The 72,089-nt window shown below is 43.6% G+C and overlaps 1 protein-coding gene across 1 annotated transcript; it reads right to left on the bottom strand.

Annotated features, from left to right (window-relative positions):
• Nucleotides 1–27,111: 27,111 nt before the first annotated feature.
• LOC306916321 (shaker-related potassium channel tsha2) lies at nucleotides 27,112–32,372 on the bottom strand (the record flags this gene model as incomplete). The annotated part of the gene is made up of 2 exons (XM_079494155.1): nucleotides 27,112–27,606; nucleotides 31,362–32,372. 2 exons carry the CDS (start codon nucleotides 32,370–32,372, stop codon nucleotides 27,112–27,114), a joined length of 1,506 nt encoding a protein of 501 aa, XP_079350281.1.
• Nucleotides 32,373–72,089: the final 39,717 nt, after the last annotated feature.

Genomic DNA, 72,089 nt, shown 5'->3' on the forward strand with positions numbered 1-72,089 from the left:
GGTCTGGCTTATTAGCCAGGCTACAGAAACGGGGCCACAAGAGGAGTGACAAAGCACCAACATCTACGTAGATGACATGCATTCACTGTGCCTCATGGGTCCAGGAGACACACCCCTTAAGGCTAAACCCCACCCATCAGAGGTGTGGCTACTAGAGGTACCTTTGGCCTGTAGGTACCTACCAATGTCAGCCCGGAATAGACCAAGGGAATCCCACTGTATAACTATGGGGCCCACAACTGTACAATCACCCTAGAATCCTCTCCAATAGACTGACACCACGCACAGAAACGCCCAAAAAACGTCACATCCGGTTTTAGCCTGGGGTAAGAATTTTCCATGGCTGCCAATGCAACTTGGTCCAATCCTTAATCACATACGGACAAACATCTATGCCGATGCTATCTAACTTGCGGAGGTAGCGTGCCTTGTCCACGGGCAACATACATATCTTTCTTTTTTTTTTTTTTTTTTTTTTAAGATATTTTTTGCGGCTTACGCCTTTTATTGTTTTTTTTTTTAAGGGACAGACAGTAGGCTGACAGGAAACGGGAGAGAGATGGGGGAAGACATGCAGTAAAGGCCGTGTCGGGCTCGGGAGTCGAACCCGCGGCACACTGCGACTGGATTACCAGTCGGGTGCCCAGACGGTTACGCCACCGCCTGGGCCGGCAACATATCTTTCAACGTATGGCATTGCAAATACGTTTGATAATCGCTACTCTGCTCAATATTGTTTTGAAAATGCCGCAAATTGCATTGCAGTGAACGAGCGCAAATCACAACTTCCCCTGGTTGTGGGCGGAGTCACAGTTTGAGGCGCTGTTTACGTGCCGTGGTGTCAGTGTATTAAATGATTGTTGGCTCTTTTTGGCTGAAGAGTGGCTCTACTCATGACTCAACAGTGAAAGAGACGGAAGCTGTGCGTTATGCAAATGACGAAAACAAAGAAACTTATGTAAGATGGAGCGCTCTCCTTTTTTTTCTCCATAGTCTCTCAGAGATGCCATCCAGGAAGACTGCGTACTTTACATTCAACACGTTCATTTTACAATACGTTATTTCTTCTGCATGATTTTTTTTTCTTCACATCCCTATAGAGTGCTTGTCAACTCTTCTACTTTACCTATGATACTTCAGACACTGTTGACGGTGTAGCAAACAAGACAAACAAATAAATACACATATTTAATAATTAAGGCACTATTATGTATATATGCACAAACCAACATGGGCAACCAGGCGTACTGCATACCAAATTCTTACTGACAGGATTAGCGAGTCATGCGTTATTGCTTGTTGATAAATTACTGTGGTTACTGCGGAGATTAGCCTACATGTTACTGTGGTTTATACTGCAGTGTCACTGTAGTCAATGGGTCATTCCTATTCGGTGCCATTTCAGTGCGGCACAAATCTTTGAATATATCTTCTTTCAGAGCGAACGTTTTTATTTATGCTTTACCACATCAGTAACGCAACCTAAAACATTGATTTAAAAAAGGCAATTAAACAGTGATACTTATACTTCTTCTTGCGTAGGGTTTCCTATCAAAAATATGTGCTACTTTCTGAAGTCATTTGGCTAGAGAAATAGTCGGGGGACAATTCCAGGTAGATTTGCATCAGCGTGACAGGGGGGACAGTAAAGTCAGGGACAAAATTGATTTAAAGGTTTTAAGTGTTAAAAGTAGGCCTACATTTATCACAATTAATAACATTTGTTGAGAAGCATTAGAACTATACTATAATAAAATAAGAATTTGATTTGATATAATAATTAATATTATTTGTAACTGAAGCTGAATAAACATAATGGGGGACATGGCATTTTCGCATACTGCTATCTTTTTGGAATTAGTGTTTTTGCTTATTTTACACAAGATATGCTGTATTATGACCTGGGGACACAAATGACACCAAATACTATAGGAATGACCCTAATAATGTAGTGGGTTACTGCAGTGTGACTGTAGATATAATGCAGTGTCAATGTAGTTAATGCTGAGTTACTTTTGATACTGCGGTGATGAATATTATGAAATTATGAATACCACAGTTACTATACTGCTGTGCAACAAAGAATCAACCCCAAGAGCTGAGCTTATCCGTCCACTCCGCTACGATCCAGATTATGTGCAAAATATACGGAAGCCACCCTTCTGTAGACTTGACACAGTTCATCGATAGCAAATTTACGCGCATACATCTTTCATTGAACATTGCTCTGGTGAAACATTGTAAAGAAAATTCCCTCGTATAGGGAGTCTTTGGGAGCCTGTATCCTTTTCACTGACGTAACAAACTGTACATACAGCACGTGATGAGGAAAAGGAATTTGACGTGCAAAACCGACCGGCACACACAACATAAAAATATGGCAATGTCAAGCATATGATTCTTTTAGTTGTATACAGTGCGTTGCCCACTTTAGCTCAAAAGTGCAATTTGACCATACACCTTTACAGCTGCGCTTCAAAACTACCACCCAAGCTGCTGCTCTTTCCCTCTCGTGGTCTAGTCTATAGGACTCTTATAGGTTTTGGATGGAGATCTTTTTGCAGGTCCAAATTGACAGCTACCGTTACAGATTTGTACGGGTCTATTTGGTTCCTAACTGTAAACCGCAGGGGTTCTCAACCATTTCTGGAAGAGGGCCCACTTGAAAATCTTGAAAGTATGTCCTCTGCAGCCCAGTGTTCGGAATTTGAACTGTTGATCTAATTCTATAGCCTGGCTAATAAGCCAGACCGAATCAGCCGTTGGCAAAAAAATAATGTACGGTCTTTTTGCGGATTACGGTCTGGAGAGGCTCAATTGTACGCCCATTTCCTACACCAGAGAACTGGTGTGGCCAATCGGGACACGGTATGCAATATGGGCGGCCTTTGGTACAGTGATGTTCAATGCTTGAGACCTTTGACTGACAGTAGCTCTGACCAATTGCGTCAAAGAGAAAATGTTTGAACCCACCCCCCGGGAAACAAGATCCATACACAGCATCTCCAGACTCAAATACCACACAACAGTGTGATTTGAGTCTGGCTTATTAGCCAGGCTACTAATTCTAAGGCATGGCCTGGCAGCTGGCTTCCCAGAGATCACGTGAAACGATCTTTGGCTACGAGGAATAACGTGGGACACTTTTTTACCTTTCTAATGCGAACGCCTATTATGCAGTATTACAGCACCAAGGGTTGTGGCACTCTGTTAGTACACCCGACTGGGTCGCTGACTCGTTGGCGAGCTTGTGCATGTTCCATTTGCGGCACCCCAAGAGTTCACTTAAATAACGTTAATAATGGTGTTTTTGTTTTTTTTAAGAGACAGAATTCAAGAACAATGTGATCTATCCTTCTCATTGCTTTCCACATCTTTGACTCCATTTAGACATTGCATTACTACATACAGTACAATGCAATCTGTATCTGCATAACATATCTGATTAACCCATTTTGGGGCGGGAACCCCTTTTGGTGTTAGCATCATGTTATGCTTTAGCTATTGAAAAATAGCAGATCTACAAGCTCATAGCGCGCCACCGAGTGGCGCGCTACGAGCTTGTAGGTCTGCTATTTTTTGAAAAATCGAAGAACCACTGACAGAAACATAGCTTTTTCAGAAAACTGTTTTTTAGAATCTGATCTCAGGTCAAAATGGGATAATGCACGATCCCATCGTGCCCCTGATTTACGCTCACATGTGGCTAAGTTGGACTGAGATTCAATCATAATGTGAGATTGGATCGCATTCAGATGTTCAAAGTCTGCTGCATGTGTATGCCTTGCAGTGGCGTGCACAGACATTTAGAGGGGCAGGTGCTCAAGTTAAAAAAGGGCACCTTGTGCAGCGCGTGGAACCGGCCGGTTGCCTTAATCCATTTTGGGTGGGAACCCCTTTTGGTGTTAGCATTATGTTATGCTTTAGCTATTGAAAAATAGCAGATCTACAAGCTCATAGCGCGCCACCGAGTGGCGCGCTATGAACTTGTAGATCTGCTATTTTTGAAAAATCAAAAAAAAAGAAGAAAAAAAAAAGTTTTTTTTTCTTTTTTTTCTCCAAAAGGGCACATTGCCAAAAGGGCAGGGGGTGCTCTAGCACCCCCTAGTGTCTATCTGTGCACGCCACTGGTCCCTACAACCCTATAACACTCTGCTTGTTGCAAGTGTGCTGCTGTGTTAACAAATATATAACGATATGCATCATCATATAGGATGAAAGGGGGAAAGGGCAATGTAATGGCAAGTTCTTACTGTAAACATGCTGTACCTGTGCACAGGATCAACCGTGCAAACATGCATGCACGGCACGCACGTCGCACACATGCGTGTGCACACGCACGCACGCGCACGCACGCACGTTTCTTTGAATCAGCCACATGAAGATCGATTCGAAACAATAAAGATTTGATTTATTTTTATCAAAAATATATCACAAATGGAGAAATGTAACAATAATAACAGAAGGAAATAATAAGAATAAGAATCTTCCACACTAAACATTTGCACAATAATTACTGCCACACGATTTCTTTCCTTCAGCTACATAGTTACATCGAAATGGGGACAGTAGGAACAACTGCAACTTGCACGCCTGAACTCTGGGATTCGAGCTTATTTTAAGCTTTGGTGAAAGCAAATAACAGCAAATGCACGATGTATTTAATATAAAAAAAAGACGAAAAAAAATAAAGAAAGAGGATGGACAGGAATCGACCTGATGCGAGCCATAAACGATGGCTCAAGGACAGGATTAGTAAGTGCAATGTTTAGTGGACGATGTCTCCCCAAAATGGCCACCGCACTGCGTTAGGAATAGGAATGCAGACAACCTATTGCTGTTTATCTGACCATGTAGTCCCTCAGTGTGCATTTAAAGGATTTCAAACTCAAGAGAGACTGCAAATTGTCTCCATATTTTAACATGTACTGTAGTATTTTAGTAGTAGTTTTTTCCACCATAATGAACACCCTACTTGATCATACTACAGCGTCACATCAAAAGTAGCAGATCCGCAAGCTCAAAGCGCGCCGCTTGTCGATCTGCTACTTTTTTGTATTTGAAACCCAAAAAAGTAAGTTTTAAACGCTTTTTTTCTCCCGAATTGATCGGTAATCGGTAGACCGTACATGGCTAAGCGATGGTCTAAGACTCTGGCTATACAGACTGGGTTCTACTTACATTTGAAGATTCTCCGAGTTAAATTAACACTAGGGATTTCACGTGGATGCAGGGTGCGTGCGTGCGTGCGTGCGTGCGTGCGTGCGTGCGTTGCACATAGCCAGACTACATCGATCGCGTCAGCTACAGTACAGAGGCCTACAGACAGTATCTGATCCCAACTGATTGGTGCCTTTTTCTTAAATGAAGCATTTGGCTCCCATAACCTTTCTTGAGGATCACATAAAAGGTTCTTAGAATATTGTTTTAAATTGAGCTGGGCTATTATTACAATAGACTAAAGTGAAGAAAAAGGGGGGGGGGGGGGGGGGGGGCGATCTGGGCCGATCTGCATCGAATGTCGTTTGAGGCGCGCAAGGCGAGGCTCCTCAATGTCGCTCACGCGAACACGCACGTTTTGTATTAGTTAAACTTTTCATGTTGAAAGAATAATTATTTGAAATGGTTAATTAATGAATCAATTAACAATTACTATCATTGTTTCTGGGATGCCAAATGTCATTCATGTTAAAGCTTGTGTTGAAATGAGTAGACACTGAGGTAGATGCTATTGATAAAGGATACAGCATTCTGATAAAAATCTGAGACATTCAAATTATTAAAAAGGAAAATAATAATAACTATTAAACAAGACATGATCACATAGTGATATTTGTCAGGTGAACGAAGCGCCGGTTTCTTTATTTAGTAACAAACGATCCTCTCCACCGGCCGGTCTCAATCATAACATTACGTTACATAACATTAGGAGTCTCTAAAGATTTCTGTTACCTGCTTCCTGTTACCTGTTTCCTGGTCATGTGACCTGAGTAACCAATACATGGCAGCAGCGTGTGTGGCAGCCAATCGGGACTAGGTCCTCAGTATGACTCACGTATGACTAGGTCTTCTACATTTCATGAGCTGTTGTTGTAAGTCAGGTTTCACCTGACAAAAACATGTTAAAACACCTGCAACAAATACGCAACATTCTTTGAACAACAGAACAGGGTTTGATTATGTAGGCGTGCAGCCTTATTATTTAACTCCTTCTTTCGGGTTTTTTCAGGCTGCTGTTTTTCAAGGCAAAGAAAAGGTCAATACATTTAAAAAAAATAATAATAATAATGAAAGAACCCAAAACAAAAACACATTAATTAGCACTTTTTTTCTTTCTTTTTTTTTTTCTTTTTCTACAAATTTAAAAAATAACTCACCAGTTTAACCAAATCCCCTTTCATATAAAACATATATATTATATATACTGTATGTCACTTAAATAAAAATAGAGATTTAACAATGTGAAGTGCACCGGTCGAACAGAACAGATAGTGTTATTTCAATGAACGTATACAGTATTCGTATTGTAACGTTGAGCTGAATTTGATCCCATGTGTTCAGACTGACGCTGCCGGATCAGCGGTGAGCTGTCCACACAGAATCCAAATGTGTGGGTTTTTGTTGTTGTTTTGTTTTCCTGTTGCAACATGCTCTACTTTTCAAGCATGCGATAATATGGTTTTGGTAAAGAATATTTTGATATGCAAATGTACAGCGAGAGCATGTTCTTGCGTACCTTTTTATATCGCACGCACGCACGCACGCACGCACGCACGCACGCACGCACGCACGCACACACACACACACACACACACACACACATGCACACACCTAGTTTGCCCCATAGTGCTGTGGGTGATATGCTGGACCAGATGGAATATCATGATATATATTTGACTAAAATATACATATCAAATAGATATCGTTACTGTGACAATAATATCACGACTCAACCATCGCTTATTTCCAAAAACCTCTCAGAAATTATTGAACATAAGCCAATCTATACAACCTCACAACACGTGCATGTTGTGAGCTTTATATTAGATCAGCCGTTCTCGCCGGTTTTTTGAAAGATTCTTGAATGATGTTGAAAGCATTGCGCTTATCACGATAATGACGATATGGATATAATATCGACACATTGCCCAGCCCTATAGTTTGTTGTTATACATAAGGAGGAGAACACCCCCCCCCCCATACACACACACACACACACACACACACACACACACACACACACCCCGCCACACACACTTACACACACACACACACACACACACACACACACACACACACACACACACACACACACACACACACACACACACACACACACACACACACACACACACACACACACACTCCACCCAAGATTATTCAAGTAACTTCTCCCGTGCCTCAGGTCGCCGCCGCGTTCCGCTCCCGCATTTTGTTCCACTTGTCAACGTTTTCTTTCCTTTGTTTCAAGTTCGTGTGACATAAAAGAAAAAGGCATCATCATCATCATCATACTGGAGCTGTTGCGAGTGTGTACGTGTCACTTTTTTTCCTCTGTCATCCGTAGTTTTGTCTCGAAGGGACGATGTGTGGTTGGGGAGTGTTGTTGTCTTTCGTCGGTATAGTTTATCCTCTTGGCCATGAAGGCCCCAGCTGCCGCCGTTGGGGTGGGAGGTGGGGGGACGGTGGGCGGGGCAATGCGTTTTAAGGGGGGGAAACCCCCTTGCTCCTGTACAGAGGGTCCACTTCAGTGTGACTGACTTTTTGACTGTTGTCCTTTTTCCTTTCTTTTTCAGGTTTACTTGACATGGCGCCATGGAGGAAGGGAGGGTGTTGAGGGAGGGTGTCGCTCGTCATTCTACCCCTGAAAACCGAAAAAGAGAACAATCTGGTTCAGATTTTGACAGGTTGTAGTTCAGGTGTGCGAACGCACGCACGCACGCACATGCACACGCACACACGCACGCACGCACGCACATGCACACGCATGCACACGCACACACACACACACACACACACACACACACTACTGGAGAAGAGATCCCGTAGAACTAAAAGACGAGCCATTTTATGTTTGGTTGCGCTCGGCTGAAGTATAAAATACAGTTAAAGTGTAAACTGTTTTAGCTGACCAAGGGGACCCCTTGGTCAAACCCCACTTTGAGAACCACTGATTTAGAGAAGAGCAAGGCTTCTGGACTGCAGAAAGAAAGAGAAAGACCATTTATGCATCAAAAGTAATCAACACGCACTATTCTATATGAAAACGCTTTTAACATTGGTTAAATTGTCAAATAAGAAAGGGTCCCCAGTTCAAATATAATTATTTTGGGGGGGGTCACAGCCTGAAAAGGTTGGGTGAGAGAGAGAGAGAGAGAGAGAGAGAGAGAGAGAGAGAGAGAGAGAGAGAGAGAGAGAGAGAGAGAGAGAGAGACCGTGTACGTGTTTCCCATGCAGGCTCATGGGCTCAAGGTCAAGGTCAAGGTAAACTTTATTGTCCACAAGGGAAATTTGTCTTGGGCTTTCACCCCAGCTACAGCCACACATAAAAACCTCAATGACAAACAAAAATACATTACAGAGAAAGACACAACATTACACAATTGCACACATGATGTGGATAATCTAGCCTCACATAGTTACTGCTGTTTCAGAGCCTCGTTCAACATCTTAGTTGATGCTGGTACAAACGATTTTTTAAATCTGATTTCCATGGGCTGTCCTGCTATACAATGACTGTCACAACACAAACCGCGCAGACGCACCGTTCGGTAGGTGACGCGCTGCATCGTCACCGCGCTTCCTGCAACGCGGAGCAACCAAAATGTCCTCTCCTCAAACCACTGGCACACTCTCTCAAGGCCCAAAAGGACAGAAGGCTGATGCTCTGTAAGTACGTCAGAGAAAACCCTGAATTCTCTCAATCACACTTGACTTGCTGCCCCCCCCCCCGATCCCCCCCCCCCCCCCCCCCCCAGCCCCACACACACACACACACACATACGCACACACACATACGCCAGATCAACTTAAGTCATATCATAATTAGTCAGATCTGGCCCAGAATAAGCTATATTAATTCAACTGGTGAAGACATCCTGGAAATGACGTAAAGATCATTCCCATATGGCAGGGGTGTCCAAACTTTTTTCAAAGGAGTGCCACCATTTTTTTGTGTCTATGAGGTGACTACTTCATTAGACAACCTGGAGTTGTTTTTATGTGCAATGGTGTATTACATTTGTATTTAGGGTTTCTTCCTGGAGGCTGAACCCTTGACATTCAAACGGGCCAATGAAATAAACAGTATAGTGACATCAGCTCCTCCCCTAACCCCTCCCCCTTTATCATACAACTACAGCTGTGGGTGCGGCTTCAGTTCAGGTGGATCACCACCCACCAGGCAAACCAGGCATACTTAATGAACTGGTGGGCGTGTCCACATAAAAGCATGATTTTAACAAATACTGTACACTTTTTGGAAAAAGTTCTTCCCCCTTATATTGTATTAATACCTGATAATCAATGTTTTAGGGTGGAAAAGAATTGTGGCACTCCATCTTTAAAACAAGGGCCAACTACATAATTCTATTTAACTATCATCATCGATACTTAATATCAATGGTCTGTTGTCAGGTGTGTGTGCTGTGAACAAAAAGTGTATCTCAGACTTTGTTCAGCCTTATGTCACATTACCATATGTAACCAAGCAAGGAAAAAAAAAAAAATACTAGGAACAACACTGACAAATTATACTAAAAAAATGAATGTAAAAATGTCCCATACTGTTGGCCGAATAAAATGTGTCCCAGGGCCGCATTTGGCCAGCGGGCCGCACTTTGGACACAGCTGCCATGATGGGCTGTGATCTGGACTAGTCCTGAACATCCTGAACGTCACGGGAGGACATCATCATGACATCATTTGGCTTGCTGGGCTGCAGGGACACAAGAGCCTTTCTCGGCCCCACCCTTCTCCCATTGTTTATATTGTGTTTAGTTTCCAAGATGGCCGCAGCACCAGGAGGGGGTGGAGCGGAGGTGAGCGGGCAGGGTCGACATATGCCCTTAGTGGGCTGCATTCAAGACACTTGCCTTGTGTCTGACACCTGACTTGTGTCTGAACACAGCTTTGATGGATGTGTTCTGCCCCCCCCCCCCCTCCCCCATCAAACACAATGTTTGGTCAAACCAATTTGGGCTTCCATTGGAAATGCATTGGAGCGGCCAGAACACAGGACAGGTGTCTTGAATTTGTGAATGCAGCCCAGCAAGAGCATATGTCGACCCTGCCCGCTCACCTCCGCCCCACCCCCTCCTGGTGCTGCGGCCATCTTGGAAACTAAACACAATATAAACAATGGGAGAAGGGTGGGGACAGCAAGTTTTGATTTCGTTTTAGTCGTAGTCCATTTAGTTTCCATTTTAGTCATCTGAAATGTTTTAGTGTTGTGTCTAGTTTTTGTCGACTAAACATAAGATTTTACTTGACTATAAATCTGCAGTTGATTTAGTCAACTAAAATGTATTTTGGCAGGACCTGATGGCGCGTCTTAATGACTGATTTTAGACTTTGTTTGCAGTCCATTTCGGTTGTAGCCAACTGCCATGAGTTGTTATGATGCTGGCAAAGCGCTACAGTCCTACCAAGATCAGTAAACAAGAAACCACATGGATTATGACCATGGGTCATATGTGTAGGTTTCTTCCCTCTTGGTGTGTGTGTGTGTGGGTGTGACTGATTGAGTGAGTGACTGAGTGAGTACCAGCATGTATGAGTGGTGGCTGAGTGTGACTGGCTGAGTGGTGGAACCTCACAGGTGATTGGCTCCTGGCTTCCTGGTCTGGGGTATAAAGCTGCCTACCTTCAGATCTTCAGAGGTCTTCCTTCATGCCAGTCTCCCAACAACACCAGCCTGGTGTTGGAGTGCTTTTAGCTAGCCATTACTAGTATTTTAGGACTTTTCACTGTCAACATGGTTTACTCCCGGTAATGTAGGGGTGGGTGTCCTTTTCCTTTGGTTTCCTTGTTAATGTGTTTCTTTAGTTGATGTTAGGTAAGATACCTGTGTTTGTTTTGTGTAGGTAAGCATAGGTTTTCTTTTAGTCTAGTAATGTTCTGTACAGGTGCCCACCCTGAGGTAATTTATCCCATGTATTTGATGTCACTGTAACTTATGAAATAAACCACTGTACTTTGGCTTTTCAACTGGTGTTGGCTGATTATATTTGGGAACCAGGTAGGAGGGAGACCACTTTTGTGTTACACCTGGTGACCCCTAGGCCGGGTCGTAACAACATGGATTAACACAAGCTTCATATATTTACGATATGACAACCAAGCATCTTTGACATAAAGAAGCACACTTTGGAATTACGTTAAACATGGAACCTCCGCGGCATTAGGTGAGTTTAATTGTATAAGTCTCACGCTGGTAAAATTATCAACAACAACAACAACCCCAAAAATATTAACAGTATAGGCTACACTACAGTACTTACTGTTACTGGCACTACCTGCAAGAATGTACTTGTGCCAATTCTTATTAAACATTTTAGTTCATTAGTTGTGGGTGGGTCTGCTGTGCACTGTACGTGCTGAACTCTTAACTCTCCAATTGTATTTGTGTGGGGTCCTTGGGGGGTGCTAGGTTCAGGGGGCCTGATTGTGCACTCTGCCCCTCCAGCCCGGTATTTGCAGCTAAGTTGGTAAAATAGTTATAAAACAGTAGTGCAACATCAACTGAAGCAATCACTATAACTAAAAATACATTGCATGGATGCACCTGGGACGTATCCTGAGGTCAACAGGGTTTCGGGTCTACCAACATGATCAACATCATACCCCTCACTCAGGCGACTTCTCAGCAGCTACCCTCGATCAGTCCATCAGGGAATGAGCAAGGACACACAATCCGTTGCTCCAGAACTACTCTGCCGGGACTGGGAGAACCCGATTATGGCGCGAGGAAAGAATAGAAAAGTGTTTTGATAGAAAAGAATCAAAACATATTACTATCATGACATGCCATTATGTGCTATGGAATCAGACTAAAATGAAGACTAAAATCAGGACTAAAATGTTAGGTAGGGACTAGTGGAGAAGAGATCCAGTATAGAACTAAAAGTCAAGTGTTTGCGCTCTAAAACAGCAGATCTACAAACTCACAACGTGTTGCACTGTGACATGTTGTGAGCTTGTAAATCAGCTATTTTCAGCAGCAAAGACAACACAATCAACACTGTCGGCATACGATCCTACAGAGACCAACCTTTACAGGTTGGCGAGATGGAGAACTGGTCAAAAGGGAGCCTCTCTCAAGGGCCGTTCTCATTGGCTTACCCTACCCGTACACGCACACATGCAGTCCCGCGTGCACGCGCCCACACATGCACAACACACACGCATGCCTGCACAACCTTTAAGGCACACATCCCCCATGCTATGCTTCCACACGCTGGAGCCTATAGCCTCTCAAACACTGCCGCCATAAGCCCTGACTGAGAAACGTGCATGCCATGCGCGGATTGCGCGCATAGGATGGTGATTTTATGAATGCTTTTTTGTCTCCACCAGGCCGAAGGCATGGGGAGAGAGTATGTTTTGCACTCCGTCCGTGTGTGTGTGTGTGTGTGTGTCCGTCCGTCCGTCTGTTACCGGCTAATCTCCGGCACCGTTAACCTGGTCGATGCCAAATTTCTCACACACACTCCCTGGATGCCAACGATGAACCTCTGCCCCAAATTTTCCAGAACGGCCTGTTATAGCGCCACCAGGAGGCCGACTTTTGAAAAACACATTTTTTAATATTACTCCTCCAGATTCTGTCCAAACAAATCGCAAATCCTTACACACTATCTCTATAGTTCAAGACGGATCTGTCCGATATTTCATATTCCATCTTAATTGGCTAACATTGGCTTTCAAATTTTGCAGAATTGGCCCGTTTTGAACAAAAAACCCTCAAATCATGAACGCAGCATGCAATTTACGTGAATTTTTTCACAGACTTTCCTACTAGGCTGAGGAACATATCTCACTCTTTTCACATTGGCCTGTTATAGCGCCACCAACAGGTGGATTTTTGCAAAACACATTTTTGGAACAAAATGCCTCAAATCATCCAATTGCCATGCGTAAGAGAAATGGCACCCTTTTCACATTGGCCTATTATAGCGCCACCAGGAGGCCACAACCTGACCTGCCCTGGTGGAGACCTGTGCCCCGAGGGGCACTTTATCTAGTTTTAAATATATATGTATACGTATACATGGTCACGCGCTGTAACGCGTGTTGAGCTTGTACATCTTGTGTGTTCAACCCTAACCCCTAAAGCTCACTAAACCTCAAATGCCTAATCCTGTTCCTGATTCCTAAAACTAACCTGAATAGTTTCATCCGGTAAGCCTAACTCTCAAAATCGGTCTTTAACCATAAAACTGCAATTTCCCTCAAATTCTATTATACAGTACTTGTGGGGACATTTGGCCCTCACAAGCACACACACACACACACACACACACACACACACACACACACACACACACACACACACACAGAGACACAGACACAGACACAGACACAGACACAGACACAGTCACGCACAGTCACGCACGCACGGGCACAGACAGACACAGACACATACACAGTCACGCACGCACGCACGCACACACACACACACACACACGCGCACACACAACTTGTGTGACGCAAGCATAGGCATGCACAGCCAGAAAACAGCGTGCACACATCACACTACAGTATGTGTGCGCCGCCCACGCATTTGCTCAGCTGCATGTAAACAAACCCTCTTCCTTCCCAGGGTCTCCCTCAGATGTTGTGCATGTGAGGGAGATCTGTGTGCATGCGTGCTTTGCATGTCCATGCGTGCATGTGCACCGTAAAGTGCACACAAAATTCGGTCTGCGTGTTACACTGTGCAAGTGTGCATGTACACATTCGCTCTTTTGCATGTTCAAATCCTAATTTGCAATATGTACGAGCGGTGCCTTTCATCACTGATGATGTCAACAACATCTACCTCTCTTGCAAGACAGAACCCTTGTTTGGCCTTGGCCTAGAGCTGTCCCTTCATAGTCGAATAATTGATTAATCAATTGGTTGTTGGCTCGTTGGGTCTTGGTCTTTTTTTTCTTTTTGTATGTTAACCCATTTTGGGCGGGAACCCCTTTTGCTGTTTTAAACATTATGTTATAATAAGGGGCGCCGGTGGCTCAGGGGTAGAGTGGCCGGATGAGCAAGACACTGAACCCCTAATTTCTCCTGATGTGCTGGTTGGTGCCTTGCACATGGTTTCCGCCGCCATCGGTGTATGAATGTGTGCGTGAATGGGTGAATGTAATGTGTAAAGCGCCTTGGATAAAGGCGCTATATAAATGCACCATTTATACTTTAGCTATTGAAAAATAGCAGATCTACAAGCTCGTAGCGCGCCACCGAGTGGCGCGCTACAAGCTTGTAGATCTGCTATTTTTGAAAAATCGTGAAAATATTTATTTCAGAAAACTGGAGGATTTAGAAGAATTTTTTTAAATGTCGAGGTCAGGCCTAAATGGGTTGATAAGCCGAGACTATGCCAAACACTGGTGGCTGTATTTACAGTACAGTATGTTTGTGTATACACTGTTAACATTGGTTCTCAAATGTCTTTCATATCAAGGGCCCTCAAATTGTTTTTGACCGCAGACCCCGGCCCTTCGGAAAGTATGTTGTGCCATGGAAACCCATGAAAGATTTGTGTGTTGTGTGTTTTAAAAATATTCAACATTTTCAAATTGAATAGTATGAAACGGGGCTTACGGTAAGTGGTTAATATACATTAACCACTTAGGGGTGCTTATATCTGAGGAGGAAGGTGCACGCCAAAATTCTGCCAAAACTAGTAACTAAAGTTTTCAAATAGCTGTAGTGGAGTAAAAAGCCTCCGAGATGTACTGTAGTATAGAAGTATGAATAATCGACAAATGGTAACACTGAAGTATAGAGCGTCGCAGTCCCGCCCCCTACCCTGGACCAGGAAATGATTCTCCGTTAATTGAGTACCACAGACGAAAAACAGTCTAAGTCCAAATTTCAGACTGACCCCTCCACGAAAAGGCCTCGGTGTCCTGAACCCTTATCTATCATTTATATATTATGGATCAATAGTGTGGACTTAGACTGTTATTCGTCTGTGGTACTCAATTTTCCTCATAGACATTTCAGAAAGTATTTATTTAAAGACGTTTACGCCGCGGACAAAGCCAACTTGAGTCGTGACAAATCATGACAACAAACACAATTTTTTGGGCCGAACAAATAATTAGAAAGAAGAAAAAAAAACGGCAGGTTACAACACTTTTTTTGTTGTTTTTCTTCTTTGTAATTATTTGTTTGGTCCAAAATATTGTTTGTATTGTCATGAGTTGTCACGACTCGAGTTGGCTTTGTCCGCGGCGTAACCGTCTTTAAATAAATAATTTAAGAAATGTCTATGGGAAAAATGCATTGGGATTCATTTCCTGGACCATGGTATAGTAGGGGGCGGGACTGCGACGCTCTATAGCAACAGGACATGAAAATGATACTCCCGTAGATACTCGAGTACATGTTTGCGCTCTGTTACTTTCCGCCCCTGTTCCTCGCCACACTGGCTTTATGTCGTCATTGTGAGGACGGCTGTCTTGGTTCCAGTGCCAACTATGGCTGCGTGCCACGGCAGTGAGTGTAACCCAACACCAGGGCCATAAACCACTTGGCATTATGTTGTGTGTTATTGTGAGCCTGTCACCATGGTGGCCACAACTCACACGTCGCCGCTGTCGGTCGATAACCTCGTATCTCCATGATTTCTACTTTTTGGTTTGTTTTCTTTCCATAAATGTAATGTCCCACTTGATCGTACAAGCGTGTCGCACAAAAGTAGTGAGAAATAGCAGATCTTCAACCTCGTAGATCGGATATTAAATGTTTTAAATGTTTGTGAGATTATAATTAAGCAAGGTTTCCACCCGACAGCATCTAAATGCCTGCCGTGGTGTTGGTGTACTCAACAGCAGTACTTGTACAATACAGTACATTCTGGTGGTCACATATTGCTCAAGTGAACGTTGCTCAGTCAAATTTGAACTTGAGCTAAAGTATTCACTATTCAAGTATTCAAAAGTATGTTATGTTTATATATATATATATTGTTTTTTAGCAAAAGCCAGATGCACACCTGAAAAGGTTGGGGACAGGTGCGTAGGACAACAAGTGCATGTATTCCAAAAGGGATCTCTGAATGAGAAGAGGACCCACACACTGTTAGGAACTTGCAAAAAAAAATGTTGCTCTCTATTCAATGTTTTTATCGTTAAGACCTTCACCAGGATAGACAATGTGAAAAAAAGCTGTACATTCTGATAGTAATCCTTTCTCTCGACCCATTTGCCAGCTCCAATTTGATTTGTGTTAATTGTTCCACTTCACATTTTCCCAGTTCACTTCTTTGTGTTATCACTTTACAATTTCACGTGTCTTGTATCCTGTATGAGTTCTCTCTCCTGATTGGATACAATTCCTGTGAGCTGGACCGAGAGACATGGAGACTCGTGTTTAAAGGAGAATTCCATGCTAGAAGGCTTTCTTACCTTTATTTGTAGTTGTTATGTCCCCACCAAAGAGGTCCAGGTGTTATTTTGTGCAAAAGCGCATTATTGGCTATTTCCACTACCATAAGCCCTCAATGAATTGCATTGAATTGCATTGAATTGAATGGGGCTATGGTGTGAATTATGCTAATGTGCTTATTTCCATCGCTCAAAAATCAATATTTTTTGTATATATCCTCTCTTCATAATGTAAATAGTATCCCAAGCGGCACACTTTACTACTTATTTAGATGGAAATAAGCGAATTAGCACAAGAACCCAACCTCATTGAGGGCTTATATTATAGCCAATAATGCACGTTTGCACAAAATAACACCTGGACCTCTTTGTTGGGGACGTAACAACTAAAGAAAGCCTTCTAGCATGGAATTCTCCTTTAACAAACACTTTATACTAGCGACTTTATACTCAGAATATGCAGCTATTTAACACTTGTTTTTTAACAGAAACATATCACTTATGTATTCACATAAGTACAAATTCCGATGTACATTTAATTTTTTTTAAAACTGTACTCATTACAGAATGCCTCATTTCAAGTTTACAATATTTTTGAAAATAGCAGATCTACAAGCTCACAATGTGCCGTGATGCGATGCAGTGTGAGCTTGCAGATCTGCTATTTTAAAATGGCCGAATATATAGAGCTGAAGTGGTTATTGTATGTTTTGTAATAATAATCTAAATCTAACTAGTAACTAACATTTTCAAATAATTGTAGTGGACTCAGTAAAAGTACTAGTTTTCCTCTGAGATGTAATGGAGTAGAAGTAAAAGTATTGAAAATTGAAGTAAAGTGAAAGTACCTCAACATTGTACAGTACAGTACAATACTACAGTATGTACTTAGTTACTTTACACCACTGGTCATAAGCTACCAAAAGAAAAAAGAAAAGAAAAAAAGAATATGCTAGTAAAGTGAGTAAAGTATATTTACTCAAAGGATGTACTTAAGTACAGTACTCTCACAAATACCTGCCTTCGAGGGGGCGTGACAGGGGGCGGGGGGGGAGAACGGTGACAACAGAGAGTCACATGACAGCAATTCATCAAACATAAGTGACATAAATCTGGGGATTAAAGAGGGAATCGATAAAATCCAGCACTTTAAATAACCGTGACCTTTGGACCCTGTAACCAACTTGTCACATGCAGCAGTGGTGGGCATCCACCGTGTGGACACGCACGTACACACACACACACACACACACACACACACACACACACACACACACACACACACACACCGTACACGCTGGTGTTGTGTGTGCGTCTTGCTGGCTGTAATGTTCGGCTTACAACACCTTCACGAGGTTGAGAAATGCGTGCGTGCGTGCGTGCGTGCGTGTACTAGTGCGTGTACTAGTGAGGGCCCAATGGCCACAGAAGTATTAGAATTTGAGAAACAGACATAGAGCTCACAAGAGAAACTAAGGATTCTTGAATGGTTAAGATTCAGGTTAGGCCTTCAGTTAGACATTCAGTGGTTAGGGTTAGGACTATAGGAGTTGGGGTAAAGGTTGTGCAGGATACATACTTAGTTCCTATAGTGTACGTCACGCACTGTAAATAGCCGATCCACGAGCTTGTAGATCTAGGCTTGGAGATCTGCTACTTTCAGTGTGCGACACCAGTGCACAACACATCTTTAGGTTAGGGATGAAATGCAAAATAGAAAAGAAAAAAAAAAAAAAATAGAAAAATAGAAAAAGAAAAATAATGAAAAACTTGCCACCCTAAAATGTTGAGATCCTCACAAGTATAATAATAAAAACGTGCGTGCGCGTGTGCGTGCGCGTGTCTCGGTTTGGAGTCTTGGGGACAGATTCCCTCAGCGGTGACAAAGACACTAACAATAGCTGTCAGTGTGTTGTAACCCTGCCCTGTCAACAGCTAGTGTCATCCAAGGGGAGACCTGTTTACCGCCATGCACATTGATTGCATATGCTGGGTCAGGACAAGTAGTAGGGCAGTAGCAGTGGGGGAGGCGAGCGCTGAGGAAATGTCTCCAAACCTCCTCCAGGGGAAGCACATCGCACAAGGCTCACCCATGCATGCATGCATGCGTGCAGTGGTAGAAAGAGTACAGTAGAAGTCAAAGTATTGGAAATTGGAAATACTCAAGTAATTAAGTGCGGTAGCCTACGTGAGTACATGCTTTTAGTCATACTTTACACCACTGCATGCTTGCGTGCACGAGTGCATGTGTGCATGCAGTGGTGCAACAAAGTATAGCCTAGTCGACCACAGTTCTCAAATATACGCCTGGTGAAATATCACTGCACTATACAAGTGAAGGTTTCTCTGTCAAATTTGTACTTTTCAAAGTATTCAAAAGTACCAAAGGACATTTTCTGTTTTAACATCAATGCACTTTTTGACATTTAGACTGTATATATTTTCCAGGCATCTTCCGTAAAATATCAACAGTGAAGATAGCAGCACAATCTCACAACACGCCACATCTCACGCCCAGACAGTGGCCTTGTGGTTAGAGTGTCCGCCCTGAAACTGGGAGGTCGAGGTTGTGGGTTCGATCCCCGGCCGGGTCATACCAAAGACTGTAAAAATGGGACCCAATGCCTCCCTGCTTGGCACTCAGCATCAATGGGTTGGATTGGGGGTCAAATCAACTAATGATTCCCGAGCGCGGCGCACGCTGCGGCTCACCGCTCCAAGAGATGGGTCAAATGCGGAGAACAAATTTCACTGCGGTAACGTGTGTGACTAATCGTACTACTTTGACTTTGACGTGAATCTCACTCGCTGCATGAGATAATATTGCAGATCTGCTATTTCCACTATATTTGAAACAGGACTCGAGTGGTAGATTTATACAATGTAAAGTTGTTCCGCTTCCTTCTTTGGAATGTACAGTAGAGTGAACCCATTCAGGCCTGACGTCGAAATAAAAAAAAAAACTTTTCTAAATCATGACAATTTTCGGAAAGACTTGAGGCACATTTTAACGATTTTTCAAAAATAGCAGACCTACAAGTTCATAGCGCGCCACTCGGTGGCGCGCTATGAGCTTGTAGATCTGCTATTTTTCAATCATGCATGAGATAGTGCTGCATCACACAACCACAGTCCATGTACAATCCATTGTCTGATCGGTGGTGCCCACAGTTTATTCCTAACGTCAGTTACCTAGCGACCGATCCCCCCCCCCCCCCCACACACACACACACACACACACACACACACACACGTACACACCTCCTCTACTTCCCGCCGTGGTTCTGCACAGTCCCGGTCTGACCTATACAGTATATTATCCCACAGACCCCTATCCGATGCCCGTCATTTTTTTCTTCTATACCTCGAACGCCCGGGGTTATTTAATCCATTAAATCAGAGCGCCCAGCGATTTATAGCAGCGGAGCACATTTAGCGACGGACCCGATGCTATCCCGGATGTAGCTGAAGTAGCTTTGATGTAGCCAAAACACTCCCGAGGCGATCGACAACAAACGGGAGGTATATGATTAATTCTAACGCGACTAGCGGTCGGGACCGCGATGGGCCGTCTTAACACATGATCTTTTCTTAGAATTGGACGGAATGATTTAGATCAAGAGTTATTCACATTTTAAGATTTTCGATCTCGTCGGCTAAAATGGGGGGGGGGAACATTTTCGATGACGTCCCACTGGAAAATAACATCGAATGTTGCGCAACAGACGCTCCCAGCCTGTGGAGCGATGCGATCGGTTTTGATATCAATAGTAATGTAATGTAACAATGTAATGTGTTATTACTATGTTATTATTACCAGTAATTTACTTTATTCATCTATGTTTTGTTTTCTCTGTCCCCTCCATTGTACAATGTGTTGTAATCTCGGCACCACTGAAAAAGAGGGTCTCAGCCCTCAGTGTGTTCTCCGAGAACTAAATGAAATGAAATGAAATGAAATGAAATAGTCTCTGTCCTTTTTATCAATCTCCAACTAATCTGCATTATACTAGAGGGCACCATTTCGACTCACTCTGTTTCTCAGAGGAGGGCTGTGGGCATAAGCCCGCCTACCAGTGACATCGCCAAAGGGGTTTCCAAGCTAATAGAAACTACAGCCTTTCTCATTCTGGAAAGTTAGCATGCTGAAATGGAATGTTTATTTTATTTATTTTTTATCTTCTTGGAAATGACCACACCTGCCCACTGATGATGTCGGTGATAGGCAGATCTACAAGTTTTGCAGAGCGACACGTTGTGAGCTTGTGGAATTGCTATTATCAGCACAACCAAACATAACATGTCTTTTAGTTCTACTGGATCTCTTCCCTCATTTTAGTCTAGTTTTTATTTGTTGACAAAATTGTCAATATACTGTCTTAGTTTTAGTCATCATAGCTTATAGTTTTTATTTCGTTTTCGTCAGTGTAAAAAGATAATCGACAAATATATTAGTTTTAGTCTGCAAAATCAACACTACCTGGTGGTCCCCGGACCGGACCTTTAACCCATTTTAGGCGGGAACCCCATTTGGTGTTTTAACTAAGCATTATGTTATACTTTAGCTATTGAAAAATAGCAGATCTACAAGCTCAGAGCTTGTAGGTCTGCTATTTTTGAAAAATCGTGAAAATGTGGCACAAATCTTTGAATATATTTTCAGGGCCTGTTTAGACAGGCATCCAAAATCAAGCTTAAATCAGATTTTCTATCCAGATAGGAGTCGCATTGTTTTTTGTTATGCCGTTTCAACAGCGAAAAACACATGGAAACTGGTTTTACAAATCAGATTTGAATCACATTCATAAAACCAATCCGGCTCCAATCTGGATATATAGTCCAAATCAGATTTGAATCACATTCCTTGAATCCTTGTTCAGACTGCATGAAACCCATCTGGCTCTATGACGGTAGACCAAATCAGATTTGGGACTGGATTTAGGCTGCCACTCTGCAACAGTAAATAGTTTTACTGAGGATAAGATTAGAAATAAATGTATGGTTAGGCATAGTTTTACTGAGGTTAAGTTTAGGAATAGGGTTAGGTTTTGGCAAGATTTTACTGAGGTTAAGGTTAGGAATAAGGTTAGGTTTATAGGCATCGTTTTCTGGGCATTCCTATCTGTCACGTTTATAGGAATGCCAGGTAGAGATCATTCCGAGGTTGCAGGATCGATTTGCGACTGTGTTTTACGCCTCACTCCTCGTTCACGGGTGGAGGACTTGCTTCAGTGGAGTGCAGGTTTCCACCACATCTGAGGCTTTGTGTCCGTGACTTAACGTTACAAAAATGTATGTACAGTCTTATCTCCTACGGAGGACCCAATACCATGACAAACATTGTCATGTCAAGGACAAGGACGGTCAAAACTGATATATCGGTCCCATGAAGATGTTTTGTTAGATTAGATTTTGAATATAATTGAGTACCACAGACGAAAAACAGTCCAAATGTCTTTCTGACCCCTCCACGAAAAGGCATGGTTGTCCTGAACTATCTATCATTTATACATTATGGATCAATAGTGTTTTTCGTCTGTGGCATTCATTGTGTCTACTGTCTATATACTGGTGGGGAGATAACAATAATAAGTGCATGGGAGAGTATAACCCATGGATAGTGATTTTAATTAATTCTCTCATTTGGCTAACAAGTGAAACAACAGTGAAACCAACCACTTCAACCTGGCGTCCATTTTTTTGGGCATGTCTTTATAGGTATAGCCTATACATGTAAATGAAAATGAGCTAAAATAGCAGTTCTACAAGCTCACGAGCTAGGTGTCGCAATGTGGCACATGACCTTGTCATGTCTTGTAAAGCTTCGGTGGTTAAACGCTTCCTTATTTTGCTGTAACAGTAGGGCCCTGTCAGAGATAGACAGAGCCATGGGCTGCGTGGTCCAACACCAACAAAACAGCATCATATAAAGGCGGACACTCCCACCTAGCGGGCAGAACGGAGTAGTGCGGCCTCTGCATGACTCATCGCTGTCTCTCAATAGCTGCACTCAGACATTGGTTACAAAATGTACCAGCTGACTTGTGCTGCACAGCAACATGGCAGAGCAGTGCTCTCTGTCTGCTCTTTCTCCTTGGGAAAGGGGAACAAAATGGTATGTCAGTATCTTGGGGGGGAGATATTTATATACAATAAACAGGGAGCAGCTAGGGCACCTGAACCTTCAGCTCAAGTTGTTCATCGTCATCGACATGGCGTGCATGACTGTCAGTATTTCTCTCTTTTTATCCATCTATAGCATCCCCAGCAGTAAGCTCTATAGGGCTGGGTATTGGCAGGTGACTCACCAGACACACGAAATGTATTTCGATAGAGGAGTTACATCGCTGGGCTATGCATCCTGATTCAATATGTTGACCGATATACCAATGATGAAAATGGAATCAGACGACTGGCAGAGATGTCTTGTTGTCCGACTATTACCCTAACCTCAGTCTTAACCGGCCACATAAGTCCCCTAACCTCATATCAGTCTTAACCGGCCATGTGAGTCAGTTTCACGATGTTTTCGCTTTGGCGTCAGTCATTTAACGTCTTTCCTAATCGCATGCAGCCAGTATACATGCAGTCGGCTCCAGGCGAGCCTGCTGGCTCGATTGCATTCGTGTGATAAATAACCTACATGGTGATTGTCGGTTGATAGCATTCAAAGCCAGTGCAAAGCGCACGCAAAACGCAACCACTGCTCTACACGGATATGCCAGTATGTAGACTCAATACAAACACATTTTGTTAACAAGCAAAATATTGCGACACAGGCCTCTGGCTACTACACGATACATTGCGGACATCACCAGTACCACACAATATACATATATTCTGAGTGCAGCCCTACTCAGCAATGAAGTCTGACATCACTGCTGGAGTGAGCTATATGCCTACCCCTGGGTCACGTCATTATATTTTGTATTGGAATTCCCATAAGGGAATCCTAGACGGTGTCATATAAGAACTGTGTTTTTCTCCAAACACAGACGTTGATCAAATGCAACTCAATACCATAGACCAGGGGTTCTCAACGTTTTTGGCCGGGGACCCCCGGAAATGCTTTGGCAATGTCTCGGGACCCCCGCCCCGCCCCCTCCCGACCCCCAATATAAATTGACTGCTACAATAACCTTAAACCATGTTGGGCGGGAACCCCTTTTGGTGTTTTAAGCATTGTTATAATTTAGCTATTTAAAAATAGCAGATCTACAAGCTCATAGCGCGCCACCGAGTGGCGCGCTACGAGCTTGTAGGTCTGCTATTTTTGAAAAATCGTGAAAAAAAAAAAGAAAAAAAAAATTGGGGACCCCCTAAAATAATTTGGCGACCCCCCGAGGGGACCCCCCCGAGGGGTCGCCAAAATAGACAACACAGAGTCACACATACCTGACCTGTTGGTTTGTTTATGTTTTGGCACACAGCTATATGACACAATCTAAAGATTTGCCTATGTGAGAATTCCAATAATACAAAAGAATAACGCTGTGACCCGCTGAGCCAGGGGTAGTGGGTGTGATGTCAGTACTCTGCATGGTGTTTATTGGTGCAGCGTCGACACTACTCACCTCTGTGCAAGATCGCCTGACGAGGTGACCAGCCGCCAAAGGACCATCATACAGTTCAGAGCTTGAGGAGCTGTGCGTGTGCGTGTGTGTGTGTGTGTGTGTGTGGATTCCCATTCTTATAGGCCTCTCATCTCTCAGTAAAATTGGCCTCCTCTGGTAATCCCAACAGTCTGAAGTGGCCACATCCGGTGACGTTTGACAGTGAAAAAAGCCTTCATTTCTTCTCAGGGCCCGTTTACTCCTTTCTCGGTATTCCTTCCATTCCAGTGTGGGTGATTTGAATCTCGGTGTCCTCATCGTGTAGAGTCCGTGATTAAGGTGCTCTATAGGCTAATGGCTGAGGTGGTAGTGGTGGTGGCCGTGTGACCTTCAGACAGGGGACATATTTAATTGTTGCCGTTTCGCATAATGGCATTGGTTCCCAACTTGTCGGCCGGGGGACCCACTCTGGGTGGGCCGTGGGCCCAACTGGATGGGCCGTGAAGATATGGATATACGTAAGTGGGCCCTCCTAAATAAGTGGCAATTAAAACCCCAAGATCTTTTAAGAAGAAATAATGTTAAAAAAATTGTTTTTCTTTGAAATTTTGAACATTACATTTTTTGTCCATCGTGATGAAGATATATAGGAGGAACTTAAGGTATAATTCCAGGTTATGTATCCAGATTGGTCATTAAAATAGGCCTCTCTGAACATGCACATGGCCCACCCATCTGACTAAATGGGTGGGCCGCAAAAACACCTTTTTTCAAGTAGACCCTGACCCAGAAGAGGTTGGGAACCTGCTGCCATTATGGAATCAATTGGATCATGTTTTTTTGCCAGCATACGGCGTCTTTGCATGGTAGCAGAGTGACCGGCTACTCGCCTGAGCTATACTAGGCTTACAACCACCATTGTTTTGCTTGTCATTTGGATGAATCGCTCGAGCGACTTATGTGGGTCATGTTCTCAGCTTGCCTAAGGTGCGCAGATAATACGCCTAAATCTTATCTATAGCTGCCAAAATATGTATTTATTCCATTTTCACACACTATTAATTCCTGTCAGTGATGTAAAGCAACATGGAAAGCGAGCACAGCGTGATGGATGGTGGCCTCGTCTTTTCTCTACAGTTTGTTCTTTGTTTTTTTTCCCCCTCTTATTCCAATCACAGAGAGCATACAGAAAAGTCTGGAACGTTGCTATAGAAACTGCATCCACGGGGCAACTGCAGAGCAGCTTTGGCGCCACAAGGTGTCGCTCTTGTTTTACATGTGCTGCTGCTTGAGGTTTAGATTACATTAAGCTCTTATCATCAATGCAAAATTATAGAATGGGAATTTTAACAATTTAAATTACTGTTAGTTTTTTTTTTTTTACAATTACAATACGATTATGTTTTAATAGCCTATACAACAATGACGTGCAGTAGAAAGAGGAGCAACTAATTAGTAGTAGTCCTAATAGCATCTCGTTAAGGCCTAGTTCACACGTACCAAACACCAATCAAGCAATGTTTGGTCGTTTTTTTGGGGCCACCACAATGCTTTTCCAATGGGAGTCACATGGTTTGATCAAACATTTGTGTTTGATTGCTGATTGCTGATTGCTCCCCCCTCATCAAACTGAAATGTTTGGTCAAACCATGTGACTCCCATTGAAAATGAATTGGAGCAGCAATCAAACAGCAATCAGACATCACACACGGACCGAACATTTGTTGTGTACGTGTGTACGAAGCCTGAGCCTTGATGGATTGATTGATGGATCCATGTAGGCTACAACTAGTCTATAGTGCACAACACAGTCCTTTGATTAGCCGTGGGGATGTAACCTGACTCCGCCAGATGGGGCAGCAGAGAGTACACTGGGTTCTCCCAGTGTACTCTCTGTGGCCGGGCATCAAGTCTGCCTGAGAGTTCCCAGATGGGAGCAGGAGGGGGGAACCCAGTGTACTCTCTGCTGCCCCATCTGGCGGAGTCAGGTTAGTGGGGATGCACATCTATATGAAACACGCACATGTCGTCTCATGGATACATAACATAATGGATTTATGGCTTTTCCATAAAAGGCAAATACTGCAACTCCACATAGCAGCGTGTTAAAGGGGGGCGTTCCATAGCAAACACATGCAGAGCTTGGAGCAACGCAACAAATGGCGAGCGCTTTTGGCACGATAAATATATGAATCAATAAAAGCATGTGCTGTAAAGACGATGGAAATAACAGGTGTCTACTGTAGTATAGGCCTATATGTCCAATCACTCTGTGTTTAGAATAACGAACACCGCCACCACGACCGAGCCATGCAAATAATTCTATAGATTAATCATTGGTCCTATTAGGTCTCTCCGTTAGGCTACTTACTTCAGACAGAACCGTAGCCTAAATTAAATGTAAACTGAAACACAAAACATTACGATTAGGGTTAATAAATTACTAAGAATGGTTTCATAAAGTGCTGATAATATTATTCCCCAAGCTTTGCTTTTCATTTTTTTTCCAACCTTTCAACAATGATGCACGTAACGGAAGACTTCCATCGTGTGTGTGTGTGTGTGTGTGTTGTCTGTATGTGTGTGTGTGTGTGTGTGTGTGTGTGTGTGTGTGTGTGTGTGCGCGCGCGGCGCGCGCGTGTGCGTGTGTGTGCGTGTATGTGCGCGTGTGTGTGTGTGCACGCGGGCGTACGTACGTGCGTGCGCACCGGTGTGTCGTGGGTGTAGCCTAGGCTATGAATATGTTTAAAACCACCGTTTCCATCCTCCTGTTGCAATAGGCCTATTCTAGTAAGTAAATCCTTCCTTGTGCCGGGGATGCCAGTCAGAAATAAGGAGCAAGCCAGAGCGCAGAATGGAGATGTACTCACAGAAAGAAACGCACGTTCCATCAGTTCAACCACTGACGGATGTCTCCATGTTGTGTGGACAGAATGGGATGCTACCAATCATACATCAGTGAGCTTCCCAGTGAAAGCCTTCTGCGGGCTGCAGTTGGTATATTTAATGGAGTCCGCGTCATCGCTGTCCACATAGTCCGCCTTGGAGAGCGACAGCTTGCTGTCGCTCCTCTGGAACTCGCCGAACTGCGGCTGCTGCTGCTGGCCACAGGTGACGTGCGTGTACTGGAACTGCTCCTCGTGCTCCGTCTCACGGTGGTAGAAGTAGTTGAAGTTGGACACGATGACGGGCACGGGCAGCGCGATGGTGAGCACGCCGGCGATGGCGCACAGCGAGCCCACGATCTTGCCGCCGATGGTGACCGGGCACATGTCCCCGTAGCCCACCGTGGTCATGGACACCACGGCCCACCAGAAGGCGTCGGGGATGCTGGAGAAGCCGCTGTCCGGGTCGTCGGTCTCGGCGAAGTACACGGCGCTGGAGAACAGGATGACTCCGATGAAGAGGAAGAAGATGAGCAGGCCCAGCTCCCTCATGCTGGCCTGCAGGCAGGATTGTCACAAATTAAATTATTATTACATTATGATTGCAATTATTTGAGATGATCGCAATTGTTTTGTCATAATCGTCATAATCGTGTCCATGGCGCAGGCATTTGTTTCTGACATATGAAGAGTCCGACAGTCAATAGTCCGAGTCCGACACCCTATACCCAAACACTAACCCAACCCTATAACCGCATGCGAACACCACGGGTGATTTGTAACCCGCAGCATGGGTGATTTGTAACCCGCAGCATGGGTGATTTGTAACCCGTAGCATGGTTGATTTGTAATCCACAGCATGGGTGATTTGTAACCCGCAGCATGGGTGATTTGTAACCCGCAGCATGGGTGATTTGTAACCCATAGCATGGGTGATTTGTAACCCGTAGCATGGGTGATTTGTAACCCGCAGCATGGGTGATTTGTAATCCACAGCATGGGTGATTTGTAACCCGCAGCATGGGTGATTTGTAACCCGCAGCATGGGTGATTTGTAACCCGTAGCATGGGTGATTTGTAACCCGTAGCATGGGTGATTTGTAACCCGCAGCATGGGTGATTTGTAACCCGCAGCATGGGTGATTTGTAACCCGTAGCATGGGTGATTTGTAACCCGCAGCATGGGTGATTTGTAACCCGTAGCATGGGTGATTTGTAACCCGTAGCATGGGTGATTTGTAACCCGCAGCATGGGTGATTTGTAACCCGCAGCATGGGTGATTTGTAACCCGTAGCATGGGTGATTTGTAACCCACAGCATGGGTGATTTGTAACCCACAGCATGGGTGATTTGTAACCCACAGCATGGGTGATTTGTAACCCACAGCATGGGTGATTTGTAACCCACAGCATGGGTGATTTGTAACCCACATCATGGGTGATTTGTAACCCACAGCATGGGTGATTTGTAACCCGCAACGCATGTCGGGAGCGACGGTGTTGTAATGACTGTTGGACTCTTGATATGTCGGATAAACGTTTACCCTAAATGGTAAATGGTGCATTTATATAGCGCCTTTATCCAAGGCGCTTTACATAGATTGTGCATTACATTCACCCATTCACACACACATTCATACACCGAGAAGAAACCATGCAAGGTACCAACCTGCACATCGGGAGCAATTAGGGGTTCAGTGTCTTGCTCAAGGACACTTCGACACTAACTCTGGAGCAAGGTTAATTAAATAAGGATAGGAAGCGAAGACCGTACGGTGGACTCGATGTCACTACCTGGAAGGAAAGAAACATGCGCAATGGGCTATATGCAGCCAACACTTCCGCGTTCAGCTTCCTTGGTCTCAATTGCGCATGTTTCTTTCCTTCCAGGGAGCAACATGGAGTCCACCGTATGGTCTTCGCTTCCTAACCTTATTTAATTAACCTTGCTCTGGAGGAGCCCGGGTTCAAACTGGCAACCTTGCGGTTCTTATCCATGCTACTCTACCCCTGAGCCACCGCCGCGCCTCCCCACAAACCCAATTGACTGACTTCTATGTATAAACCAAAATGCATTAGCCCCCGCTCTAAATAGCCAGCCCAGACCCCCCCCCCCCCCCAATTTTCTGGAGCCATCGCTGTACACACACAATCACACTCGTGTGAAGTGAGGGGCGCTCTTACCATCATCACATTCCGTGCTCAGCCAAGCAAATCATCACATTCCCGTGTTACACACTAAGCTGGGTATAGGAGGGACTAGCGGCCATCAAAAAGCAGAAATATCTCATCTCCACGTTGTAAACTTGTAGATCAGCTATTTCCGCTGAGCACGGAATTGAGATGATTTGATTGGCTGAGCAAAGTGGCTCCAGCCCTGAATGGCTAGCCACGCGCATTAAAAAAATCACACCCGTGTGATTGTATCGTATTAAATAAATATATTATTAATATCATATCATTTAACCATGATGATACAATGTTTTTAAAAAAACATTCAATATATTGCGTCGCGATTCACTTACAGTACAGTAGACAGTACAGCAACAAAACGCATTTGACATAACACCATGATTCTCTGAATATTTATTGATCAGCCCCAATGGGCACTGTTGACCCCTATACTGTAGATCTCCGTATATGGAGCTGGCATGTTCTGACATATGCTGTGCTATCACACAATATATAGCACTATAAGAGTAATAATAATGCGCATATATATATATATTTGTCAGCTTTAGTTACTTTGGGATTTGGATTATCATTACAAAACGTCATACACTAACCACTACAGCCCTATATGCATTTCGTCCTTTTGAAAATAGCTAATCTACAAGGACCACATTTTTTTTTCCTCTACCATGTGTTCTTGCTTACTGTAAGTTTATCTGGACTAAGAGCATCTGCTAAATGTGTAAATTGTTGTCCCTCAGAGCTGGCACACAAGAGTGTGGAGTTGGACGTCCTCGCCCTGTATTCCCTGAGGTCATCGTCAAGCCCAAATTGGAGCTGTATTGGGACACTTGACGTTCTTGCTAACCCGTTTTTCAACAAGACCATGGCGGGTGATTGTTTTTCGGCTCCTGCTCCGGTTCCTTCACTTCTCGGACAATGGGGCAGGTAACAAAGCAGACAAACTGCACAAAGTGAGGCCAGTGTTGGGAGTACCTGTTGGCCAAGCTCCAGGAGATGTTGACACCCTCAGAACATTTGTATAGACAAGGGAATGATGTTTTGGTGTGAGAGGCTGGGCTTCAGAGTATATATATATAGTGTGTGGCTCACTGTATGCTATGCTTACTACAGTAAAAACTCTGATATATCACTGTAACAGTATGATTACTGTAGTAAAAGCCACTGATAATGTGGGCACCACAGACCAAACTGTAATAAAAAGGTATATGATTTTCTGCCTCAGTCGTTTATATCAAGATGTACTGAACTTACTTACTTGTACTTCAACAGTCAATTAACTGGCGAACGGTAGATGGGATAAATGTCATTATTTTTTCTTATGAAAGCAGAGAGTCTGTTCTTTCATTCGGTATGTAGTATGTATATGTCGCTATAGGCCTTATTTTGTGAATATTTAGTTGTTCAGGTTTATGTCTTCTCTAAAGTTCTCTCTGGTGGGCGCAAGCTGCATTCAATAACCAATTACTGACAAACTGTAGATGGGATCAATGTGTACTGTTTTCCTCGTAAAAGTACACATTCAGGGCTTTCATTCAGTGTATAGCATATTGTTTGCGTTCATTTTTATATCTGCTTGTCAATGTCTGTGACTTTAAACCTTCCATAACTCTGCTTTCTGTTCAAGATAATCACTTTCAGGAAAAAGCAGGTGTTACAAAAAGGTCAATATCTCCAGAATGGAAGATGGTAAAATAAACAACAAGACACGTTAAGCTTTCTTTTGATGTATGCGGTGTGATTCTCGCTATAAGAGAACATTTTGCTGTGCATGGGCCCCGGAAAAGGTCCTTCCTTCAATGTTAACCCCATAGCACCGGATAAATAGGCATTGCTGGATTGTGTAGCAACCAAAGTGTTAAGTGTAAAATGTATTTTAAAAAATCCAGTAGGGGCCTAATTATTATCTTTCAGTTATTTGTCATATCTGCCCTCAGTGCCCAGCTGTGCACTTTTTTATTAGGAAAAGGCAAACTGAAATATATCTGATGTTCACATTAGATGTTCCAATGTCCAATGCCAAAAAGACACAATTAAATCAATCAATAAGTATGATCTGTGTGACAATGAATCGTCAACTTAAACGTGTAAATCGTGCCAGCCCTATAAATAAGACTGACCTGCAGGGTCTTCCCGAGGATCTGCAGGCCCTTGGAGTGGCGCGACAGCTTGAAGATGCGGAAGACGCGCACCAGGCGGATGACCCGCAGGATGGCCAGCGACATGGCCTGCTGGCCGTTGCCCTGGTGCTCCGCCAGCTCCAGGCCCAGCGTGATGAAGTAGGGCATGATGGCCACTATGTCGATGCTGTTCATCATGTTCTTGAAGAACGCGGGCTTGCTCGGCGACGCCGCAAACCGCACCAGCAGCTCGAAGCTGAACCAAATGATGCAGAGCGTCTCCACGATGAAGAAGGGGTCCGTGAACGGATTGGGCTTCTTCAGTGCGCCCGCGGTGCCGTTCACGGCGAGGGCAGGGTCCAAGTAGGGCGCCTTACCGTCCTCCCTGAACTCGGGCAGCGTCTCCAGGCAGAATATCACGATGGATATGAGGATGACCAGCACGGAGACTATCGCGATCCCCCGGGCGGGCCCAGAGCTCTCCGGGTACTCGAACAGCAGCCAGACCTGCCTCTGGAACTCGTTGTCCGGCAGCGGCCGCACCTCCTCCTTGATGAAGCCCTCGTCCTCCTTGAAGTTCTCGATGACCTCCTCGCCCAGCTCGTAGAACTTGATCTCCTCCATGAAGATGTCCACGGGCACGTTGACGGGCCGCCGGAGCCGGCCGCCCGACTGGTAGTAGTAGAGGATGGCGTCGAAGCTGGGCCGGTTGCGGTCGAAGAAGTACTCGTTGCGCAGCGGGTCGAAGAAGCGCATCCTCTTGCGCGGGTCACCCAGCACGGTGCCCGGGAACTGCGCCAGCGTCTTCAGCTGCGTCTCGAAGCGCAGGCCGGAGATGTTGATGACCACGCGCTCGCAGCACTCCTGCTGCTGCTGCTGTAGTGTGTCGAGTACCTGCAGCTCGTGGCGGCTACTCGCCCGCTCCGGGTCGTACAGCAGCGCGGCGGCATCCTCCTGTTGGTGCGCCAGTGCCACGGTCTCGTCCAGGTTCTCTCCGGGCACTACAGTCATGTTTCTCTCCCCTCAAAAAAAAGGGGCACCACCACCACCACCACCACCACCACCGCTCTCTGTCTCTGTCTCTCGCGCTCCGTGCGTATTTCTGTCCGCTGCTGAGCCGAGTTGGAATTGGGGAACCGATAAAGGGGTGCCCGTGGCTTGGCGTGGTGTCTCTCTCGACTTTTCCCACCACCACCCGCCGCCCCGCGACCCCCGTCTGTCTGTCTGCGTCCCCCAGCTGCAGGTCCGCGTGTCGATATACGCTGTCACGTCTGCGGGTGTGTTGTTTGTGTTGTCATTTTTTTGTTTTTGGTCACCCCACCCCCCGTTCCTTGTTGTCACCGTCGCCTTCTTCTCTCCCCCCGTGCCGCGCGCGCACGCTCCCCCAGTCTGGACTGTTGGGCTGTCACATTCACTGCATTTTAAGCAGCTACTGCCCTCCCCAAGCTGACGTCTCTCTCTCTCTCTCTCTCTCTCTCTCTCTCTCTGTGTGTGTGTGAGGAGTCAAGGAAACGCGCGTAAAACACATGCACATTCTCTCACACATTGTGACATCGTTATAGATCCACGCGCAAGGTTATTCCTTGCAGTGCTTCAATTAAATGGGATTTGTAACACTGCGTCGTGCGTAATGGAACCTGTTGTTGTCCACATGAGTATACACCAATGTTTGCTAATTGCCCAAGGTTATATATCTTGTTAGAAGCTGTATATAGTCTGTTTCTAATATTTATCCTAATTATGAAAAGTGTAGTAGCCTAGGATATAGCCTAATAACATTACGCACAAAAGTGTGTGTTATTGTGTGGATTATGACGGCATGTTCTTTAATTGGAGAGACGTTTTCGATCAATGGGCGCGATTTTAATATTCCGTCTAGTATTAAAAATGTGATCATCATCATCATCGTCATCATCGTATACAAATTAAACTATAGGCTATATAGCCTCATTAACACAAGTCGCACGGCGTCGCTTGCCGACTTGAGCTGATCTACAAGCTCGTGATGGTCTTATGTTCGTCTTGTAGTCAAGCGACACCGTTGTACCTGGACGTATATAGCCTATTAACTGAGGCACACGCGTAGCCAGGGGACAGATGAACTGCAATGTCATGCATGTAACCTTGCTGACGTTTTCATGTCGCCATGCAGGCAGATGTTGCTTAAATTGCCTTTGTTTGGTTTGTTAAGTTGTGCGCTTATAGCGGACATATGTTCCGTTTATATGTTATGCTGGACTTTCAGTGCGGCAACATGTCCTCTGTGCGTTCTGCTTTCTTTGGCACATTCGCATTCCTCTGGTGTAGGCTACAATAAAGGCGCATGGACCTAAATGGCGTTTTAACGTTCCGTCTTGTTTGTGTTGTCATTATCAAGGGAAACAGCTGGATAGTATAATATATGGCTGCCTGGCTGCTTAAATTGGCCACAGCCCGCGTGCGTTGTGGTTTGCATTGAATGTATACGCACCATGCATGCGCGCTCTCTCTCTCTCTCTCTCTCTCTCTCTCTCTCTGTGTGCAACAAGTAAAAAAAAACTGATCGAAATGGGCAGTTCTGGCCGGGGCCATGAGCACAACACAGTAACACACCAATGACGTCTATTCCTAAAAATAGCTGGATTTCTCCCAGGGCCAAAGGAAAGTTTCTTTTCCCATGGAGTGCCTCGAGCGGTTCGAAGGGCGGGGGGGGGGGGGGGGGGGGGGGGGGGGGGGGATTCTGATAAATACGGCATTAGCATATAACAACATAGATATTGTGTAGCATATAGGCCTATACTAAAGCTTCATTCAGAAGTTATCTGAGAAGTTATCTCAAGGATACACATTCAGTTATAGTTTCCTTTGGGGAGCTGAAGGAAAGAGGACTTTGAAAAGCTGGATTTATTTGTTATTGTTTTGTTTTTTTTATCTTATTTTTTGGATGGATGAATTGATTGAATAATTAACTGTTTGTATAAAAGCACAGGAAGCAGTTCAATACAATGTCTGCTAAAGAGGATTTCGAACCCAAGGCTTGTTTCCATGCAGGGGTCCTACATTCTGACAGTTTTCTGAAATACCTCATGTTTCTGTATCAGTCAGTGCAGGTGCATGCTCAATATTTTTCATGACCCCAAAAATGATATGTAATTGGCCACCGACCCCCATCTGAATATATGTTATTCCAGGAACCCCCCATGCAGAAGCAAAGATTTGAGTTAAAAACGTTCGCTCTGAAAGAATATATATTCAAAGATTTGTAACGCATTTTCACGATTTAAAAAAAATAGCAGACCTACAAGCGCTACGAGCTTGTAGATCTGCTATTTTTCAATAGCTAAAGTATAACATAATGCTTAAAACACCAAAAGGGGTTCCGGAAAACGCAGTGGTTCTCAAAGTGGGTCCCTTCATGGCAGCTTTTTTTCTGTTACTTTTTTCATTTGTCAGCAAAATCAGCTTTCTGAAGCCATATAGCTAGCTCTACAAATCAACTGCATGATCTTGTGTCTTTGCATGTTAATAAGGAGCCATGGGAGGGTTGAATGTGTGTCCTGATTTGGATAATACATGTAGACCATGTGGTTCTGGATCAGGGCTCGCGGCCCACCCGTCGGCCCACGGCCCACCCATCGGACCACGGCCCACCCATCGGACCACTTGGCTGTCGAGTGGTCAGGTTGGGCCTGCACGGATGCATTTTCAGAGCCCGTTTATTCGATTGTGTTCCGGCTTGAATCAATGGCACTATAACATTTGATATTTCATAGCACGATGAAAACTCTTTATTATTAGCCTATTTTTTTTGCCTTGTTTTTGCATTAATATTAATAAAACCTCAGTATTCTGCCAATGATTTGGAGGCCCACTTGCAGTGTGTCCTCGTGGCCCACATAACAGCAGGTCGAGAAGCAGCGATGGCAGAGACATAGTCTGGTCTTGCTCTGATTCACCTCAAAACATGTTCACTCTGGCTGCCTCAGTCTGCCTGAGGAATTTTGATCAGGCAGTCCGGGACTACCTCATTTCCTATATCCTGTGAGCTCATTGCCCATAATGGTGCACATGCACGCACGCACACACACACGCACACACACACGCAATTTTCCATGTACTTACTCTTCCTCTGACACAGACACATCTTGTCCATGTGCACGCACGCACGCAATCGCATGCACGCACGCAATCGCATGCGCACACGCACATGTGCGCGTGCGCACACACACACACACACACACACGCACACGCACACGCACACACACACACACACACACAAACACACACACACACACACACACACACACACACACACACACACACACACACACACACACACACACACACACACACACAGACACACACACACTGACAGCAGGTTTGAGTCTTTACTCGCCTTCTTCTCCTGACACGTGTGTTGTTGCTGAGAGGTTTTTTCAAAATGTCAGCCTCAACTCCCCATGCCATTTCGCCGGCAACACTCCTCTGCCATTATATCCTCTGTGTGGCATGGCTGGTAACCTATTTCTCCGTGTGGCTACAGCAGGCAGTGGGCCAAGCCACCACCACCACCACCACAACTCCACCATGCGCACGTCCCCAAGGCACGGGTCATCATGTTCTATGAGCAGGGCCTGGCTGGAAACAAGTTCTTGAGCTTAGCCCAGATACCCTGGGTAAATATAGATTTCATTTCATTTCATTTCATCAATGTGTCCATACGAGGACAACATTTTGGGCTGTATTTTGAGTGTCTTAAAGGAGCATTCAGTGATTTGGGTGATTTGGAAAACCACCCAGTCCGCCCGGTAACAAAATATGCACATGCACGCTCTACAGTGGGGTGAAGTGCAACAGGCCAACAGCATGTGCACCAAGGCCCGCCCCCACTCGATCATGATTGGAGGAAGGCCCCTCTCATCCTGATTGGATGACGGTTTTGCCACCCGCCACCAAAACTGAAACTAGGGTTTTTTGACCCCAGGGGCTCACTGGGGACAGGGAGGAACTCCTTATATGGTCAGCACACTCTATAGTAGGGAGGATTATCCAGAAAAAAAGAAAAAATAAGTGATATTTGAATTAAGTCAAATCACTGAATATACCTTTAAGTACCAGGTCTTATTACTTAACTTAAGACCTGGAGGCGTGGCCAATGCTGTTTAGCTATTTTGAGACACCTCCAGGTCTTAAGTTAAGTCATAAGACCTGGTACTTAAGACACTCAGAATACATAGTGTCAGTGGCGCAAAGACTTGTCCTTGTCCGTGTCAAATGTTAGATTTGATTTTGTTTTATACATAACGTTCTTATGAAGACCCAATTACTGAATGTCAGTCTCCTGGGTTTTCTTCCGAATATGTATGACACTGATTGATACTATCGCACATTAGGAGGCCACTATAGGGCACTAAAAAGCTACACTATTCATGAATTAAAAACAAAATGTAATTATTTTTTTCCCCGTAATTTCATGAAGATGAAATGATAGAAAAAGAAAAAAATGTATCCATAAATTAGAACAAATATTTAAGAAGTAGTGAAAATAACCAATCTACAAGTTCACAACGCGGCGCGAGTGGGGCAGGGGTGGGGGCTCGGATCGGTGAACCAATATTCTCCAGCGGTTGCTCCATGCGCGCCTGCACCTCTAGACCAGAAAGCACTGCTGGCTAGGCCAGACCCAGGGGTGTCCAACCACCATGCAGACGAACAACTACCCACAGCAATGAGGATCTGATCTCCATGCAGCAGGTGCGCTACGATACTATAGCATCTTTATTAACCAATTTTGACCTGAGATCAGATTCTAAAAATGTCTGTTTGAAAATGACAGTTTTCTGAAAAAACTATGTTTCTATGTCAGTCGCTCTTCGATTTTTCAAAAATAGCAGACCTACAAGCTCGTATGAGCTTGTAGATCTGCTATTTTTCAATAGCTAAAGCATAGCATAATGCTAACACCAAAAGGGGTTCCCGCCCAAAATGGATTAATAATATTGTGAGTATGACATGGCCGTCATATCCGGTATTGACATGAACCATGTCAATATCAACAAGAGGCTCTGTGGTGGGTTTAGAGGTTCGTTTACGCTTACCACATGTCAAACCATTACTGGTGGCAGGATGCTGTTATTGACCACCATTGAAGTGCTAAGAGTGACTATTTAAATACATTGTTCTGAAATGATGATTGATGTATAGGCCTACGTGTTGGAAATTAGGTTTATTTGATGGATGACCATGCTGCCCACTAAAAACTAAGTTGTCTGTAACAATGTATTTTTGTAACTCAAGTTATTAAACAATATTCACAGATCTGTATAAATGTCTCGGGCTAAATTACATCAACCTGCGTAGAACAGGACGTGTTCGCAAACTTTTTATTTTTATTTCAAGGAACCCCATGGGTATTATGCATGAGGCAGAGGACACCCAATTGATACAATTTTCTATCTCTGAGAGTGTACAAATGGAACCAAATGGACCAGTAAAGGGGTGAAAAATTGTGATCTAAGGCAGGGGTTCTCAACCTGTGGGTCGCGACCCCTCGGGGGGTCGCCAAATTATTTTAGGGGGTCCCCAAATTATTTAAAAAAAAAATATATATATATATATATTTTCACGATTTTTCAAAAATAGCAGACCTACAAGCTCGTAGCGCGCCACTCGGTGGCGCGCTATGAGCTTGTAGATCTGCTATTTTTCAAGAGCTAAATTATAACAATGCTTAAAACACCAAAAGGGGTTCCCGCCCAAAATGGTTTAATTGGTGTCCGGCACCCCCATGGGAGTTGAAGTTACAGGTCTGTACAAATAGAACCAAATGGACCCCAAAGTACAGTGAGATGGCAGTGTGTTTCTGACTGCCGGCACACAATAAACATCACTCCACACTATACTCCAGGGGCTGATAACTAGGGTTGTCCTAGCCTAGGGTGGCCATTCATCAGGTTTTTTGGCCGGACAGTCCATTTTTTGACTCAGCTGTCCTCCTCCCGGCCAGCTCAACCTCTGGCCGGACACATAATTGTCCGGTTTTTGTGTCAGAGCGATTACAGTGCGTGTCATTTACATGACTCGGTAAATCCCCCGTTTCATTGGTGTTGAATAAACTGCGCAGCCATGCAGTCGACTGGCATAAATCATAAATGTACATATATCGGCCTGGGCCGTGGCTCAGCGGTCCAGGCACCTTGGGTGGTAATCCAGTCCGGCAGTGTGCTGCGGGCTCGACTTCCGATCCCGACGGCCTTTAGTGCGCATGTCACCCCCGCATCTCTCTCCCCATTTCCTGTCAGCCTATACTGTCGGTCCCGCCATAAAAATATATAAAATAAAGGCGAAAGCCACAAAAAAACATTAAAAAAATAAATAACGTACATATCACGGATATTCTCACGTTTCATTGGCTCGCTCAACAGTCACTCACGCAGTCACGCTGAAAAGTGAAAACTTAATGCAGGAAGTGCCGAGCCGGTGTTGTGTGTACTGTGGTCACACTGGTCAGTGGTCAGTGTGGATGAAACTGTGCTGTCGCTAGGCTTTTGTGTAACGCAGATCAGATAACGAACCAAAGATTCCAAATAGAAAAACACTTATTTTAGTGAGCAATGGAGCTAATAAAGAAAGTCACATTTGCATGCATTTTGTGTGTGTAGTATAAACAGACTTTGACATCTGCAGCAGTAAAGGCAAGTTTAGCTACAACGTCATGCTTTGAGTTTGACGGATAAACATTGCGCAAATGTGAAGCGTGTTGCATTAAGCCTCTCATCCTTTTTCCACCCTGTTGTTGGATCACCAGTTGAGAACAGAAAAGTATAGATTATCACTCTGTCAAACACGATCCTCCAAATATGACTGTTGACTGTGGCATTAATGTAGATGTAAAAATGATGAATGATTCAAGCTATAGAGGGTATGCGCGTGACATCATCATCATACCCGGAAGTTATGCAGGAACGCTTACTGAGTGACAAAAAAACTACTTTCTGGCCTTGTCAGCCCATACATCCAAACAGAAAAGTCCAATTTGATTGCATTAAATTACTTTAAACAACATTAAATTCACTTTGTCACTCACTTTGCCACTCGATTTGCCACTCGATCTGCCATTCACTTTATGCATGCGCATACCCTCTATAGAGGCATCACATGTGGAAACGACAAAGGCTAAAAGGCACTCTCTGAAAATGTACTGCAGGCTGGCACATTCTCTGACCTACACGGATGTCCATAAGCCTCCATCTATCCCTCTGCTTTATCATTTAAAGCAATTACATTTGTGATTAGATTCACCTCAGGTTGAACTCAATGAACTGCATGAAAAACCTACAAGAGAAATATTAAACATGAGACATATCTAAATATGGAAAGGAAAGACATTGATTATAAAATGCCTCTGTGGGTCCCTAAATAAAGGTTAATATAAAGTTAGCAAATATGTTCCCAGTGCTTTGCTTTGTTTTAAAGTGGACCGTGTGCTGGAGATGGTGGGTGGTGTTTACTGGTGTAAATACATGCGAGGGGCGGAGGGGCTGTGTTATGTACGCACACAGCGAGCCCCGCAAAAGTGTCCTCCTTTCTGGGGTCTTGCTGGTGGCCACCCTATAGGGGGCGATCACGTAATTTTCAAATGATCGGAGATGGATCGGGAGCAAAAAAAACCCTGATCGGGACATCTCTAGTATCAATGTTATATCCATAATCATCATGATATTAGACTGGTTATTGTCTTATTTTGGATATTGTACTACTGTAATATGCATAAGTGTCCTATACAAATATCGGATCTGGAAATATCGATATCGGTAGATACTCAAAATCAAATGATCGGAATCGGATCGGGAGCAAAAAAACGCACCTGGGACATATCCTCAGTGATGTATCCCATGGTCATCAGGGTTTTACCCCTCACTCGGGTGACCCAGCATGGGGTGATCAAGTCCCGACTTAGTGGCTACCCTCGATAAGTCGCATTAGGGCAAGACCAAGGCCACACAATCCGTTGCTCCGGAATTACTCTACCGGGACTGGGAGGAGCAGCAATCTGGCGCGTGGAGGGACTAGCCTCTGTGGGTTGACTCCTGTCCCGGGCCCCTCCTACGTCTCATCAGGTCCACTCCTGCTCTCACCAGGCCCAGGACCTGTGCGTTGCACCAATCTCCCAACACCAGGCACTTAATTCAGGAGTGGTGTATTATATAATGGCCCTCCTAAAGGCCTCACCGAGGGCTTCCTCCTCACGGAAGACACAGGCTGGGGCGCTGGGGTGCCGTCTACATTCCGGCTGTCACCCGTCTCTCCGGTGGTCACCAGACTATACCTGGTTGTCACAATCTATTCCGTCACTATAAATAGAATAACTAGAACTAAAGAAAATATTGCATGGATGTGCGCCTGGTACGTATCCTCGGTGATGTATCCCAAGGTCATCAGGGTTCCGGGTCTCTCGAACATCATACCTCTCACTCAGGTGACCCAGCCGGGGTGATCAAGTCCCGACTTACGTCCCAGTGGCTACCCTCGATCAGTCCCATTAGATTAGGGCAAGACCAAGGCCACACAATCCGTTGCTCCGGAACTACTCTACCGGGACTGGGAGGAGCAGCAATCTGGCGCGTGGAGGGACTATAGAGGGTCATGATGGGTAAATATTAGTTTTACATATTGTTGTATGTAAAAACAGGGCAAACTTTAAAGGACCACTTCACCACTTTTCAACTTCTCTTCCTATAATTGGTCCTAACTAATGTTCATGATAAAATACCACCATTGTTTCCTACTCAGTCTGTGTCTCATAGGAAGGCTGTGGGCAGTTCAGAAACCCGTCCACCAGTGACATCATCGATGGTGAATCCAAGCTAATAGAAACAGCAGGCTTTCTTTTCCTGAAAAGTTGCAATGCAAAAGTTGAAGCCATCGTTCTCACGATAATAAAAATCGAAATATATTTTAAAACAAATCTTGTTTAAAAAAAATCCTTTAAGTACAGTACAATTTGAGGTACTACTGTGTTACCGTACTTTTATTTGTACTCCACCGGAGGTAGTTTGTAGCCCACACTAGAGCCTTCGTCCTAGTCCTCCCACCCAACACTCCCTGCTGACAGGTGTCACCCCCGCAGCCCGTAGGTGTGCGAGCAGTGACAAATATCACCCTCCCCGCTCAGCTTCCCATCTGCGAGCATTTGTGTCACTGTGCATGTAGAACAGTGATTCTCAACCAGTGGTCCTGGGAAATGTACGTACATACCGTAATTGACATGAAGACCACACATTAGAGCAGGGGTTCTCAACCCGTGGGTCGCGACCCCTCGGGGGGTCGCCAAATTATTTTAGGGGGTCCCCAAATTATTTTCAAAAAAAAAAAAAAAAAAAATATTTTCACGATTTTTCAGACCTACAAGCTCATAGCGCGCCACTCGGTGGCGCGCTATGAGCTTGTAGATCTGCTATTTTTCAATAGCTAAATTATAACAATGCTTAAAACATCAAAAGGGGTTCCCGCCCAAAATGGTTTAAGGTTATTGTAGCAGTCAATTTATATTGGGGGTCGGGAGGGGGCGGGGCGGGGGTCCCGAGACATTGCCAAAGCATTTCCGGGGGTCCCCGGCCAAAAACGTTGAGAACCCCTGCATTAGAGAATGTAGAATAATTGTTATTGCCGAAGGCATGGGGAGAGAGTATGTTTTGCACTCCGTCCGTGTGTGTGTGTGTGTGTGTCCGTGTGTCTGTGTGTGTGTCCTTCCGTCCGTCTGTTACCAGCTAATCTCCGGCACCGTTAACCCGGTCGATGCCAAACTTTGCACACACACTCCCTGGATGCCAACGATGAACCTCTGGCCCACATTTTCCAGAACGGTCTGTTATAGCGCCACCAGGAGGCCGCTTTGTGCAAAACAAGTTTTTGGACAGTACACCTACAGATTTTGTCCAAACATCACACAAATTGGTACACAGTCTCTCTAGAGCCATTCAACGAAACAGGTCTTTCAGATTTCTCAGACTCCATCCTGATTGGCTAAAATTGGCTTCCAAAGTTCGCAGGAGTGCTCAGTTTCAAACAAAATGCTGCAAATCATGAACACATCATGTGATTTCCGTGAAATTGTGCACGCACATTCCCACTAGGCCGAGGAAGAAATGCCACATGAACATTTTCAACTCAGCCTCATGGTGGCGCTATAACTGGCCGAAAAGTGTTTTTACCTCTAACTGCATGGATCTGTGGATAACTTTATATGCCAACTCCCTAGAGGCCAAGGAAAAACCTTTGCCTGGAATTTTTCACATCTGCTCTTTATAGCGCCACCAGGAGGCCGACATATGTAAAACACATTTTCTAATATTACTCCTTCAGATTTTATCCAAATTTCACGCAAATCAGTACACATGTTCTCCATAGTCATGTGATCAAGACGGGTTTGTTTGATTTATCATAATCCACCCTCATTGGCTACGATTGGCTTCTAAACTTTTCAGGAGTAGCCTGCTTTGTACCCGTTTTGTACAAATCGCCACAACTACTCAACGCAGCGTCCGATTGCGGTGAAACTGTGCATGCATATTCCCACTAGGCTGAGGAAGAAATGCCACTTGACAGTTTTCGAATCAGCCTCATGGTGGCGCTACAACAGGCCAAGCCGCGTCTCACACACACACACACACACACACACACACACACACACACACACACACACACACACACACGTTTATATATTACTCCTACACATTTTGCCAAACATCACACACACTGGTGGAGACCTGTGCCCGGAAGGGCACTTTTTCTAGTTTGTTATCTTCTCCTATGATACCGCGTCAATTCAACAGCAAAGTTAGTTTTGGATCTCATCAAATAGTGGATAAATAATGGACCGTGGATATGAAAAGGTTGAAAACCACTGGTACAGAACACATCATTCTCATGTCACGCAAACCCAGTGGGAGGCATACTATGGTCCGACGTAGCATTGGTTCGATATGCGTCCGCACCTCGGACTAGCGCCTGCTCCCGTGCTTGCGGTTATGGTTAGGTTAGGGGTTAGGGGTATCGGATCAATGAATCGTCGGACCAAACACATGTACCCAAACCCAGTTGGTCATATCGTCTCCGTCGGGTGGGAACCCTGTATGTCCAAAATAGTTACATTTCAAGAAATGGAAAACAGTGGACACAAGGTGTAGTTATTTAGTCACAAGCTCTTGTTAATAGCCTACCTTTCATTCGTTCAAATATTTATACACACTTAACCACTGTCAGCCCGCTGTCCCAAGTTTTAGGCATGTCATCTCTATTATTTTCCAAAATGTAAAAGAAAATTCAAACAAAATAACCGAACTACAAGCTCACTGCAGCGTGTCAACGATGCGACACGCTGTGAGCTTGTAGATCGACATATTTTTTGTGCTACTTTTGGAGGACACTGTCATGGTATGACAAAGTAGGGCATTCCATTACACAATCTAAATGTTGAAACTTGGATGCGGCTGTGGCTCAGGAGGTAGAGCAGGTCGTCCAATGATCCATGGGTCGGCGGTTTGAATCCCGGCTCCTCCTGTCTACATGTCGAAGTGTCCTTGGGCAAGACACTGAACCTCAAATTGCTCCCGATGTGCTGGTTGGTACCTTGCATGGCTTCCGCTGCAATCGGTGTATGAATGTGTGTGTGAATGGGTGAATGTAATGCACAATCTATGTAAAGCGCCTTGGATAAAGGCGCTATATAAATGCACCCTTTACCATTTACCATTTGGAGATACAAGGTTTTTTGCCTGACGGCGACGATCTGAAAAACTGCTTCATGCAGTTCTCTAAGGCCCGTACCCTCCGGGTCCCCGCCCCCATCATCATGACTAAATCATGCCAGCCATATAATCATGGAAGGGTCCCAGTGGCATGTCACTCCATCACAGTCTAATAAACCTAGAATGATTCTGAACAATTCCTGCTTCCGTCTGTCTGAGGACAAGCTAATGAGATTGAAATCTCACACCCCCTTCTCTCCCCCGATGCAATCACATCGCCTTTTCTGTGTCCCAGTGTTGCTCCACTACACCTCCAGATCCAAATGGTATACTTTTACTCCACTAAATGTATTACCAAACATACATTAACCACTCCAGCAGTCAGCACTATACATTTCTGCTATTTGAAAATAGCCGATCTACAATTTACAATTTAGGCATTTAGCAGACGCTCTTAATCCAGAGCGACTTACATTAAGCAATAACAAAACAAATAACAAAAGCATGGCATACATCACATATATAAAAAGTAGTTATCATGACTCAAGCGTAAACTAAGAACGTAACAGTGGAGTATCTAAGTAAACTATACATACTATACTATATTATATATTATACATGTGTTCTATAAAGTGCTATGACTACATACAAATGCAATTCTAGTGCTGTCTATGTAACAAGCTATACGTCTGTTTAAAATACTATCTAAGTCTACATAAAGTGCTATCTAAGGGGGCTAGGCTAGGGCAAGTGCTACAAGCTCACAATGTGTCGCGACGCAAAGCATTGTGAGTTAGATCTTGAAATGTGACATTGTGCATAATGAGTACTGTTAAGGCAATTTTGATGCGAATGTGTAGGCCTACTTTTACTCAAGTACATTATGAATTCCGGACTTTTACTTGTAAGAGAGTATTTCTATATTGCAGTATTGATACTTTTACTTAAGTTAAACATTTGAGTACTTTTTCACCACTGGTTAAAATAATACAAAAAACATTAGGCAACTGCCTACTGGGGAATGATCGGTGAAATCGGTGGAAAAACGTGCATATTATTTTTTAAATATTCCTAAAAAAGAGAAATGAAGTTGGGAACATCACACTATCACAAGTAAGACGCACGAACGCGGGAAGCGAACGCAGCTCGTAAATTGCAATAACAATTAGAATAAATTACGTACTTTAAAAAAAAAAAATAAGTTACGTTTTTTTTAAAGTTTTTTTTAAAGTTTTTTTTAAAGTTTTTTCTTTTTAAGTTTTTTTTTAAGTTAAGTTGGCAGGGAAACAAACCTATACCTTCTATGATGTCACTGAGCATCATGAAGGTACTGAAAGACCCATCCACCTCAGACATCAGCAACATTATGAAAATTACAGAAATATAATCGTCCGGGTGAGTGTTCTAGGTTGTTCTATAGGTTGTCCACTGTTTTAGATCCCAACACACTTGATGAGAGACGAAAGCCAGAACTATTCCACGTTTTTAAATAATACACCGTTTGTGTGAGTTATAATTAGCCTCAATGTAATGTGATCTAATCCAAATAAAATTAATATTATGCCCTCAACTCAGCATTAAAGCAGAATGTCCAGAAGGGATGTCTCCATAAACTACTGTAGGTTAATATACCAGGGAGTGGAGGTGTCAAACTCTGTTTGTGTTTGTTTGCTTGTTTGCTTGTTTGCTTGTGTGTGTGTGTGTGTATGTGTGTGTGTGTGTGTGTGTGTGTGTGTGTGTGTGTGTGTGTGTGTGTGTGTGTGTGTGTGTGTGTGTGCGCATGTGCATGCGTGTGTGTGCATGTGCATGCGTGTGTGTGCATGTGCACGCATGTGTGTGCACGCGTGCGTGCACTGCCAGTATTGTAGTATATTTTATATGTATGAGAAATGTATGTAGTATGTATTTGAGTAGTATCTCTAAACATAGATTTTTTTCCCCCGAGATACACTTACTTGGAAAAGGTTCAAGTTGGGGTTATGGATAGAATTATCAATTTAGAAGCTGTAGGGTAGGAGTTGCCTGGGTTATACGTGCCGGTGTCGACACAGCAAAATCTTCTTATCTACAAGCTTACAATGCAATGTTGTTTTTGGCAGAAAATTTTGATTTTAGTTTTAGTCCTAGTCTCTTGAATAGTTTTCATTTAGTTTTAGTCACATTTTAGTCACCTGGAATGTTTTAGTGTTAATCTAGTTTTAGTCGACTAAATATCATGATATTTTAGTCGATTAAATCTACAGTTGATTTGGTCGGGCCTTGATGCCGTCGTAATGACGTAATGATTTTTTTCACTTGCTGAAAATAGCAGATCTACAAGCCCACAACGCGTCGCAGTGCGACGTGCTGTGGGCTTGTAGATTGACTATTTTCAGCATGCAACTAATTGTAAAATGACTTCGACAAACATTTTTCGTCTTAGTTTTAGTCAACGAAATCAACACTGTTACAATGTGTTGCTCAACATCACGTTGTGAGCTTGTAGATCAGCTATTTCCGGCTAGGGTTCAAGATGTCAAAATACTATGAGGTAAAGTAACAGTATTTTTTACTTGACTTGAGTATTTCCATTATTTTAAAACTTTTGTTTTAAAATAATAGTTACTTGTAGGTTTTTGTTGTTTTTGTTGTTAATTACGAATCATGCATTAACCACCCACATTGTGGTGATTTGAAAGTAGCCGATCTATAAGCTGGCAATGCCTCACAATGTGATCTTGTAGATCTGCAATTTTCAAAGAGGTTTCATACATTTGAAAACTTGTGAAATGGGACATATTCTGCATAATGAGTATACTTTCTACTTTTGGTACTTTAAGTGTTCTTTTACAGATGTACTGTAACTTTAATTTTGTAGTAATGGTTTGAGTTTGTTAGTGTAGTGTAGGCTATTTGCATTTGAAGCCCCCTAGTGGCTGATGTTAACAAGGTCTAAGAGATGTAAGCTTTTATTTTGATGTTGTATTTTCTGTTTCCTCTTGAGCAATCAACTCAACCAAGATCAGGTGTAACCTATGGGTGTAACTCATGAACATACAGCAGTCAGTCAGATTTCACTGCTGAATGCACACTTGCACAGCTATAGAGCGTCGCAGTCCCGCCCCCTCGAGAGACCCGGAAAAGAAATCCCCGTTAATTTTCCTCATAGACTTTTCAGAAAGTATTTATTTAAAGACGTTTACGCCGCGGACAAGCCAACAAACACAATTTTTCGGGCTGAACAAATAATTAATAAATAATACGTTTTGAAATGTCTATGGGAAAAATGCATTGGGCCTGGCGTCATCATGAAAGGGGGCGGGACTGCGACGCTCTATAGTCAGCTACATGTCATTTTTTTCAAGAACATCGTTGGTATGTAGGCTATTTGATACTTTGTGTTTATGGAGGAGATGCCTTCATTGATATATTTTGTGTGAGTTAGCACATTTGTAGTTTGTTTAATTCTACAGCATAACATGTGATTGCTTGCATTAATAACACTGTGTACCGTATATCTGTCTATAGTGATTATAGCTGTCTACAATATACATACTGCATTTATAACCTCGCCTCACCAGGCTTTCCACCACCTCGGAGGAAAGCCTGGTCTCTGTTTCAAAAGTTCGTATGATCCTGTCAGGAGCGGATGATATCGTTACGTCATGTTGTAGTATTGTTTTGTAGGCAACAGGCATGAACAACAGGCGGCAACTTCCTTTTCCCTCAAACAATAAAAGCTCTCGTAGTCTGTAGCTTTTATTGAGAAATATCGGTTTGAGGGGAAAGGAAGTTGCCGCCTGTTGTTCCTGCCTGTCGACCATCATCCGCTCCCGACAGGATCATATACCTAAATGAAATGGTGCCCAGGCTACTGCATTTATGAAGGAAAGGAGTTTAAGCACTGTCTTGAATGTTTTTGTTGTGTTGTAGTTTCACCCTTTTAAAGCCATAAAACCTGTTGACTACAAACAATGTCTCCAGAGTCGTGGTTGAAGAAAGGCATCTGACTGTTGAATCATACTATCCAGTGTGCAGTGAGAAAAGTACAAGTATAGGCTACATTGTTATACCAATTAGTTTAGTATACATTTTGATTTCTGGACATTTTCTTTTAAGAGTAATTCTACATTTCAGTATTGATACTTTTACTTAAAGGGACATTTCACCGCTGGAAATCTGCAGTCACTCAATGTTAATAGTATTTGTAGTACAGTAGCACAATTTCAAATTTGCACCCTATGACCAGAAAAATAATGAAGTCCATAATAATGATGCCCATAATGCATTAGTGGATGTCCCCTCCTTGTGGAGATTGGGGAGGCTGCATGGATCAAATGGAGGTAAGGTCACCAACGTCATTTTCGCTATCACGCAATTCCAGACGGCAGATTCGTCGCACCATTGGAGCCAAACTGCACCCGGAAGTTCGGTAGAATGCACTGGAGTCAATGAGAGCTCAGTGACCAGCTCATGAACAAACATTATTTATGAATGACTGAGATCTTTTGTAAAGTAATCACTTCTGGCAAATAACAGAAGACATTATTGTCTGCTGTGTTGCTTTTCGATGTGTACACTATGTAATTTTATACAGGTATCTAAAGAGCAAAAAGTATGTTTCTGAACGTGCCAAGTATCGCGAGACTGCCCACCGTTTCCTGTCTGGCAGCCAAATCTCGCAAGACCGCGGAACAGAAACGAGACCTTAAATCCCCAAATAAAATGATGTAGCCTACTGTGCACTCTGTGCACATCGAAAAGCAAGTGATTAGAAAACAAACTGTGATATGTCTTCTTTCATGTGCCTGAACCGATTATATGACACAGGTCTCAATGCTCCATAAATAATATTTGTTATGAGCTGGTCCAGCTTGCTCCATTCACTGCTTTGTATACAGTTCCGGTGCGAGATTTGGCTCCCATGAAAGTGTCATGGCGCAGCACAGTCACGTGACCATGTCACTTCCTTCTCTAATTTTCCTTGGCATGGATGTGTGTAGTCCAAGGAAGCTTTGAGAAGGAAAGGAAATGGTCACGTGACTGACTGGGCTGCGCCATGACACTTTCATGTGGATGCTCTCATGGGAGCCAAACTACACCCGGAAGTTGCAGAATGCACTGGAGTCAATGAGAGCTCAGTGACCAGCTCATGAACAAACACTATTTCTGAATGACTGAGACCTTTTGTAAAGTAATCGCTTCTGGAAAATAACAGAAGACATGTAACACATTGTTGTCTGCTGTGTTGCTTTTCGATGTGTACACTGTGCAATTTTATAGAGGTATGGCTAAAGGGCACAAAGCACCTTTCTGAACGTACAAAGTATCGCGAGACTTCCCAACGTTTCCTGTCTGTCAGTCAAATCTCGCAATACCTCCGAGCCAGAAACGATACCTGCTGCTGTTTAGATCCTCAAATAAAATTATATACTGTGCACTCTGTGCACATCTAAGCAAGTGATTAGAAAACAACCTATGTCTTCATTTATATTCCTGAACCAATTATATGACGACAGGTCTCAATTGTTCATAAATAGTGTTTGTTATGAGCTGTCCAGCCGGCTCCATTCACTGCCATGTATTCAATGAAGTTCCGGTGTGAGTTTAATTGGCTCCCATGAAAGTGTCCATGAAAGTGTCATGGCGCAGCCCAGTCACGTGACCATTTCCTTTCCTTCTCAAAGCTTCCTTGGTGTAGTCCAGGAAAGGAAGTGAGGCCATATTTGCATGACAGGTTTTTGGTCATGAACATGGTGTCTTGACTAAAATATCTAAAAAAAATCATATTACACACAAAAACTCCAGGAAAGTGTTTCTTGTGTCTTGTACGTACACCATTAACTATTTTTTCCCCCAAGTCCATATATATACGGACGTCGACGCTAGGTGGCGTCATATCCCAGGTCCGTATATATATGTACCCCAACGTATACTCCGTCTATATAATGGTTGAGGCCTACGGAAGCTTTTAAAATTGGTCCGGTTCCTATAGCAACACCCCACCGTTCCAACTATGGGATCGCAAAACTAATCCGAGTGCAAACCTGTCGAAAGGAGGATTTTCAAACCTCCATAAGTCGGACTCCAGGATCGCTGTCCTTGGTGGATTTTCTGCCATCCACATTTCGGATTTAATTTGTGCCTTTGTACCGCGACGCTGCCGCCATGTAAAAGCTTCTGACGAAAGGTAAACCGTGTGTGCTTGTTCCAATGATACTCGAGTGTGTGTAGCGAGTGTGTGTGTGTGGGACGGGGGGGCGGGCAAACTCCGACTTTTAAAGTGAACGTGTATGCTGGCACTGGGGTTCAGCTAGCTAACAGCTAGCGGTAGAGATAAGCTCTAGTTGCAAAAGGGGTGAAGTGGCCCTTTAAGTAAAATATGTGAATCCCGAATCCCACCACTGCATGCTATCTAATCATTTCACAGGCTCGCTCACTTTAATGTATTGCGTGTTGTACTGGTGTTGGAGGGCGATGAAGGTCGTAGCTCTCACTGTAATGTGTACACATAGCATACAGTAGGCGGCTGCACACATTGAGCTCCATTTATACATTATGTATTATGAGATTGTTTTCAAGACATGCAATTTCAAAGTTGAAAAAAAGCATACTACATGTGTAGCCTTGAATAGCAATGTTTGAAAATGCATTAATTTACAAGGCTGTGATTCCTGCTGTTCAGTCCCTTATCAAGAGTTGAGAAGGGTAAACCACCCCAAAACGCTCGCCCCCATTTTATTTCCGTCGACCGCACGCTGGGGCGGTTCTTGTATTTGTTTTACAGAGGATGACATTAGAAATACGTTTATAGTTTGGCATAGTTTTACTGAGGATTAGCCTATTAGTAGGGGAGCCTATCAATCAAATTTTGATGCCCGTGATTTTGGAATGTTAATTTTTGGAGACAGGTATATCTTGATTCTTGGGGTTACCAGAATGCCAAAAAAACATGTCTCCAATTTTTTATGTCAGGTTTAGCATGTTTAATTAGCATAATTAGCTAATAAATTGTCAAAAACGGAAATGGCAATAACTTTGCTTCTAGGTAACTTATAAAGGTGATCTAAGAGTCTGAGTCCATGTTTGTGATGTCCAGATATTCATCTGTTACCATTGTGAAGTCATACAACCTTTCCTAATTAGCATAATTGCCATACATTATGCAAAAATGAGGTGAACATCAGCAAATTGATGCATGTTTTACTTTTAGTCAACTTTGAAAGCTTCTCACAGACTTCAAGTGTATGTTTACAACTCCAGGAATAATTATCATCCTATGAATAAATCATGCAACCTTTTGTCTATGTAATAATTATGTAATAATCACACCAAAACCAGAAATAGCTGTATTTCTTTGCTTTAAGTTAATTAATACGCATGATCTTACAGACAGTGTAAGTCTGTTTGCATGTCTAGAAAATATTAGAAGCGACCTCGCACTAAAGGGCTGGGCGAGTGCTGGTGCTTTGGAATGGGGGGGTCAGATCAACATATCTGCCTGGGTCATGACAGACTGCTGGGCGAGTGCTGGTGCTTTGGCATGGGGGGTCAGATCAACATATGGAATGTATTCTGAACTGGCCATATATGGAGCGTGTCTTGAGTGTACAGGGTTTGATGAGGTCAGATCAACATATGGAATGTCAGAACAGGTCAGCTCCATATAGAGATCTAATTTAATTTTCGGGCCTGTTGAGAACTAATAACTTTGGGGCAGGCCCGTCCATAATTTCCTAAAGGCGACCTGCAGTCGCAAGAAAGAACAATATGGGAAATGGTCACAGAATTATCAGATTGTTTATTCTAATATTTATAGAAAGTTTTGAAAATTGAAGGGTCTCCATCTTCGTCGTCATCGTCAATCCCCAACAGATGTGCCTTGCTTACCACACACCTCTAATCATCTGCCCCACACATGCACATCTCAGAGCAGTTCAAATTTTAGATCGACAAGAACAATGTGATATGCACTGTGATTTCTTGCAGACACATTTGATCAGTTGGGTAATGGTGGCTGGCCCGTGGGTATCCCGTGTTGTGACTGGCACCAGTTGAGCTCCCTCAGCCTCCCATCCATATTCAGTTGCTGGTGGCATCTGTGGGTTAGGTACGTGCTGCGTCAGAACTGAGCCTTTTTGTAGCTCATAGTATATACAGTAGCAACTGCAGATACCACCTCCACAGGACACCTGTTTAGACCTGGCCAACAGGTTAAATTCCCTGGAGCTGTCTGATCAGCTCCAGAGACGGCATGGAACCCTGGTAAGGCTGAAGTCCTCGTTTTACCCAGTGCCTGCACTACTGGCTCCAGCGATGATACGTTTTTTGTTCCCCACACCGGTGATGAAATAGATGTCCTTGCACAGCTGATGGTACCGTCGTATTGTAAGAACAAAGACATCAGTGTCAGGGGACTCAATGTAGAGCTGTGTTGCCCCTCTTCGGACAGCATCCAGGCTGTGCAGGATTATCCTTGTGTCAGCCTCTTCCTGTACGCTGTGGAGATGTTTTACATCGATAGAGTTTGAGTGGACAGCCTGCCTTGACGTGATTATAAAAACATTGGGTTTCACCTGGAAGTGTTGGAGGGCTTTCTTAGCAAGATAAGACAGTCAGCTCATCTTTGGTGCTGATACCTGACAAGAACTGTTTTTCTGACACTTCCCTATCGGTGTGTTGTCTTCCACATGATAAGTGGTAGGGGCCCGGGGCTTTCCACCCTGGCGTCGGTCAAATACTACATGGATCTCACTATGTTCTTTGGTCTTCCTGTCCAGTGTGGCTATGGAGTGGTCAGCTTACTGGGAACATGTCTTGATCCATGGTGGCTTTCCCATTGCCTGTACCAATGCCATTCCATCTATGACAGTTACACTCTTAGCTGGAAGGGTACAACTGTCAAAAAAGATTGAAGCATTTGTTTGCCAGCTGTACGAGCCCGGTACAAATCCTGTGGATGTTGATGAGCTCAGGTGGAGGTTATTCACAAAGAAACAATTAGAAGCCGAGAAGCTGCCACCTACACAAGCAGCATTAAATCAAGCCATTACCCATGCATATTATCAGGCAATGGTATGGGATCAGGACCACGTACCTAACCCACAGATGCCACCAGAAACTAAAAATGGATGGGAGGCTGAGGGAGATCAACTGGTGCCAGTCACAACACGGGATACCCACGGCCCAGCCACCATTACCCAACTGATAAAATGTGTCTGCAAGAAATCACAGTGCATATCACATTGTTCTTGTCGATCTCAAAATTTGAACTGCTCTGAGATGTGCATGTGTAGGGCCGATGATTAGAGGTGTGTGGTAATGTAAACAAGGCACATCTGTTGGGGATTGACGATGACGAAGACCCTTCAATTAAATGTGTTTTCAAAACTTTCTGTAAATATTAGAATAAAAATCATGTGATAATTCTGTGACCATTTCTCATATTGTTCTTTATTTTATGAGGGATATATATATATATATATATATATATATATATATAAAGCTAATAATGGAAAGGTTGCATATCCTAGTTATGGAAAGAGAATATTTTCTAGACATGCAAACAGACTTACTGTCTGTAAGATCACATTTATTAATTAACTTAAAGCAACGAAATATAGCTATTTCTGGTTTTGGTGTGATTATTACATAATTATTACATAGACAAAAGGTTGCATGATTTATTCATAGGATGATAATTATTCCTGGAGTTGTAAACATACACATGGAGTCTGTGAGAAGCTTTCAAAGTTGACTAAAAGTAAAACATGCAGCAATTTGCTGATGTTCACCTCGTTTTTGCATAATTTATGGAAATTATGCTAATTAGGAAAGCTTGTATGACTTCACAATGGTAACAGATGCATTTCTGGACATCACAAACATGGACTCAGACTCTTAGATCACCTTTATAAGTTACCTAGAAGAAAAGTTATTGCCATTTCCGTTTTTTGACAATTTATTAGCTAATTATGCTAATTAAACATGCTAAACCTGACATAAAAAATTGGAGACATGTTTTTTTGGCATTCTGGTAACCCCAATAATCAAGATATACCTGTCTCCAAAAATTAACATTCCAAAATCACGGAAAGTGATAGGCTCCCCTACTATATAGGAATGACAAAAAGAAAACGAGACTTGCAGTGCGGAATGAACTCTTAGTCACTGTAAGCATGATTCGATCCCAACGACAACGTGTTGGCTCATTTAAGTGTTCGCAGGAAAAATCTGTTTTTACTTTGCAACTTATAGCGCTGGAAACGGACGCCGGCTCCCTATTGGTTCACCAAACTATGTGCCCACCCCCCTCCTCCTCCTGTCCTGTCCTGTCCTCCCCGGTAGAACAAAGTGGAGAACACTGACATCACCAAATCTGGAGTGACGGCCCTCTGCTGTTATTGGTTAGGGACAAGGTTCACTCCCACTCCTATGCCACATTGCCAGTGTCGTTCACCCAGGCTTTTTATTTTTGAGTGGTGCAACCACTCCCTTACGGAGCTATGTGTGTGGGTAGGTGGGTGGGTGCGTCTGAGCACGAAAACAGCATGGTTGTTTTTCACCACCTGTGCGCAACCTAACACACACACAAACACACACGCTCATATTAAATGTATATATGATGATTTACAGTAGTAGAGGGTACAGTAGAGGGACCTCCACACGAGAACTCTGTCATTTCTCAACCGTTTCGGACGCGGGGCGGCTCGCCGGAATCGGGCCGGCACACTGGGTGCGTTCCTGTGGGTCTGGCACTCCCTCCCCCCTGAGTCTCCTTTAACAAGGAGCACAAACGAACCAGACATGCGTGTCCCATTATGCTTGTTGTTGAATGCATCCGAAAGTGAGTTATTTTGTAACGGTTATCTTTTTGATAGTGCCATGAGTTGTTTTGTTACATTCCAGTGTTTAACTGATTTAGTTTAAGTTTAAAACCTCTTGAGCCCCATTGCCCCCGCCAACGGGGGCAGCGGCTGTCCACCTCTGAACAGCTCTCAGCGGGTCAATGGAGACCCAATTGGTCTCCGGTTCCAACTCCGATGTTGCAGATTTACCCCCTTTACCCCCCTGGGGTTTAAGAGGTTAAGTGATATTAGTTATTTATGAGCCGCATGTCTGGAACAAACTTCCAGAAGACCAGATCTGGTACAACTTGTAATTATTTTAAATCAAAGGTAGGCCTATATATGTTAATGTTCGCCAGTACATTTTTATTGTTTTTGTTTCATGTGACCCGCAATTGGACTCTCATTATGTTCTATTTCTACTTATATATTTCTATCTATTTCTACGGTTTCCAATGTGTTTATTATGCTCTGTCTTGATGTATTTGAAGCACTTTGAATTGCCTTGTTGAAATGTGCTATGCAAATACATTTTAATTAGAGCCAGCGATGATTTGATAATTCATTTGATTCAGAAGTGTTAATGAGTAACTCTAATTGTTAATCTCATGCCATGCAGCTTTCTGTGTTTGTTTGGAGGTAAGGCTCCAACAAACGCTACTCACAGCTCCATGGCTCTCACAGTCATGGGGCTGTGAGAGCTCTGCACCCTGCTGGGATATACAGAAGCTGTTGAGTGATTTAAAATATGAAATGAGCACTTCTCAACTAAAGAACCGAGTTCACAGAGTTTATTCACAGAAAGTTGCTCATTACATCACAACAATGGCATGTTCGTTCATTCATTCATTCATTCATTCATTCATTCATTCATTCATTCATTCATTCATTCATTCATTCATTCCAAAGACAACAGAGGCAAATATGAAAACGCAAGCTGTCTGTACAGGTATCACTGAGTTAGCTGAGTTTATCATTGTTTACAATCAGACGTTTCATGAATGGGGCTGTCAATGGAGGGCATTGCAACTTTAGAGTCTAAAGTTGCTCGCAACCTTTTTCTTTCTTCCAGGAAATAAAACGTCTGGGTTTTCCGAGGCTACTCGCGACCAGACTACAGCTATGGCCAGATCCTCAGCTGCCTCCCAGCCGTGCTTTCCCTGACCTGCTGCAAGCCTCTCCATGCTGACCTCCCCCCCAGCGAAGAGTGTAATTCCTGGGCCTGGATCAATGGGTGTAGAAGGATAAGCTGGTCAGGGAGAGCTGGACAGGGAGACCGGGTGAATAAGCTCAGGTCTGATGAGGTTTCGGGAGCTAGCCTAGCTATAGCTGGATGGAAAACCATGGAGCAGGCCTCAGAGAGAGGCCGCTGCGGCTGCTATAGGAGTTTGGCGGCAGTGGATCAGGGGTAGAGTGGCCAGTAGCTGGATGAGAACAGTGAGGTTACAGGTTCGATCCCGGGCTTCCCCAGAGTTGGTGTCGAAGTGTCCTTGAGCAAGACTCTGAACCCCTTTATTGCTCCCGATGTGCAGGTTGGTCTCATGCATGGTTTCCCCCGCCATCTGTGTATGAATGGGTGAATGTAATTCACAATCTTTGTAAAGCGCCTAGGATAAAGGTGCTATAACTGCAGGATTTATCATCTACCATTTGGTTGGATACCATACTGTATATGCATGGAGCAGGGGAAATCCTCAGAGAAGCTGGCTTTTTATTACAGACAGCAATGTAATCCATTTTCCTAAATGCAAATGAATAAACAAATCAATAAGTAAATAATTCAGCCAGTGGTGTAAAGTAACTAAGTTAATTTACTCAAATATTGTACTTAAGTAAAAAAAACCTTTTGTATCTATTTTTTACTTTACTGGAGTATTTCCAGTTTACAGTATACTTTCAACATCTCAGTAGGCAAATATTGTACTTTTACTCCACTACAATTATTTTAAAACTTTAGTTACCGCCTACACTTTGATTATTATTCTTATTACAAAGCATACAGTAACCATTTCAGCCCTATATAAATTACATTTCAGCAATTTGAAAATTGCCGATCTACAAGCTCACAATGTGCCACGATGCAACGCATTGTGAGCTTGTAGATCTGCCATTTTAAAAGATTTGTAGCCTATATTTTCTTTTTACATTTGAAAACTTGTGTGAAATTGTACATTCTGCATAATGGAGCCTATACTTTCTACTTTTAGTACTTTAAAGTACATTTCGATACCAATACTTTTGTATTGTACAAGCAATTACAAGCAGCATATTGTTTTACACCCCTATATATACCTGCTGTCTCTCTGGTGAAGGTGACTCCTGTGGTATAGTGCGAGTGTCTTTTCCTGCTGATTCCCATATGTGACGGAGAGCAGAGCGAGATGGATCCTGTTAGCATATATATTAGCATGTTCACTTTGCTCTGTCAGGGCTGACATGCAGAATGCCCTGGGATGCATTAGCAGATTGCATGGTTCAGTGGCGTGCGGTGGCAGTTCGTATGAAGCCATGCAATCATGTCATGGTACCCCGGCCGGCCCCACCACCACCCCCATCCCCCGCACCCTCCTTGGCTTGTGCTAAACACACATTGTCTTCTTAAATGTGTATGGTTGACGGTAATGGATGACGACGTCATTTATTAAATTTTCTAGAGAAGCAACAATATAATAGGTAATCGGAGGCATCATGAAGCCTGGACTATATTTATTTGTGCACCTGCGTCTCACCGGGTGAGCTCGTAGATGGGATATGTTTTGGGGCGCGAGGCACGGCAATGTGCAACTAAGCATGGATCAAGCGTGGAAAGGCCACAGGTGAGAACCGCTGTGAAGGGATTCGACCGCCAGGCCACGATCGGCCTCCGGAGATGAGAGTCTCGAATGCATCTCTCAAATTACTTCAGGGTTAATATCTGGTGCTGGTGCTGCCCTTAGAGTATATATGAATAGAGACGGCACCGGATATCTTCTCCCATCCACTTGCATTAAGTTGATCAAAAGCGCATGAGGCGATTTCACTCAGGAACAGAGTGCATTCTGGGATGGATTTGCCCCAAACTGCGTTCACGTGTCATCATGAACGTGCACAATAATAGTCAACGGACAAGCGCGTTCATGAGTTTGGCCCAGGGCTGCAATACCAAATTCCGCCACTATGTCCATTTCGCCTCAGGGTTTCCTCTGGGGGCCTTCTCTATTCATATATACTCTAAGGTGCTGCCCAGGGTCAGTGGTGGAAAACTTACTCAACGTTTTTACTTACTGTAAGTAAAAGTATCAATACTGCAATATCGAAATACTCTGTTACAAGTAAAAGTCCGGAATTCAAAATTGACTTGAGTAAAAGTGCAAAAGTATCGGCATCAAAATGTACCAAAAGTACAAAGTACTCATTATGTGGAATGTCCCATTTCAAGTTTTCAAATGTATAGAAATCTTTTGAAAATAGCAGATCTACAAGCACACAATGCGTGTGTGCTTTGTGTGCTTGTAGATTGGCTATTTTCAAATGGCCAAAATGTATATAGCCTAGGGCTAAAGTGGTTAATGGGTGTAATAATCAAAATCTAAAAAGTAACTATAGTAACTTAAGATTTCAAACAAATATACTGGAGTAAAAGTACAATATTACGATTCGAGATGTAGTGGAGTAGAAGTAAAAGTATTGGAAGTTGGAAATACTCAAGTAAAGTACAATTACCTAAAAATTGTATTAAGTACAGTACTTAAATGTACTTGGTTCCACCACTGCTCAGGTCACGATCGGCTTCCGGAGATGAGTCTCGACTCTTCATCTCTCAAATGACTTCAGGGTTAATACCTCGTGCTGCCCGGGAGAGAGTCCACATCATGTCCCGAGTTTGAATTAATTGGTTTATTAGAATGTCATTTATTTTTAGTTTTTTATTTGAATGACCTTTTTGAAAAAAGTTTAGAAAGGAAATGTTTTAAATGCATGCATTTACTTCAAGGCAATGTAATGGTGTAATTATTACATCCATTGAGCCACCATTACATTTATCTTCTCATCCACCCCCCTAGAGGCTCGAGGGGTGCACTGCACGTGCCCCACTTTGGGAACTCCATGTGCTATACAGCAGGGCTTCCCAAACCTTTTAGAGAAATGAGAAGAGAAATGTTATGTGCAGCAGAAGGGATTGACACACTGGAGCAGCCCCGACAGTATACGCCTTTTATTCAGGTGCTTAAGAATTAATATAAAATGTATGGTATTCTTTTTTTCTTCTTCTTAATGTATGCCATGCTTTTGATTTGTTTTCTTGTTTTCTTTTTTAAGTGGTGCAACCACTTCATTAAGTAGCTTTGTGTGTGCCTGGCTGGCTGGCTGGCTACCTGTGTCTGAGCACGAAAATAGCATTTGGTTGGTTTTCAAAACCAAGTGTCACTGATGATTTCAGGTGTATCAGTACAGTACAGTACAGTACAGTACAGGGACCCCCTGGGGTCCCCCACACGGTCACTCTGTCATTTCTTTCCTGTTTCCTCCTCCGTGTCATCTATCAGTGCCCATACCCGAGGCGGGGTTGGCGAAAGGGCCTTTCTGTGTGGAGTTTGCATGTTCTCCCCGTGTCCCCTAGGATAGGTACCCTCACAAAAACATGCAGTACCTCCCCCTGGCCAGCCGGGGCGCCTGATGGAGGGGAAAGGAACTGGTTGGAATAACGTGTTCCCTCCACGCGCTACGTCCAACCAGGGAAACTCCCCCCTGTCAGGTGTAAAGGAGCAACTTGGACACTCAGGCATGAAGGAAGCATGAGTTCAAGTCCGTTGCTCTTCCCATGTCCCCCATATATGGGGACTAGGCTGGCGGAGGGTGTGTAGAGCCCAGGATCACATTAGATAATTGACACAGGGGTGAAAAATGGGTTACAAAATCGTGGGATAAAAAATATTAAAAACAAAAGAAAGAAATGTGTTGTTTGGGAAAACAGTGGCCTGCAGTACAAATGAACGCAACAGGCGCGGCGGAGGCTGGTTTCAAACCAGTGATTAGCTCTGTGCCTGTGCGGTTCCACTCACTTAACCACCCCGCTCACCTGGGACGCCTCCGTGCAGCGGCCATTGTTATAAGGCTGACAACTGACAAACGACAGGTCCTGCGGGCAGAGCAGGTTAACACTACAGCGAAGGAAAAAGAAAAACACTTTTTGGCTTCGTACCAGCTAAGTACATTTTCTTAAGTACTGTACTTAAGTACAATTTTTTTTTTACTTGAGTGTTTCCGATTTCCAATACTTTTACTTCTACTCCACTATCTCAGAAGCAATCAAGCAAGTATTGTATTTTGAGTCCACTACAGTAAAATGTACAGTAGTTACTAGTTACGTTGTTTGTTGATTATTACAAAACTGACAGTAGCTACTTCTGCCTTATACATTTCGGAAAAGGCAGACTGCAGATCTACAAGTTCACAATACGTCACAGTGCGTCGCATTGTGTAGATGGGCTATTTTCAAAATATTGTTATACACATTCTGAGTACTTCCTACTCCTGGCACTTTAAGTACATGTTGATACTTGAATTCCAGACTTTCACTGAACAGAGTACCGGTATTTCTACACTGCAGTATTGATACTTTTAAGTACAAAAATGTGAGTACTCTTTCCACCACTGGGGGGGGGGGGGGGGGGGGGACCTTTTTTTGCTTCCTACCAGAGGTGACCCCCAACAATAACACAGACAATTGTACGTCTCTCCTTGGAAGAGGCAGAGCTGCAGTGTATTATATTAAGAGCCCCCCACAGACCCCCTCGCTGAAAGCAAACCGTCGTTCTGTGATCTGCCTGCCTCTGTTATGCATGCGCACACCACCACCATCACCACATACAGTAATATACACACACACACACACGCACACACACACGCACACACACTGTGCGTGAATGAGGATGATTTAGCATCATAACAGAGACGGGGGCTGTGGTGGAGAGCGCTGCGGCGAGATCAGTCGCCACAACCACTGGAATATATAGAGACAGATGGAGAGAGACAGAGAGAGAGAAACGGGGAAAAAAGAGGGATACTTCAGTCCCCCTGCACGCGTGCGTGCGTGCGTGCGTGCGCACACGTGCTCAATGTTGGGAGCTGAGCCCAATTTTCCATGGCTTCCGTTGAGAACAGAGCTCAGCACAGTATCGCAGCTTTCCAGCTCCCGACACTGCATGAATCCTCAGTGTTCATTTGACTACGAGGGGGTAAAAAATGCACCCGTAAGGACCCCTTTTGGTGTGTGTGTGTGTGTGTGTGCGTGTGTGCGTGTGTGTGTGCGTGTGTGTGTGTGAGAAAAACAAACGGGCCATGGGGTGCACAGCGGGGATGTGATGTGTCTCTGTGATGTTTCCGTATGCAGTGAAACACCTGATCAGGGTGATGCTAATTGACATGATCAGAGATGAGAGGCACAGTATTGTCATTGTCAGGCAGATACCTTGTATCTTGTACCATTGTTTTTTTTTGCTAACGTTTTTTTCATGAATGAATGCTCCATTTTTATACTTTGCCTTGTGACAGAGTCACGCAAAAGTAGTGAAAATGTGTAGGCCTACGTGCTACATCCTCGGACCCACTGTTTTCCCTCTACACAAAATCTGTTGCTGACGATGGCCGATCTCCATGCTCGCATCATCGCGTCACATCGCTCTCTGATGGCAAGCCAAAACACTTATCTAGGTCAAGGGTTCCCATGATGAACTATACAAGCTCACCGCGCCTCGCGGCGCTGTATACTCTAATATTGGTTTGTTTACTGTTGAGTGAGAAAACAATGTTGCACATTAAGCTAATCAACTGGCTCCCCAACCGGCCCACAGTTTGAGAACCAGCATATCGTCTTGAACCAGTGCCACACTGCCATCATTATTGTTAGTTCGGAAATCATTGCAATTATGTCTCTCGTTCTGTTGAGGGAAACGATAGACATGAAACGTACAGACTGTATCAGAGGCGTATCTACAATAAGGCGAGGGCAGGCGTCCGCCTGTCCAAATCCATTTCTGGCCTGGCCAAAATCCATACAATGAGAAAAAAAGACGACAAAAACAAGACCTGAGAACTATTAATGGACAGCTGATTGGCCGTTGCGGTAGAGCGCGACCCTCAATCACCCATTGGAATGTAAATGCATGCCTTTCAGCCTACTCGTCTGGCAGGTATATCTCTTTGAAAACCTTTAGTGCTACGATTGTGCGCGGGGAGACGACAATTAACACTTATCTTGCCTGCCCAAAACGTAATTCCTGGATACGCCACTGGACTGTATGGTTTTAATTATCACACCATTAACACCATGATGATGTAACAGTGAGGGCAATAACACCATTTTCACTGTGTCTGTCTACATCTCAATGAAGTTCCAGACACCGGGATCTCCTGGCCAGGAAACCTGTGCTATGGGAGCCAGGACAACGCAATCACGAGGGCGTCCCACACCGAGTCACGTATATGAAGAAAGATGCAGGAAAGTCCTGGCGAGCCGCATGCATGGAGGATCGAGATGACTCATGATCCTCGGACGACCTAGAGAGGGAGATGTCAAATGTAAGTGTCAAAATGTGTCTGCAATTTGATTTTCACACACGACAAATGTAATGTAATTCATGTTTACCATGAGTAAATGGTAAATGGTGCATTTATATAGCGCCTTTATCCAAGGCGCTTTACATAGATTGTGCATCAATTCACCCATTCACACACACATTCATACACCGATGGCGGCAGAAACCATGCAAGGCACTAGCCAGCACATCGGGAGCAATTTGGGGTTCAGTGTCTTGCTCAAGGACACTTCGACACTAACTCTGGGGGAGCCCGGGTTCGAACAGGCAACCTTGCGGTTACCATCCAGCCACTCTACCCCTGAGCCACCGCCGCCCGTTGACTGAGTAGCAGTCAACGGGCTAAACGTGGCAGTCATAAAATAAAAGGGCCTTAAGTGTCCTACAACGGTTCATACTCTGAACCTCCTTATTTCCCTCTACACCAAATCTGTGAAAATAGCCGATATACAAGCCTCTGAGCTTGTGTAGAGCATTTTTATTTTTCTCCGAATAAGAACGCTATAGGGGGTTAAGGTGCCATCCACGAGATCACGAGATGAATCTAACCAAATTTTTCTTTTCTTTTTATATTCTTAAAAAAAGAAAATCCATATTTTCTAATCTGGTGTGCAGGTGATGACATGCACATGACATGCACAATATAATTACATTTTATTTATTTTATTTATAATGGGGACAGTGGCACCCAGGACCAAAACTGGTGTCCACCCCCTGGCACTTTTAACAATCTGAAGATAAAATGAGTGAACATGGTTTATTGTTGGGTGGAACAGGTGTGAGGTTTGCTTATTCTTACTGTATTTATTTCTGCAGCACGTTTAGTTATTTCATTTTCACATGTTCAGATCAGTGGTGGCAACTACATTTACTCAAGTACTGTTTTGTACTTTCATTCAATTTGTCATGAGTCCAAAACTGTTATTCTGGATTCAAATTCAAAAGTATCAAAAGTAGAAGATCTACAACAGGGTTCCCCAATTCATTTCCCTCAAGGGCCATATTTTGACTAGGGTACCAGGCTGGGGGCCGAGTCCGCACGCACAAGGTCGAGGTCTTGCCCTGAAAATTCATTTTCAGGGCAAGACCCCATTTGAAAAGGATGCCAGTTTGACATGCATAGGCTACTGACCCCCATTTAATGCCATTTATATCTGGGACCCCCTCTTCCAGGGGCCACAAGGGGGCACTCCGCGGGCCGCAAATGGCCTCGAAACATGCCACCAACGTTTCAAACTTTTGGATCTGATACTTTTGAGGCTTTTGTGTGATGCTGTATAATAGTATGATCTAGTATGGCGTTGATTTACAAAAAAAACACAAAAAGTTAGAGTACCGTATGGAGAAAAGACATGGCACTCTATAGTGTATATATACGCAACATAGTTTCATTATATAGATATTCCACTGTTAGACGGATGTTAGGTTCTTAGCTTACGTATGATTCTTGATGACTATTTATTTTTATGTATTTGATGTGCCATGTGGTGTTCTTGCTCACTGTAAATCGCTCTGGATTAAATCTGCTAAATGCCTAAATTGTAAATTACAAATAAAGTAAAGAGTTTTCTCTTTCTCATACTGCACACAACTGTGCAGTATTTTCATGTTGCGCTATTGCTACTTTTTCAATGGTTCAGATATTCAGCACGAATAGCTCCTTTGTCTTTGACCTCTGTGACCTCTGACCATCTGTATTATTTAGCATGGCTGAAGGAACTGCCAGACCGTCTATACACAGCACAGCGAGTACACGCATTTCTGCTACCGCGCAACGCACTCGGCACACATATGCCATATGACAATGTGCGTTATTTCCACACACACACACACACACACGCACGCACGCACGCACGCACGCACGCACCCACACGCACACAATACAATACTGTGCACGCACATGCACAAGATTATAGTAATGAAACTGAAGGCTTGCTGCCCTCCATCGTACATCACCGGGCAGGGGCGCCCGCACAATGCACACTATACGCCCGCACAATGTACACACCTTCTCAAACATGCCCCCTCCATAGTGTAACCCTCTCGGCATCTCTCTCACACACACACACACACACACACACACACACACACACACGACTGTGGCGACTGTGGCTCAAGAGGTAGAGCAGGTCGTCCAATGATCCATGGGTCGGCGGTTCGAATCCCGGCTCCTCCTGTCTACATGTCGAAGTGTCCTTGGGCAAGACACTGAACCCCGATGTGCTGGTTGGTACCTTGCATGGCTTCCGCCGCAATCGGTGTATGAATGTGTGTGTGAATGGGTGAATGTAATGCACAATCTATGTAAAGCGCCTTGGATAAAGGCGCTATATAAATGCACCATTTACCATTTTTACCATTTACACACACACACACACACACACACACACACACACACACACACACACACACACACACACAGCCCCATGCGCACATAAACTATAATCATGTACTGTATGTGCCTACTCACGGACACACACAGGCACCGTATAATTATAAAGTCATTCAAGCGTCGACTTTGTCATATCTCATTGTTGATGATTTTACTCCTCATTCCAAAGCTGTCCGTCGTTGCCGGGCTGCATATTCATGAGGGTATTAACCTGACCTTACAGTGTTCAGCCACCCTGAGCAAAGACGCATCAAGCTATTCACATTGGGATGTATGTGCGACAAGACCGCAACGCGTCACTGAGCGTGTTTTATTGGCCCCCCCCCCGGATAATTTGGTATGGTGATATGGCCCTCACACTACTGTTTAGCATTGTGTCCCGATCCCTCAGTGATTTATAGCTGCAATAAAGATAATTTTAGAGATACATGGTTGAGGTGTTCGTCACGAATCCTGTGCGCTTATCTCCCACAACGTAAACTGCCTGTAGCCTACAAACTGCACAAAGCGTCAAGCTAATAAAAAATCACACCCGTGTGAACTGAGTGGTGTAAGGTCTTATATAGACTGATCAACTGTGGTCTGTCGTAATGTCTGACGTAATGAAATCACACCCGTGTGAACTGGGTGACCATAGCAACCATGCTAATTTTTTGGTACGAACAGACACGGGTAAAAAAAAATTGGTACGAACAGACACGTAAACTAACAAAGCCAGTTGTAGGAGTGAAATGGCTTTCAAGTGTTTCAAATGGCCAGCCAAATGGCCAATTTCTTTTTCAAAGAAGTACTGTGTGACTCCCAAGTGGTGTGGACTGCAGACTTGCAAAAAAAAAAAAGGCAAAACAATATATTTAGAGATTTATTTTGAGCAAGGCAACCATAATGGCCAGCCAAATTGGTTATATTCATTCAATTCAATCCATAAATCCAGTTTTATTCCGTCATTCTGAATAGATGCCTGTCTTATCCAGAAGCTTGCAATAAAATGGGATTCTGCATTTTCCATTTATTTTCCTCAGCTGAAGCACACTCACCTAGGTTTTGTTAATGGATTAGCTTTGTTTCTGTTTTTTGTTTTACTTTTTAAGTGGTGCAACCACTGGGTGGCTGGGTGCCTGGGTATGAGCACGGAAATAGCATGGTTGTTTCTCACCACCTGTGCGCAACCTAACACACACACAAACACACGCACATATTAACTGTATATATGGTGATTTCGGGTGTGCCAGTACAGTACAGTACAGTACAGTGACAGTACAGTACAGTACAGTACAGTACAGTAGAGGGTACCCCCACACGGTAACTCTGTCATTTCTCAACCGTTTCGGACGTGGGGCGGCTTGCCGGAATCGGGCCGGCACCCTGGGTGCGTTCCTGTGGGTCCCCACACGGAGTTGCACCACTTACTTCACACGGGTGTGATTTTTAAATAGTTTAGCACTGAAATCATTACAGCTGACTTTGACTCAAATGAATAACCTCGACCAGAAATGTACCAGAATACTGTACTTTCATTTATACAGATTTTAACACAATTTGTAAACTTCAAATTTGGACATTAATTCTGCATGGTGACTATACTTTAAAATGAAAAGACTGGAGTATTTACTATGTATTATGTTGTGGCATTTTACTTAAAGGAGCATTCAGTGATTTGGGTGATTTGGAAAAAAACCCGGTCCACCCGGTAACAAGATGTGCACATGCACACGCTCTACAGTGGGGGAAGTACAACATACCAACAGCACGCGCACCAATGCCAGCCACACTCGATCATGATTGGAGGAAGGCACCTTTCATCCTGATTGGATGAAAGCTTTGCCACCCAAAGCCCAAACCGAAACTAGGATTTTTTGACCCCAGGGGCTCACTGGGGACAGGGAGGAACTCCTTATATGGTCAGCACACCTTATAGTAGGGAGGATTATCCAAAAAATAAGAAAAAATAAGTGATAGTTGAATTAAGTGAAATCACTGAATGTACCTTAAGTAAAACATCTGAGTATTTCTTCCACCACTGGTTTTGATTGATTGATTGAAATATTTATCAACAGTTTGCAGAATTACAGTATACATTTCAAGCACAACTCAATACAAAGACTGTTAACTGTGAGTGGACGACCCAATAAAGCATTACACTTGTTTAGGGTCCACCTTGTTCAATTCATCAAAAACCGCCTTGTTCAATTCATTGGTCAGTGCACTTCAGCTTTGTAGGGCAGCGCAGCGGTGCTATAAGTTCTGTTATCTGGTGTTTATGCATGTGATTGTTGTACGGTAAGCCATGCTGAGTGCCGGCGATGGGGATGACCACATTGTTGATGTTTTATCTAATAATACCGTAGGGAGTTGTGAGTTTTCACATACTTTGTCTTCATGGCCTTTTGAACAGCAGCCAGTATGTTTGTCTTGGCCAGTGGCGTGCACAGACATTTAGAGGGGCAGGTGCTCAAGTTAAAAAAGGGCACCTTGTGCAGCGCGTGGAACCGGCCGGTTGCCTTAACCCATTTTGGGCGGGAACCCCTTTTGGTGTTAGCATTATGTTATGCTTTAGCTATTGAAAAATAGCAGATCTACAAGCTCATAGCGCGCCACCGAGTGGCGCGCTACGAGCTTGTAGGTCTGCTATTTAAAAAAAAATCAAAAATCAAAGAAAAAAAAAGAAACGTTTTTTTGTTTTTTTTCTTCAAAAGGGCACATTGCCAAAAGGGCAGGGAGTGCTCTAGCACCCCCTAGTGTCTATCTGTGCACGCCACTGGTGACAGGGCCAGTGCTGCCTGGGCCCGGCCCATGCCTGCTTTTTGGGTCCGATCCCGTTTTTGGAGAGTCTTATTAGTCCAGCGATTATGTGTATATATAGGCTATTATATGTAGATATATTTTTCTTATTTTCTCCTTGCTCGCCCCTAGCTGTCCCTGTATCATCTTTTATTTTTTATTTCTGGAAACAAAACTAAACAAAAACACGATTGAGTCATGATGTGACTAAAGTTACAGTAATTCTGATTCTACCGATTATCAATGTTTTGACAGATAATATCTGTCAAAACATTGATTAGCACTTTTTGACCACATATTATGTGGTCAAAAAGTGCTAATTCTAATCAATTTGAAATTATTAATTTGATTATTTATAAAAGGAACATTCAGCTTTTAGATCTAAAAGTACGGCTAATGACAATGCTAGTTTAACTATTTTACAAATACCATACCATACCACCTTTATTTATATAGTACATTTAAATAACAACAACGTTGTACCAAAGTGCTTTACAGTAAAACATTAAAAAACCACAACTTCATTCAAAAACATACAAATACACAGTGTCACATTAAACATCGATAAACAACTCATGCTGTGCTTGGAAAATGGCAAAGAATAAAGATAAAACTTGAGGCGTGATTTAAACACCTGGAGGGTGGGGGCTTGTCTTATGTGCAGAGGCAGCTCATTCCAGAGCTTGGGAGCTGCCACTGCAAAAGACCAGTTCCCTCTGAGCTTCAGCCTGGTTTTATAGGCACCACCAGGAGAAGCTGGTCAGAGGATTCTAAGGGCCGATTCATACTCCTATTTTACCGCTGTTTCGGCGCTGTAGTGCCGAAATGATTTCGGCTCGTCAGAAATTTTCAGTAGCACCGAAGAGCCGACTTTAGGACGGTACCCGCCCCCCCGAACCTCAAATGACTCTACAGCACCGAACCGACTTTTATTCGGCTCTAAAATAGGAGTATGAATCGCGCCTAAGGGAACATAGGGTTTCAGCAATTCAGATAGATAAATGGGTGCTGTATTGAAGCATAATGGAGATTGTTGATGATATCATTGTTACAATTTATTGTCTACCTGTCATTCTTGTTGTTGTCATGTTTATTATTTATGTTTGTAGCACAGATGATCATGGTCAAAAGAAAATCATGCATTTGTTAGTTTCTTGTACTAGGAAGGGTCGGGGAAGGGTTGGGGTTGTTTAGTTAGGACATTTATTTATTTATAGGTTGCATTTTATAACTGTATGTAAATGAAATGTTAAAAGTAAATAAAAGAAAATAATTCAAAAAAAAAAAAAAAAAAGTAATAACATAACAGGTAAATGGGTGCTAAGCCGTTTAGATACTTAAAAACGAAGAGGAGGATTTTGAAATCAATCCTGTATCGCACAGCAGATACAGGGCTAGTACAGGGCTGATGTGGTCTCGCTTACGTGTACCCGTAAGCAACCTAGCAGCGGCGTTCTGGACTAACTGTAAGCGAGAGATGGAGACCTGGTTGACACCAATATACAGGGCATTACAGTAGTCAAGGTGGGATGTCATAAAAGCATGAATTACAGTTTCAAACACAAATGGGGCTTATAAGTGATTCATTGTGTGTAAGTTCCCATGGAGCTTACAACAAAATCATTTTCGTTCCGTTGTTTAAAAAACAGGATGACACACTTGCTCTAGGCGCTTTTTGAAGCGACAATGTGCTTGCGCCCTTACACATGTCAACACCGGCAGTGTTGCATTGTCCGCTTGTTATACGCAACTTTTGGCTTGTTTCTAAAGGTGTAGTTGCTTAATTGGGGCGTGTTTCTTAATGTTGTTTAAAGCATGTGGTTCTCAAACATTGTCATGTCGAGGACCCCCAGCAGTGGCGTCCACAGACATTTAGAGGGTGCTCAAGTGAAAAAGGGCACCTTGTGCAGCGCGTGGAACCGGCCGGTTGCCTTAATAGTGTGAGATTTATAGATTTTGGGGCCTAAATAATATATTGGAAGCTTTTTTTATCAAGAATTGATCAATGTCACCATGGTCCACATACTGTATACAGTGTACACTGTACAAATAAATAAATAAATAATAATATATTTTTTTCAAAAGGGCACATTGCTGTCCAGAGGGAAAAGGTCAGGGGGTGCTCTGCACGCCACTGACCCCCAGATTACATGTATTTGTCCACGGACCCGAATATATTTTGTGCCAGGGAGTGGGACCCCCATACAAGAGTTGTGCTTGGACGGCGTGCCACGGGCTCGACTCCCAAGCCCGACGGCCTTTGCCGCTCCCCCTTTCCTGTCTAATTACTGTACCCATAAATACGTATCAATAAAGGCAAAAAAAATATCAAAAAAATATCTAAATATTCCAAAATTATCTTTTCTTTCTCAAAGATTTTCTTCTTTTTATTGAAAGTTGTATAGCTTGTATAGATCGTCTATTTCCAAACACCTGTAAAGCTGTATAGTCATAATAATCATGCACTTCTTTTGGGATTGCTTATTTCTCCCGCAAAATCTGGCAACACTGTACCCGGCCTTTGGTTCAGATCGTACATGCCGGCCACATCAAGACATCGATAACTTACTCACTCACTCACTCACTCACTCACTCACTCACTCACTCACTCACTCAGCCAGAGTGTGAGGTTATCTTAATGGGGGAGCTAATTCAGGGGGAGCATGGCTTAACGGACTGTGACGGGCTCGGTATGACCGACTGACTGAATGACTGATCGTGCTCCCGGCATGCAGCCGACTCCTGGAAAGCCTGCTCTTATTTTTAGTGTATGACTATGTTTACATAACGGCTCGGGGTAATAATAGCTCCATCGATCAACTGGTGTACCGTGACCGAGCGCTCTGGGAAAAGCTTGGGGATCAGAAAACATTGCGGCCAGTGCCAGAAAGACTAGCCTTTTCTTCTCCAGAGAGGGTCTGCTTTGGCCTCCGCGGACAGTGGTGGACGGGACGGCGGAAACAAAGTATGTTTATTTGAGTCCTACAGTGTGCTGCCCTTCAAAGCCAAAGTGAAACAACTACAAGAATAAAGCCCTGATTGAAAAGGCTTTAATGCGTTTAGGCCTGACCTCGAAATTTAAAGAAAATCTGCTAAATCGTCCAGTTTCCTGAAATAAATATTTTCACGATTTTTCAAAAATAGCAGACCTACAAGCTCGTAGCGCGCCACTCGGTGGCGCGCTACGAGCTTGTAGATCTGCTATTTTTCAATAGCTAAATTATAACATAATGTTTAAAACACCAAAAGGGTGTTCCCGCCCAAAATGGGTTAATGCGTTTGAAATGGTCAGCCAAATGAGATGTCATTGATATTGCACTATACTCTGCCAATGGACGTCATTGTTTATCCCCCAAAACATAAAGGCTGTTTTGACCTTTTGGACAAACTCCCTATGGGGGTGTGGAACGCGCGTGTCGAATTTGCAGTCGGTGGGCCGAACGGTTCTCGAGTTACATGGATTACAGATGTACATGCATACTGTACGTACGTCTGAAATCCACGTATGTACGCACGCACGCACGCACGCACACACACACACACACACACACACACACACTTGTCCACGTGTCGAAAAACAGTGTGGACAAACGGAGCACAGCAAGATGCTGTACTCTGTCGTCAACCCAAAGCCATTGCAGTCTGTCAAAATGGGCAGGGGTGAGGTGGGTTCGGGGAATGAGACCAAGTAGTAGCCTGACCAGTTTGTTTTGGGAGGTCTGGAGCCTTGTTTTAAGGGCCTTCGATGTGCTGTGGTACCAAGAGGTGCATGCATAGTCGAATAAACCTTGTACTAGGGCTCCTATTAGGGTCTTCAAGGTGTTTTTGTTGACCAGTGAGATTCCTATACAGGAGATCCTATATAGGAATCTTGTTCTTTGGTTGCCTTTTTTTGATTATGTTGGTGGCCATTTTATCATCGGAAAGATTTGCCTCCAGGATAGAGGTAACAGTAACAGGAGTCTCTCCAGCTCTATATTAAACAGAAAAAGCATTTTCAGGTTTTATTTGATCCAATCAGGGTAGAGAACTCAATCAGGATACAGATTAAACAAGTGGAATTGTAAGTGATGACACAAATAAATGAGCAGACAAAATTGGATCTGGAACACTATAACAAAAAAATAAGCAGATATATGGCTACAAGGAGACCCCTGTTAGTAAACAAACACTATAGCAATGGTGTTACTACCAGAATATAGGGATTTAATAGTTTAAAAAAATATACCCTACCTTTAAGTATATTTTGATGCCAATACTTTTGTACTTTTACTCAAGTGCATTTTGAATTCCGGACTTTGGCATGTAACAGAGTACTTCTAAATTGCAGTATTGATACTTTTACTTAAGTAAAACGTTTGAGTACTTTTTCCACCACTGGTGTTTCCAGAGCAGCTCTCTCTCCCACTTCTACAATCTACAGC

This window comes from Electrona antarctica (genome assembly GCF_951216825.1).
Source record: "Electrona antarctica genome assembly, chromosome: 23".
NCBI classification, from domain to species: domain Eukaryota; kingdom Metazoa; phylum Chordata; class Actinopteri; order Myctophiformes; family Myctophidae; genus Electrona; species Electrona antarctica.